This window comes from Triticum dicoccoides, chromosome 3A, assembly GCF_002162155.2.
Source record: "Triticum dicoccoides isolate Atlit2015 ecotype Zavitan chromosome 3A, WEW_v2.0, whole genome shotgun sequence".
In the NCBI taxonomy this organism is placed as follows: Eukaryota; Viridiplantae; Streptophyta; class Magnoliopsida; order Poales; family Poaceae; genus Triticum; species Triticum dicoccoides.
Window position 1 is genome coordinate 356,689,563 of NC_041384.1, and position 68,047 is coordinate 356,757,609.

The 68,047-nt window shown below is 47.8% G+C and overlaps 1 protein-coding gene and 1 long non-coding RNA gene across 3 annotated transcripts; both read right to left on the bottom strand.

Moving 5' to 3' along the window:
- Window positions 1-25,890: 25,890 nt before the first annotated feature.
- Window positions 25,891-57,642, bottom strand: LOC119268186 (probable protein phosphatase 2C 5). 2 transcript variants are annotated; one of them, XM_037549759.1, is made up of 11 exons: window positions 57,176-57,642; window positions 56,960-57,088; window positions 56,201-56,303; window positions 55,975-56,088; window positions 54,970-55,049; window positions 54,806-54,859; window positions 26,926-27,042; window positions 26,738-26,792; window positions 26,606-26,638; window positions 26,435-26,481; window positions 25,891-26,305 (listed from the first exon to the last, which is right to left on the bottom strand). In XM_037549759.1, the coding sequence occupies exons 1-11, from the start codon at window positions 57,493-57,495 to the stop codon at window positions 26,179-26,181; spliced, it is 1,179 nt and encodes a 392-aa protein (XP_037405656.1). In that variant the 5' UTR covers window positions 57,496-57,642; the 3' UTR covers window positions 25,891-26,178. The 2 variants fall into 2 exon arrangements, with proteins under 2 accessions (XP_037405656.1, XP_037405657.1); XM_037549760.1 differs by having other exon boundaries at window positions 55,975-56,085; window positions 57,176-57,637.
- Window positions 28,267-29,818, bottom strand: LOC119268187. The gene is made up of 2 exons (XR_005132971.1): window positions 29,098-29,818; window positions 28,267-28,495 (listed from the first exon to the last, which is right to left on the bottom strand). It is a non-coding gene; the product is annotated as an uncharacterized LOC119268187 (long non-coding RNA).
- Window positions 57,643-68,047: the final 10,405 nt, after the last annotated feature.

Genomic DNA, 68,047 nt, shown 5'->3' on the forward strand with positions numbered 1-68,047 from the left:
GTCATCAGCTTTGCTCTGCCAGGTGTTCATAACATCTGGCGTTGCTCATGCAGCGGGTTTGTCACCTAGCGGTGCTTCCAGGACATAATTCTTCTGTGCAGCAATGAGGATAATCCTCAAGTTATGGACCCAGTCTATGTAGTTGCTACCATCATCTTTCAACTTAGCTTTCTCTAGGAATGCATTAAAATTCAACGGAACAACAGCACGGGCCATCTATCTACAACAACATAGACATGCAAAATACTATCAGGTACTAAGTTCATGATAAATTAAAGTTCAATTAATCAAAATTACTTAAGAACTCCCACTTAGATAGACATCTCTCTAATCATCTAAGTGATCACGTGATCCATATCAACTAAACCATGTCCAGTCATCACGTGAGATGGAGTAGTTTTCAATGGTGAACATCACTATGTTGATCATATCTACTATATGATTCACGCTCGACCTTTCGGTCTCCAGTGTTCCAAGGCCATATCTGCATATGCTAGGCTCGTCAAGTTTTACCCGAGTATTCTGCATGTGCAAAATTGGCTTGCACCCATTGTATGTGAACGTAGAGCTTATCACACCCGATCATCGCGTGGTGTCTCGGCACGACGAACTGTAGCAAGGGTGCATACTCAGGGAGAACACTTATACCTTGAAATTTAGTGAGAGATCATCTTATAATGCTACCGTCGAACTAAGCAAAATAAGATGCATAAAGGATAAACATCACATGCAATCAATATAAGTGATGTGATATGGCCATCATCATCTTGTGCCTTTGATCTCCATCTCCAAAACACCGTCATGATCTCTATCGTCGCCGGCATGACACCATGATCTCCACCATCTTGATCTCTATCAACGTGTCGTCACATGGTTGTCTCACCAACTATTGCTTTTGCAACTATTGCTATCGCACAATGATAAAGTAAAGCAATTATATGGCGCTTGCATCTTATGCAATGAAGAGACAACCATAAGGCTCCTACCAGTTGCCGATAACTTTAACAAAACATGATCATCTCATACAACAATTTATATCTCATCACGTCTTGACCATATCACATCACAACATGCCCTGCAAAAACAAGTTAGACGTCCTCTACTTTGTTGTTGCAAGTTTTACGTGGCTCCTACGGGCTGAGCAAGAACCGTTCTTACCTACGCATCAAAAACCACAACGCAGTATAGTGATTGCTTTTTGATCTTCAGAAAGATCCATGTTCATTGAATCCGATTCAACTAAAGTTGGAGAAACAGACACCCACTTGCCACCTGTGTGTGAATCACGTCGGTAGAACCAGTCTCGTGTAAGCGTACGCGTAATGTCGGTCTGAGCCGCTTCATCGAACAATACTGCCGAATCAAGAATCAACTAGTGACGGCAAGCAATATGTATATACCGACGCCAACAACTCCTTTGTGTTCTACTCGTGCATATAACATCTACGCATAGACCTGGCTCTGATGCCACTGTTGGGGAACGCAGTAATTTCAAAAAAAATCCTACGCACATGCAAGATCTATCATGGTGATGCATAGCAACGAGAGGGAAGAGTGTTTTCCATGTACCCTCGTAGACCGTAAGTGGAAGTGTTATGACAACGCGGTTGATGTAGTCGTACGTCTTCACGATCCGACCGATCCTAGTACCGAAAGTACGGCACCTCCGCGATCAGCAAATGTTCAGCTCAGTGACGTCCCACGAACTCTTGATCCAGTTGAGTGTCGAAGGAGAGCTTCGTAAGCACGACGGCGTGATGATGGTGATGATGAAGCTACCTGCGCAGGGCTTCGCCTAAGCACTACGATGATATGACCGAGGTTGATTATGGTGGAGGGGGCACCGCACACGACTAAGATATCAATGATCAACTTGTGTGTCCATGGGGTGCCCCCCTCCTCTGTATATAAAGGAGTAGAGGAGGGGGAGGGCCGTCCCTCTCTATGGCGCGCCCTAGGGGAGTCCTACTCCCTCCGGGAGTAGGATTCCCCCCCCCCCCCTTCCAAGTAGGAGTAGGAGAGGAAGGAAGGAGGAGAGAGGGAGAAAGGAAAGGGGGGTCGGGCCCCTTCCCAATTGGATTGGGCTTGGGGGCGCGCCTCCCTCTTTTCCCTTCCCTCTCCTCTATTCCACTAAGGCACAATAAGACCCATATACTCCCCGGGGGGTTCCGGTAACCTCCCGGTACTCCGGAAAAATGCCCGAACAACTCGGAACCATTCCGATGTCCAAATATAGGCTTCCAATATATCGATCTTTACGTCTCGACCATTCTAAGACTCCTCGTCATTTCCATGATCAAATCCGGGACTCCGAACTACCTTCGGTACATCAAAACACATAAACTCATAATACCGACCGTCACCGAACGTTAAGCATGCGAACCCTACGAGTTCGAGAACTATGTAGACATGACCGAGACATGTCTCCGGTCAATAACCAATAGAGGAACTTGGATGCATATATTGGCTCCTACATATCCTACGAAGATCTTTATTGGTCAAACCGCATAACGGTATACGTTGATCCCTTTGTCATCGGTATGTTACTTGCCCGAGATTCGATCGTCGGTATCTCAATACCTAGTTCAATCTCATTACTGGCAAGTCTCTTTACTTGTTCTGTAATGCTACATCCCGCAAGTAACTCATTAGCTACATTTCTTGCAAGGCTTATTGTGATGTACATTACCGAGAGGGCCCAGAGATACCTCTCCGACAATCGGAGTGACAAATCCTAATCTTGATCCATGCCAACTCAACAAACACCATCGGAGACACCTGTAGAGCACATTTATAATCACCCAGTTACTTGTGACGTTTGGTAGCACACAAAGTGTTCCTCTGGTATTCGGGAGTTGCATGATCTCATAGTCATAGGAGCATGTATAGTTATGGAGAAAGCAATAGCAACAAACTAAACGATCATCGTGCTAAGCTAACGGATGGGTCAAGTCAATCACATCATTCTCTAATGATGTGATACCATTAATCAAATGACAACTGATGTCTATGGTTAGGAAACATAACCATCATTGATTCAACGAGCTAGTCTAGTAGAGGCAAACTAGTGACACTCTGTTTGTCTATGTATTCACACATGTACTAAGTTTCCGGTTAACACAATTCTAGCATGAATAATAAACATTTATCATGATATAAGGAAATATAAATAACAACTTTATTATTGCCTCTAGGGCATATTTCCTTCATTTCCTAGGGACAAACTATTGGGCAAGTTGAAGAACTATTGAATAACATACTGAAAAATTATGATGATTGGACTCTTTCTGAACCACCGCTTAAACCCACTCCGAAGAAGAGGGGTATCTTATATCTCAGTCCTGAAGATATGCAAGAGGCAAAGAAATCTACGAGAGAAAAAGGTATTAAAGCTGAGGATGTCAAAAATTACCTCCTATTGAAGAAATACATGGGCTTGATACACCACCACCACCTAAGGTTGTAGAGGTAAATTCTCTAATGAAATTCAATGATAATTATAATCCTCACAATATGCACCCTAGCCAATGCCTTTATGAGTTTGAAAATCACATTAGAAAGCAAGATCACTTCAATGCAAATGTTATGAAACAATTGAAATACAATTCTGATATGATTGCTCACTTGAGTGACTTGTTATTTAGAGTCTCAAATGATGTTAGAGGTGTGGGGAAGCATGCTTCTATGGTTCAAACTCAGTTAGAACAAGTTGCTAAATCTCAAAGAGAGTTGTTAGATGAAATGAATAATAATATCAATGATCATGCTATTAGAGTAATGACTAGAGGAGGTAGGATGACTCAGGAACCACTTTATCCTGAAGGACACCCAAAAAGAATTGAACAAGACTCTCAAAGGGTTAACTCTAATCCACATAGTCCTTCTAAAAAGAAAAGAAAAATGATAGGACTTTGCATGCCTCTAGTGAACCTGAAGTAGAAAACCCTCCTGATAATGATAATGAAGTTTCTATCTCTGATGCTGAAACTCAATCTGGTAGTGAACACTCACCTTATGATAATGAAAAAGATAATGATGAGGTTCATGAAGATACTCAAACAAATAATAAAGAACCAGACAATGATGTTGAGATAGAACTAGCAGTTGATCTTGATAACCCACAACCCAAGAATAAAAGACATGATAAAAGAGACTTTGTTGCTAGAAAACACGGTAAGGAAAGAGAACCATGGGTTCAAAAACATATGCCCTTTCCACCTAAGTCAACTAAAAAGAAAGATGATTAAGAATTTGAACGCTTTGCTAAAATGTTGAGGCCAGTCTTTTTGCGTACTCGCTTAACTGATATCTTAAAAATGCCTCCTTATGCAAAGTACATGAAAGACATCATCACCAATAAGAGAAAAATACCGGAAGCTGAAATCTCCACCATGCTTCCTAATTATACTTTTAAATATGGAGTACCTAAAAAACTTGGAGATCCGGGAATACCAACTATACCTTGCTCCATCAAAAGAAATTGTGCGAAAATTGCTTTATGTGATTTGGGAGCTGGTGTTAGTGTTATGCCTTTATCTTTATATAAAAGACATGATTTGAATAAACTCACACCTACTGAAATATCTTTGCAAATGGCTAACAAATCTACTGCCATACCTATCGGTATTTCTGAGGATGTGCCTGTTGTTGTTGCTAATGTTACTATTTTGACTGATTTTGTTATACTTGAGATGCCCGAGGATGACAACATGTCGATTATCCTTGGTAGACCCTTCTTGAATACTGCAGGGGCTATTATTGATTTCAATAAAAGCAAGGTCACTTTTCATATCAATGGTAATGAGCATATGGTGCACTTTCCGAACAAACAATTCCAAGTGAATGGTATTAATGTTATTGAAAAATCTCCAACAATCACTATTGGAAGTTTTCAACTACCTCTACCTACTGTTAAAAAGAAATATTAAATGCTTATTGTTGGGGACATTCATATCCCCGTTGAGGTAACTTAGTGATTTACGAAAGTTCTTCGGTTTCATGCTAATCGAAAGTGGTTATTAATAAGACTTGATCAACCTTATTAATTGATCATTTTTGAGAGGTATGAAGTTGATGAATTTAGTGAGAACTACCTTCTATCCCTATATTTTTGTTTCTTGTTTTTATTAGTTAAATAAAATAAAATGCCATGTCTTGCTTGTTTTCTGAGTTTTCCGTACAATAAAAAATGACCCAAAAATAAAAGTTCTCAGAATGCTCTGAAAATTTAATACGATTTTTTTTCTGAATTTAAGAATTTATGGTGCAAATAACATCAAAGGGGTGTGCTTTAGGTGGGCAAAACCCATCTGGGCGCGCCAGCACTCCCAGGTGCGCCCTGGTGGGTTGTGGTCCCCACGTGGCCCCCTCACTTATCTCTTCATCCCACATCGCCACCTACCTCCAGAAAAAAATCACCATTGCTCTCTCTCTCTCTCTCGTGTTCTTGCTCCCGAACCCACGGATTTCGATCTCTTTGCTCAAAGCTCCATTTCTGAAACTGTTTCAGGGGATTGTTGCTTCAAATTGTACGTGAATATGATGAACCTCTTTGAAAGGAGTTCTTCGAGGAGGAGATCCTCAGAGGTATCTTCTAGTAGCAGCTCCGCTCATCGGTCTTATGTTGAACCAAGTGAAAGTTCCATACGAGATGCCGCCACCAAAACATGCTTATGGCCATGCAATGATTATATGGTGTGTGTGGGAATTAAGGAAGAATTTGAGTAATATGTTCACAATGCCGAGCTCAGTCCCTACATTTCAGATAAGTGCAACCGACACCTCACTCTCATAGAATCATTTACCACACAATTTAAATTACATCCCCATGAGTCTAGGGTGTCATTTAAACTGTATAAAAATCCATTTACCATATCTCTAGAGAGATTTTCCTACTGCTGCAAAATCCCATTCTGGGGTTCGCTTGATGAACCACCAAGATCTGAGTTTGAGATATTCTTGACTTGTCTTTGCTATGGTGAGACTAGGGAAGTGACGCAGGGTAGAATAAAGAGCATTCATTTTCCCTCAATCCAGTACTTTGCATTATTTAATGGAAAATGTATTGTAGGTAAACAAGATTGCAGTACACTTTGTGCTCCAGACTTGAGCCTCATACGCACCGCTCTCACAAGTGACAAAAGTTATAACCTTGGAGCTATTGTTGCACATAGATTGCAACATAACGCTAGTAGGGGATATTTTTATGGTGGAATTTATGCCACACGCTTAGAAAGAGAGTTGGGTGTTTCACCTTGGCCTTATGACCCTATTTTACCCATGCAATACTTAGACTTTGATGGTATGAAACATCATAAGATCCTTAATTAGTGGTGAACCCCATAATTTCACTTATAACCTTTTGTTTAATAGAAGTTCTATTGTGGACACATATTTTCCTACACCTGCTCTCTATGATGTTCATAGTAGGGGAAGATATTTTGTTCTTGAGAGCGACGCCCGAGCCCATAACGCGGCAGTTGTGGCCGCACGGCAGGCTGAGGCATCCGCACTGAGAGCCTTCGTGAGCTATCACTCCGACCATTATGCAGGCTACTGACTGACTACCAAGTTAGGCCAAAAGCCTAAGCTTGGGGGAGTACGTATTTCCACCGACATTACATTCATGTTTACACATTTCATTTTAGTTGACGGTGTCCACACTCTTTCATTGTATTATCCATGCTAAATTTATTTTCTCGCTTTCTTCTTTGTGTGTTTGAAAAACTTTGAGAAAATCCAAAAATATATTTCCTGCTCCTTTTCGGTTTTTCTTCCTAGTTTAAATTGTTGTAGCACTAAAAATAAAAACTCAAAAAGATTTCCTTATTCTTCTTTTACTTGTTGGGAGCTTTCCCGTGTAAATAGTTTTTCTCATTTTTGCTTTTCCCTTTTATTTGCTTGTTTAAGAAAAACCAAAAACTCCAAAAATATTTCAGTGTGTTTCTCTGAATTTCCTTTCTTTTTATTGAGTCATACCGAGGAGAAGACCACGATGAAAATGTTGAGTGGCTTTCATATGCATTATTGTTGATCTAACGAAGAGCCCATATTACCTTGTCTTCTCCTTTTGAATAAAATGTTTGTAGATTCCAGCTTAGTTCATGGCACTCTTGCACTATTATTAATTTCAAATCGTTCGGTCATGCAAGTGAAAGGCAATAATGACGATATTTGATGAACTGGCCGTGGCAGAGAGAAACGGGTATGAACTCAACTTGTTCTGTTTTTGTAAATATGTTTAACCTAGTATCCATGATTCAGCCTATTATGATCAAATATGTTTGCAATGACAATTATATTTTATAGTTTCTCATGCCATGCATAAGTAGCTAGGAGTGGATAATGATTTATCTTGGATGTCAACATTGTGTTAAAATGATTGTGATATAGTATGATGATATGGTATCCTCCTCTAAATGTTCGAGTGGCTTGACTTGGCACATGTTCATGCATGTAGTTGAATCAAAACCAACATAGCCTCTATGACATTTATGTTCATCGTGTTCATATCCTACTCATGCTAGTGTCCAATGTTATTTATGCATAATGCATGTTCATGACCGTTTTCACTCTCTAGCTGGCCGCTTCTCAACCTATTTGCTAGCCTTCACCTGTATTAAGTGGGAATTCTGCTGGTGCATCAAAAACCTTAAACCCAAGTCATTCCAGATGAGTCCACCATATCTACCTATATGTGGTATTACCCTGCCGTCCTAAGTAAATTTGCATGCGCCACCTCTAAAAACTTCAAATAAATATCCTTTTTGTGTGCCTGGATTGTTTATAGAGCGACAAGAGGTAGTCAGTATCTTCCATGCTAAGCGGGTTATTCTCATGATGAGTGTTTATTCACTCGTCCTTGCACAAGAGGGGCAGTAATAGGGATTCCCAGTCCCGAACTCAAATTGCAAATAATTAAACAAAACTCCCCCGGGACTGTTGTTGGTATGGACGGCACCCATTGTTTTGGACAAGTCGTGGATTATGATTGTTGATGGAGGGGGAGTAAACCTTTACTTTTATCGCTTGGGAACTGCCGCTAATGTGTTTAGCATGGAAGATACCGATAATTAATGGTCGCGAAGTAAACAACAAGGGTGCATTTCTCAAAATTTCATTTACCTCTGTTTTAAAAACTTGAGCTCCGGCACCGCTGCAAATCACTTCTTCCCTCTGTGAAGGGACTATCTATTTACTTTTATGTTGTGTCATCACCTTCTCAAATAAGCGCCAGAACCTGAGAGCACTATTTTCATCCTCATGCATTGTGTGTAGCTAATATTGGGTGCATCATGACTTGATCTTTTCTACCATGAATTACAATGTTTAGTCGATGCTTGAACTTTGGAGGTGCTCTGCATTTATGTTTTGTGGTCTCAGAAAGGGCTCGCGATATACCACTATTGTCATATTATATAATGGTTATTTTGACAAAGTGTTGATATTTGAGATATCTTATTATTGCTCTCTGGTTGTTTATGTTATTGATATGAGTTAATATAATTTCTAGTAGTTATTGTTGACATGGTTAGTCATGATCTTTGCTGAAAACCTGGGTGCTACTTCAGCTTATTTATGTAAACAAGAGCAAAAGAATTCGTAAAAGTTTTTATTTTTCACTTTCAGTTTATCAACTGAATTGCTTGAGGACAAGCAAAGGTTTAAGCTTGGGGAAGTTGATACGTCTCCGTCGTATCTACTTTTCCTAACGCTTTTCCTCTTGTTTTCGACTCTAATTTGCATGATTTGAGTGAAACTAACCTGGACTGGCGTGGTTTTCAACAGAACTACCATGGTGTTATTTTTGTGCAGAAATAAAACTTTGCAAGGATTTTTTATATAAATAAAGAAAAATATTGGAGCCAAGAACCACCAGAGGGGGGCCTGGGTGAGCACAACCCACCAGCCCCCCCCTCCAGGCGTGCCCAGGTGGGTTATTGCCACCTGATGGCCCCGCAGACCCTAGCTCGGATGCTATAAAATTCTATTTTCAATGAAAAAAATAAGGGGGGAAGAATTATCGCATTTCACGAGATGGAGCCACCACCACCTCCTGTTCTTCATCAGGAGGCCAGATCTGGAGTCCATTTGGGGCTCTTGAGAGGGGGATCTTCGATCTTCGTCATCACCAACCCTTCTCCATCGCCAATTCCATGATGCTCCCCACCGGGAGTGCGTAATTCCTTTGTAGGCTCACTGGTCAGTGAGGAGTTGGATGAGATTCATCATGTAATCGAGTTAGTTTTGTTAGGGCTTGATCCCTAGTATCCATTATGTTTTGAGATTGATGTGCTATGACTTTGCCATGCTTAATGCTTATCACTACGGGCCCAGGTGCCATGATTTCACATCTGAACCATTTATGTTATCACATTATATCTATGTTCTAGATCTAGTCTTGCAAGTTATAGTCACCTACTACATGTTATGATCCGGCCACCCCGGAGTGATAATAATCGGGACACTTCCCGGTGATGACCGTAGTTTGAGGGGGTCATGTATTCAACATGTGTTAATGCTTTGTTCCGGTTCTCTATTAAAAGGAGGCCTTAATATCCCTTAGTTTCCAATAGGACCCTGCTGCCACGGGAGGGTAGGACAAAAGATGCCATGCAAGTTCTTTCCATAAGCATGTATGACTATTTACGAAATACATGCCTACGTTATATTTATGAACTGGAGCTAGTGTCGTATCGCCCTACTTTGTAACTGTCACATGATGAATATCATCCAACAAATCGCCGATCCAATGCCTATGATTTTCCTACATATTGATCTTGCTAAGTTACTACTGATGTTGTTACTATTGTCACTACTACAAAACTATTACTATCACTGTTACCGTTACTGTTGCTGCTACCACTACTATCAAAGCTATCATATTATTGTGCTACTGATCACTTTGCTATAGATAATTAATCTCCAGGTGTGATTGAATTGACAACTTAGTTGCTAATACTTGCAAATATTCTTTGGCTCCCCTTCTTTCGAATCTATAAATTTGGGTTGAATACTCTACCCTCAAAAATTGTTGTGATCGCCTGTACTTGTGGGTTATCAGAAACCTAATAATGTTTCTATCTCTGATGCTAAAACTCAGTATGGTGAAGAGCATTAACCTAATCAATATAATGATAATTCTAATAATGATGATCCACCTAATAATGACAATAAAACTGATAAGGAGGTCGGGTTTGAAACTGAAGTTGATCCCAATGACCCACTAATACGTCTCCAACGTATCTATAATTTTTTATTGTTACCTGCTGATTTATTATCAATCTTGGATGTTTTATAATAATTTTATAGTCATTTTATATCATTTTTTGGTACTAACCTATTGACATAGTGCCAAGTGCCAGTTGTTGTTTTTTCCATGTTTTTTACATCGCAGAAAATCAATATCAAACGGAGTCCAAATGCCACGAAACTTTACGATGTTTTTTATGGGCCAGAAGAAAGGCAATGGGCCTTGGTTGCACCTGGAGGGTGCCCTGAGGGGGCACGACCCACCAGGGTGTGCCAGGAGGCCCAGGCACGCCCTGGTGGGTTCTGCCCACCTCCGGTGCCCCCCGGACCGCCTCTTTGCTCTATAAATACCACAATATTCCAGAAACCCTAAAAGCATCGACGAAATATTCATCCAGCTGCCGCAGTCCAGAACCACCAGATACAATCTAGACACCATCTCGGATGGGCTTCACCACCTCCATTGGTGCCTCTTCGATGATGTGTGAGTAGTTCTTTGTAGACCTCTGGGTCCGTAGTTAATAGCTAGATGGATTTCTCTCTCTCGCTGAATTCTCAATACAATGGTCTCTTCGAGATCCATATGATGTAACTCTTATTGCGGTGTGTTTGTTGGGATCTGATGAACTTCGAGTTTATGATCAGTCATATCTTTTTATATCCATGAAAGTTATTTGAGTTTCTTTGATCTCTTATATGCATGATCTCTTATAGCCTTGTATTTCTTCTCCGATATTTGGGTTTTGTTTGGCCAACTTGATCTATTTATCTTGCAATGGGAAGAGGTGACCGGTAGTGGGTTCGATCTTACGGTGCTTGATCCTAGTGACAGAAAGGGAACCGACACGTATGTATCGTTGCTACTAAGGATAAAAAGACGAGATCTATATCTACCGCCATATAGATAAACAGATCTTGTCTACATCATGTCATCATTCTTATTGCATTACTCTGTTTTTCCATGAACTTAATACACTAGATGCATGCTGGATAGCGGTCGATGTGTGGAGTAATAGTAGTAGATGCAGGTAGGAGTTGGTCTACTAATCTTGGACGTGATGCCTATGTAATGATCATTGCCTAGATATCGTCATAATTATTTGAAGTTCTATCAATTGCCCAACAGTAATTTGTTTACCCACCATTTGTTATTTTTCTCGAGAGAAGCCACTAGTGAAACCTACGGCCCCCGGTCTTCTTTCTCATATATTTGCCTTGCAATCTACTTTTCCTTTGCATTTTTATTCAGATCTATTAAATCAAAAAATACAAAAATACCTTGATGTGTTTTATCTTTATTTATTTTATTTGGCGTTCGATCTATCAATCTACTACAATTTACCTCACGTCCGTTTGCCTATCTTGAGGCACCGTACCCCGGAAGGGATTGACAACCCCTTTAACACATGGGGTTGCCAGGTGTTGTTATTTGTGTGCAGGTGCTGCTTACGTTGTGTTGCTTGGTTCTCCTACTGGTTTGATACCTTGGTTTCATAATTGAGGGAAATACGTACTGTCGCTATGCTACATCATCCGTCCCTCTCTAGGGAAATACCGACGTAGTTCCAGCTACCATCAAGGAGAATTTCTGGCGCCGTTGCCGGGGAGGATCTTCCACATAACCAGGCTCCTAATCACAAATCTCATCTCCTTGCAATTTACATTATTTGCCATTTGCCTCTCGTTTTCCTCTCCCCCACTTCACAAAAATTTGTCGTTTTATTTTCCTCTCTTGTTCTGTTTGTTGTTTTCTTGCCGGATTTGTTTTTGAGTGCAATCTTGTTGTGTGGTCATCATGACTCAAGAGAACACCAAGTTATGTGATTTCTCAAATACCAATAACAATGATTTTATTGGCACTCCGCTTGCTCCTCCTGCCACTAGTGCGGATACTTGTGATATTAATACTGCTTTGCTGAATCTTGTTATGAAAGACCAATTTTTGGGTACTCCCAATGAGGATGTCGCGTCCAATCTTAATACCTTCGTGGAATTATGCGATATGCAAAAGAAAAAAGATGTGGACAATGATGTGGTCAAGATGAAATTATTTTCGTTCTCTTTGCGTGATTCAGCAAAAAATTGGTTCTCTTCTTTGCCTCGCAATAGTATCGATTCTTGGAATAAGTGCAAAGATGCTTTCATCACTAAGTATTTTCCTCCCACAAAAATTATTTCCCTTAGAACCCAGATCATGAATTTCAAGCAACTTGAACATGAGCATGTTGCGCAATCTTGGGAAAGGATGAAAATGATGCTAAGGAATTGCGCAACTCATGGGTTAAATATTTGGATGATCATACAAAAAAATTATGCGGGGTTGAATTTTGTTTCTCGTAATCTTTTAGATTCCACCGCGGGTGGTACTTTTATGGAAATTACTTTGGGTGAAGCCACCACATTTCTTGATAATATCATAACCGGGCTTTTAAATAGCGTCCGCTACCTCCGATATTGCATCCGCAATAGCGGTAGCGTCACCCTGCCGCTATTAGTTTAAGGTTGCGTTAGAAAATAGCGTGTTGTCATGATGCAGGCGCAATATCACTTGTTAGACCGCTATATCGTCCGCTATCCGCAATATCACCCGCTATATAAGTCCTTGTTGTTGTGTTGTGCAATTTATTTGGTAAGTGTGTCTTGCTTGCATGGTTGCACGACCAAATATTGTTCAATTATAGTTTATATTCTTATATAAATGATGATTTCTTAAATTAAGTGTCACATTTTTTTCAATGGCCTAGAAATATACACAACAATCTCAAATTTATGAGTGTTTTTTAAAAATTGGCTATGTGGACATAGCGCCCGCAATATCGCCCGCTATCCGCATTCCGCTACGCGGACCCTAATCCGCAACCAGTCCGCTATCCGCTATTTAAAAGCTTGATCATAACAAACTATTCACAATGGCATACCGAAAGAGCTCCTACTAGTAAAGAAGTTAATTCGGTTAAAGAAATTTCTTCTTTGAGTGATAAAGTTGATGCTCTTATGAAATTGGTTGCTAGTAAAAGTGCTCCTATTGATTTTAATGATATGCCTTTTTCTACTTTGGTTGAGCAAAATAGTGATGTCATTGATGTGAATTTTATTTCTCACAATAATTTCAACAAGAATGCTTATAGAGGAAATTTTAATCCTAGGCCTTTTCCTAGTAATTCCTCTAACAATTATGGTAATTCCTATGGAAATAAATCTTATAATAATAATAGGAACACCTCTGATCTTGAGAATAATATTAAAGAATTTATCAATACACAAAAAGTTTTCAACACTTCCATAGAAGAAAAGTTGAATAACATTGATGATTTGTCTAGAAGTGTTGATAGAATTGCTCATGATGTGGAAAATCTCAAGATGAAAATTTTTGTGCCTAAAGTAGATGAATCAATTAAATCTCTTTATGTTTCTATGGATTAAAGTAAGAAAAGAACTGCTATCCTTAGAGCTAAAAGAGAATTTTTAGAAAAAGCTTTTTCTAGTGATTATTCCTGCAAAAGTGATGAAGATCTTAAAATGATTGGTGTTTATTCTATTAATTCCTTGTTTGGTAAAGTTAAGAATGATAAAAAAGGGACTGGAGAAGAGTCAACTTTAGGTAGAAGGTGTCCCAATATTTCGAAGGGTGAAAATCTTGTTGAGAAAATTGATGAAAGTGAGTTTGGAGAGGTCAAAACTTTAGCTAGTGATGCACCCACTCTTTTTGATTACAAAGAATTTAATTATGATAGTTGCTCTTTGATCGATTTTATTTATTTGTTGCAATCGATGATGAATTCACCCCATGCTTATGAACAAAGTAAAGCTTTTACTAGACATATTGTTGATGCTATGATAAAAGCTTTGGAAGAAAAGTTGGAATTAATAGTATCAATTCCTAGAAAATTGCATGATGAATGGGAACCTACTATCAAAGTAAAGATTAAAAATTATGGGTGTTTTGCTTTGTGTGACTTGGGTGCTAGTGTTTCCACAATTCTGAAATCTTTATGTGATGTGCTTGGTCTTACCAATCTTGAAGAATGTTTTTTGAATTTACACTTGGCGGATTCTACTATTAAAAAGCCTATGGGAAGAATGAATGATGTTTTTATTCTTACAAATAGGAATTATGTGCCCATAGATTTTATTGTTCTTGATATTGATTTCAATCCGTCTTGTTCAATTATTCTTGGTAGACCGTTTTTATGCACTATCGGAGCCGTGATTGATATGAAAGAAGGCAATATTAAGTTCCAATTTCCTTCGAGGAAGGGTATGGAACAATATCCTAGAACAAGAATTAGGCCATCATTTGAATCTATCATGAGGGCATCTTATGGATCTCGAACTAAAGATGACAAAACTTAGATCCTTGCTTTATGCCTAGCTAAGGTCGTAAAACTATAGCGCTTGTTGGGAGGCAACCCAATGAATAAATTTTATTTTTGCTTTTTGCTTTATGTTCTTGAGTGTTAGAAAAATTATTCTACTGTTATTATTGTGTTTTTTATGTTTTAATTAGTGTTTGTCCCAAGTAAAGCCTTTAGGATCTTCTTGGGTGATAGTTGTTTGATCTTGCTGAAAAACAGAAACTTTTACGCTCACAAAATTAATTTTCATTTTTTACCAGAGAGCGATAAAATACCCATTCCACTTGAAGTAGATCAATATACAAATTTTCAGGCCGTCCTAATTTTTCGAAATTTTTGGAGTTACAGAAGTATTCGAAATAGTCAGATTGCTACACACTGTTCTGTTTTGACAGATTCTGTTTTCTTTGTGTTGTGTGCTTATTTTGATGGCTCTATAGTTTTCTTTGATGAGTCTTTGCCATAGAAAAGTTGGAATACAGTAGATATAATACAAAAACAAAGTATGAATTGGTTTGATACAGCACTTATAGTAGTGGTTTATTATTCTTATACTAACAGATCTCATGAAGTTTTTGTTGAGTTTTGTGTGATTGAAGTTTTCAAGTTTTGGGTTACCTTACGATGGATGAAGGAAGGATGTAAGAGCCTAAGCTTGGGGATGCCCCAGAATCCCAATCTATTATCCAAGAATGAGCAACCAACTAAGCTTGGGGATGCCCCCGAGTGGCATCCCCGCTTTCTTCCAACAACTATCGATATCTTACTCGAGACTATATTTTTATTCGTCACATGATATGTGTTTTGCTGGGAGAATCTTGTATGATATGTGTCTTTGCTTGTTTTATTTTGTGTTTTAAGTCATCAATCCTTGCTGGACACACCTATTTGAGAGAGCCAAAATTATATCATGACTTGTTAGAAATGCTCTCTATGCTTCACTTAAATCTTTTATGAGCTAGGACTTGCTCTAGTGCTTCACTTATATCTTTTTGAGCACGGTGTGCTTTGTTATTTTTGAAGAAACTCTCTTTTGCTTCACTTAAATTATTTTGAGAGAAAGAAAAAAAATTATGCTCATGATCTTCACTTATATTTGTTCGAGCTTATGAAAAGCAACACATGAAAATTAGTGCCAAAGTGATAGATATCCAAGAAGGATAAAGAAAAGAAAATGTCATGAAGATCATTGGACAAAATAAACTTGATTCTTAGTAATAGTTTTGATATATGATGATGTGATATGTGAGTCATCTTGATGAGTAATTATGCTTTAGTAAGAATATTGGTGTTAAGGTTTGTGATTCCCTATGCATGCAGAAAGTCAATAATCATGCAATGAAAACTATATCCTACTTGTGGTGCAATTCGGTGTTAATTATGCTTAATGCTTGCTTATGACATTATTCGTTTCTTGGTTGGTCGCTTCCCACTCTTTTTCTAGCCTTCATTTTGCACCAAGTATGATCACTACTTGTGCATCCAAATTCCTTTAAACCAGTTTTGCCATATGAGTCCACTATATCTACCTATATAGTGTATTCTCTTGCCGTTCTAAGCAAATCTGTATGTGCCATCTCTAATTTTCAAAATAAACTTCTCTTTTGTGTGTTTGTTTCGCTCGCGGAGCGGTGAAGGGTGGCTAATATTTTCCATGCTAGATGTGTTATTCTCAAGATGAGTGTTTATTCACTTGTCATTGCACGAGAGTAAGGCAAAGGTATTAGGGATGCCCAGCCCCGAAATGAAAAAAAAAGAATTTACTTTATGTTGTCAAATAATAAATTCCTTGGAAAGTGTTGGTATGGAGGGCATCCATGGATATGGTTAGCCTTCGAAAGTGAAAGTTATGGTGGAAAAAGGAATAAACTTTATTTTCTGTTTGGGAACCACCTATGGCATATCTAGCATGGAAAGTGTTGGGAACTCTAAGTCGTTTTCGTTGGTGGGATGGATACACCTCCCAAAATATTTTTATCTCTATTTTTTCGCTTTGAGATCTGGCACCTCTACAAATCCCTACTTCCCTCTACGGAGGGCCTTTCTTTTACTTTATGCAATTTTTATTTTTATTTTAATTTGAGTCTCCATCTTCTCTCATAAAAGCACCAACTAGGAGGCAATATGATCGTGCTCAAGTATTGAGTGTAGTTAATATTCGAGCATGTTTCATGAATGGATCAATGTTTGAGCATGATGGGCTACGGATAACTTATTTTAGCATTGATATTTTGAAAGACATGGTTACTTGTTGATATGCTTGAGTATCTAAATTATTATGTCAAAACTAGACTATTGCTTTGAATCACATAAAAGTCCAAATGTCCATGCCATAAAGAAAAGAATACGATATGACTTGATGAACAACACTCCACATCAAAAATTCTGTTTTTGTCACTTACCTACTCGAGGACGAGTAGGAGTTAAACTTGGGGATGCTGATACGTCTCCAATGTATCTATAATTTTTGATTGTTCCATGCTATTTTATTATAAATCTTGGATGTTTTATACTCACTTTATAGTCATTTTATATCATTTTTTGGTACTAACCTATTGACATAGTGCCAAGTGCCAGTTGTTGTTTTTTCCATGTTTTTTACATCGCAAAAAATCAATATCAAACGGAGTCTAAATGCCATGAAACTTTACGATGATTTTTTATGGGCCAGAAGAAAGGCAATGGGCCCTGGTTGCACCTTGAGGGTGCCCTGAGGGGGCACGAACCACCAGGGCGCGCCAGGAGGCCCAGGCACGCCCTGGTGGGTTCTGCCCACCTCGGGTGCCCCCCGGACCGCCTCTTTGCTCTATAAATACCACAATATTCCAGAAACCCTAAAAGCGTCGACGAAATATTCATCCAGTTGCCGCAGTGCAGAACCACCAGATCCAATCTAGACACCATCTCGGATGGGCTTCACCACCTCCATTGGTGCCTCTCTGATGATGCGTGAGTAGTTCTTGGTAGACCTTCGGGTCCGTAGTTAGTAGGTAGATGGCTTTCTCTCTCTCGCATAATTCTCAATACAATGGTCTCTTGGAGATCCATACGATGTAACTCTTTTTGCGGTGTGTTTGTTGGGCTCTGATGAACTTCGAGTTTATGATCAGTCATATATTTTTATATCCATGAAAGTTGTTTGAGTTTCTTTGATCTCTAGTATGCATGATCTCTTATAGCCTCGTATTTCTTCTCCGATATTTGGGTTTTGTTTGGCCAACTTGATCTATTTATCTTGCAATGGGAAGAGGTGCCCGGTAGTGGGTTCGATCTTATGGTGCTTGATCCCAGTGACAGAAAGGGAACCAACACGTATGTATCATTGCTACTAAAGATAAAAAGACGAGATCTATATCTACCGCCATATAGATAAACAGATCTTGTCTACATCATGTCATCGTTCTTATTGCATTACTCCGTTTTTCCATGAACTTAATACACTAGATGCATGCTGGATAGCGGTCGATGTGTGGAGTAATAGTAGTAGATGCAGGCAGGAGTCAGTCTACTAATCTTGGACATGATGCCTATGTAATGATCATTGCGTGGATATTGTCATATTTATTTAAGTTCTATTAATTGTCCAACAGTCATTTGTTTACCCACCGTTTGCTATTTTTCTCGAGAGAAGCCACTAGTGAAACCTACGGCCCCCAGGTCTTCTTTCTCATATATTTTCCTTGCGATCTACTTTTCCTTTGCATTTTTATTTAGATCTATTAAACCAAAAAATACAAAAATACCTTGCTTTCTTTTATCTTTATTTATTTTATTTGGCGTTCGATCTATCAATCTACTACAATTTACCTCATGTCCGTTTGCCTATCTTGAGGCGTCGTACCCCGGAAGGGATTGATAACCCCTTTAACATGTCGGGTTGCGAGTTGTTGTTATTTGTGTGCAGGTGCTGCTTACATTGTGTTGCTTGGTTCTCTTACTGGTTCGATACCTTGGTTTCATAACTGAGGGAAATACCTACCGTCGATGTGCTACATCATCCCTCCCTCTCCAGGGAAATACTGATGTAGTTCCAGCTACCATCACCCACCTCCTAGAAATAAGAGATATGATAAAAGAGATTATGTTGCTAGGAAACATGGTAGAGAGAGGGAACCATGGGTACAAAAACCTATGCCTTTTCCTATTAAGACGCAAAAAATCTAGAGATGAAGAGGCATTTAATCAATTTGGTGAATTACATAGACCACTTTTCCTTCATGTTATTTTGACCAATGCTATTAAAATGCCTCCTTATTTCATCGTAGGAATACTGGAGGTAGATGGAGATTGATGAGATTCATCATGTAACCGAGCTAATTTGTTAGGGCTTGATCCCTAGTATCCACTATGTTTTGAGATTGATGTTTCTATGACTTTTCTATGCTTAATGCTTGTCACCAGGGCTCGAGCGCCATGATTTCATATCTGAACACTCTATTTTTTCATGAATATATTTGTGTTCTTGATCCTATCTACAAGTTGTATGCACCTATTATCATTCTGAACCCTAGACCCCAAAGTGACAACAATTGGGATATCGACGGGGATGACTTTACCTTGAGGATCACATGTATTTACCGTGTGTTAATGCTTTATTCCGGTTCTCTATTAAAAGGAGCATCTTAATTACCCTCAATTTCCATTAGGATCTTGCTACCATGGTAGGGCAGGGCAAAAGATGTTGTGCAAGTTCTTACCGCAAACACGTACAACTATATATGAAATGCATGCCTACATTAGATTGATGAAATGGAGCTAGTTTTTTGTCCGTTACATATTGAATCTCATCTGAACAAAACCCACTATCTACTTCCATGCCTATACTTTCTACTACTACAGTTGCACTCTGCTACTACTTTGCAATCATGTTACTATTATTGATATCATATTTTCGTGCTATTAATAAATTGTTGCAAGCAAGTTATCTATCCAAGTGTGGTTTGCTACTTGTGCGCTGCATTGGGATTTTCCTGAAGATGAGAGGAGATGCAATGCAGTAGAGATAAGTATTTCCTTCAGTTAAGAACCAAGGTTATCAATCTAGTAGGAGAATCACACAAAGCCTCGTGAACAACACCTGCACACACAAAAGCAAATATTTGCACCCAAGGCAAACAACAGGGTTGGCAATCCCCTTGGCGGTTGCTTGCAAGGATAGATCTTGTAGTGGTAGATAGATAAATTGCAAAGATAAAATAAAATAAAAATTGCAACAACGTAATTTTGTGTTTTTATATATGATAAAAGTAGATCCAGGGCCATAGTTTTCACTAGAGGGCGCTTCTCTCTCGAACACATAGCATACAGTGGGTAGACAAATTACTGTTGGGCAATTGATAAAAAAGTGCATCGTTATGATGATATTCAAGGCAATGATCATGTATATAGGCATCACGTCCGAGACAAGTAGACCGACTCCTGCTTGCATCTACTACTAATACTCCACCCATCGACCGATATCCAGCATGCATCTAGGGTATTAAGTATAAAACAGAGTAACGCCTTAAGCAAGATGACATGATGTAGAAAAAGTAAACCCAGTCAATATGTATAAATCCAGTCATTTTACCCTTAATGGCAACAATACAAATAAGTGACTTGTCTCTTTCTGTCACTGGAATATAGAGCAGGGCAAGATTGAACCCATTACAAAGCACCTCTCCTAGTGAAGATAAATCAATCTAGTTGGCCAAACCAAACAGATAGATCAGAGAGCAATACAAAGCTATAATAATCATGCATAATAAATTTCAGAAAATACTCCATTGATATTCGTAAATATTCATATCATGAACCAACAATTCATTGGATTCCAACAAACACACCTCAAAAGAAGATTACATTGAATAGAACTCCAAGAACATTGAGGAGAACACTGTATTGAAGATCAAAGAGAGAGAAGCCATCTAGCTACTAGCTATGGAACCATAGGTCTGTGGTGAACTACTAACGCATCATTGGTGGGCGGCACGGATGATGTAGAAGCCCTCCATGATCGACCCCCCATTCGATAGAGTACCGGAAAAGGCCTCCATATGGGATTCCAGAAGAATGTAAACTTGCGGCGATGGAAAAAGTGTTTTGGGTGGCTCTCTGTTGGTTTCCCGATTTTAGAGAATTTATAGAGGTGTAATTAGGTCAGACGGAGCCACGAGGGGCCCATAAGGGAATAGGGCGCGCCCTCTTTCCTTGTCGTCTCCTCGTTTGCCTTCTGGTCTCCTCCCAAAGCTTCTAGGGTCTCTCTTGTCCAGAAAGAAATCATCAAAAAGTCTCGCAACGTTTGGACTCTGTTTGGTACTAATTTCCTGGAAAACCAAAAATAGGCAAAAAAAACAGCAACTAGCACTAGGCACTGGGTTAATAGGTTAGTCCCAGAAAATGATATAAAATAGCACAAAAGTTATATAAAACATCCAAGATTGATACTATAATAGCATGGAACAATAAAAATTATATATATGTTAGAGACATATCAAGCATCCCCAAGCTTAATTCCTGCTCCTCCTCGAGTAGGTAAATGATAAAAAAACAGAATTTTTGATGTGGGATGCTACCTAACATGTTCATAATGTAATCTTTATTTTAGGGTATAAATATTAAGATCTGAATGATTCAAAGCAATAATCTATAGTTTGATATAAAGAAATCAATACTTAGGCATACCAACAAACAATCATGCCTTTCAAAATAAAAATGCTAAAGAATGCTATCCCTACAAAATCATATAGCCTTGTCATGCTCCATCTTCTTAACATAAAATACAAATCATGTACAACCCCGATGACAAGCCAAGCAATTGGTTCATACTTTTTAATGCGCTTCAGCTTTTTCAACCCCCACGCAATACATGAGCATGAGCCATGGATATATCACTATGGGTGGAATAGAATGTGCTGATAGAGATTAATAAGGGGAAGACAAAAAAGAAAGATATTCTCACATTGATGCGGCTAATCAACAGGCTATGGAGATGCCCATCAATTGATGGCAATGCGAGGAGTAGGGATTGCCATGCAACGTATGCACTAAGAGATATAAGTGTATGAAAGCTTAAACTGAAAACTAAGTGGGTGTGCATCCAACTTGCTTGCTCATAAGACCTCGGGCATTTGAGGAAGCCCATCATCTGATATACAAGCCAAGTTTTATAATGAAAATTTCCCCTAGTATATGAAAGTGACAACATAGGAGACTTTCTATATGAAAAACATGGTGCTACTTTGAAGCACAAGTATGGAAAGGATAGTAACATTGTCCCTTCTATCTTTTTCTCTCATTTTTTTGTTGGGCTCTTTTTGGCCTGTCTTTTTTCTTTTTCTTTTATTTCCTCACTGGGACAATGCTCTAATAATGTTGATCATCACACTTCTATTTACTTACAACTCGATAAAACTGAAACATATGAATCTATATGAATGCCTCTAGTAGTGTACCATGATGTGCAATGATACTAGCATAACATGTATGATAATGATGAATGGTGGCTGAGCCACAAATACTATGTTAGCTATATGACCATGCAAAGCAATATGACAATGAAGGTGCATGTCATAATAACAGAACGATGGAAGTTACATGACAATATATCTTGGAATGTCTATGGAAATGCCATGATAGGTAGGTACGCTGGCTGTTTTGAGGAAGATATAAGGAGGCTTATGCGTGATAGAGTGTATCATATCACGGGGTTTAGATGCACCGACGAAGTTTGCACCGACTCTTGAGGTGAGAAAGGGCAATGCACGTTATCGAAGAGGCTAGCAAATTGTGTAAAGGTGAGAGTGTGTATAATCCATGGACTCATACTAGTCATAAAGAACTCACATACTTATTGCGAAAGTTTATTAGCCCTCGAAGCAAAGTACAACTATGCATGCCCCTAGGGGGAGGTTGGTAGGAGTTAACCATCGCGCACCCCCGACCCTCACGCAAAGGAAGACACCCAATAATAAATCGTGCTCCAAGTTCTTAGCATAACTAGAGACTATACGTGCATCCTTCGGGAATCACAAACCTTAACACCAATATTCTAGCTAAACCACAATTATTCACTGGTACCTCCCACATATTACCATCTCAATATCGCAAAACTATTGCAAGAAATGAAACTTATCATATTCAGTGATCTACATGAAAGTTTTTATTATATCCCTCTTGAATACCTATCATATTAGGACCAGTTTCATAACACATGCATATTGCCATTATTATTTATGAGAGTGCAACTATTTCTTTAAAATATAACCATTGTTGTGCTCTAAAAGATATAAGTGAAGCACTAGAGCAACTCCCTAGCTCAAAAGATATAAGTGAAGCACATAGAGTGTTGTAACAAATCGCGAATAAATGTGTGTCCTTCTCAAAAGGTGTGTGCAGCAAACAATGATTGTGGCAAACTAAAATAAAACAAAGCAAATACCACTATAATACAAGACGCTCCAAGCAAAACTCATATCATGTGATGAATAAAAATATAGATCAAGTAATATACCGATGGATGCTTGGTTCTCCTTGAATATTACCTTGGGGTTCCTTTGGCATCCCCAATCTTAGGGTCTTGCCGCTCCTTATTCCTTCATCCATCGTAATCTCACCCAAAACTTGAAAACTTCAGCACACAAAACTCAACAGAAACCTCGTGGGATCCGTTAGTATAACAAGGAAATCATAAACTTTAGGTACTGTTATAAACTCATTCATATTGTATTATTGCATAATACCTACTGTATTCTAACTTTTCCATGACTTATGCCCCCCGATATAATCCATAGCATCATTAAAGCAAGCAAACTATGCAACAAAAATAGAATGGATCAAAAACAGAATAATCTATATTGATCTGAACAAACGCAATACTTCTGTGACTCCAAAAGGTGGCCATGCGGCTCTAGCACTCCATTTGCCCTGGGAAGCCCATCAAGTGGGCCCGCGACTCTAGCTCTGATACCAATTGTTCGGTCTCATGCCCAGCTCCCAACATCCGGTCGTTGTTCAGACATTTTTTATGTGCATTAGACACACCACTACTACTAGTAGATAGCCCACTACATCCTAAAAGACTAGCCTAAAGGGAGTGTGGAACTCTCCCATATAAGATGGTCCAAACATCCACCCGTAACCGAGGTAGGACTAAAGTCACTAGCAACGCCCAATGGCCAATAGTCTATAAGATATTTTTTGCGTGGCAGTTCAAGTTGGTTGCCACCCACTTGAAATATTTTTTGCACAAATGAGCGAACCATTGGCTAACTTTTCATGTGGGACTTGGTAATACGAACTTGATTGGGATTCACACATATGGACTAGTTCTGCCAATTTCAGTGTTGAGAACAAATCTAACAGTGCAACCAGTATATCTGGTTCAACATGCATACTTGGAGGTTGGTTACAACAGTTGTTCTGACAAGGTCAAACAATTTTAGTGTAGGCATGTGCTTGAGACAGACTCCATTGCTCATGTTGTTGAAGAAACACTTTTAACTGTCAGGGAGATGTTCACCTACTGGACACTATAAGAAGAAAACTTATGTTTCAATCTTCAAAATTGGACAACTTTCTTTTGGCAAATTCAGAGTTGGACAACTGATATACATTAGAAGCCACAATATGCGTTTTTCAATTCTAAAATGCACTCCCATGACATTCTCGCCCCCTAAAATGCGACAATATGTGATGTCACATTTTAGATGGACGAAACGTACAAGAGGGAGGTCGTCGATAAAAAATGCATTAGGCCGATGCCTTCTCCTTCCTCCATTTCTTTGATTTGCCATCTCGTGTTTTGTTGTTCCTATCCCAAACTTTGATTCTTCTATTACTCATCCACGTTCTCTTTTTATATTTCGGGTGTATTGTTGTGTTCTCAACCCAATCATATCCTGGGACATGACACCTTTGCTTTCTCCTACAAACCTCTAAGCCTCAGGTATGTTTTCTTCGCTTGTTCTTTCCATGTTGAGATTCACTTCATGCTCAGCTACTACAACCATGAATGTACTAGATCTAGTGCGGATTTCAAACATGCTCATTTTTTTTATAAAGGGCACTATTATTAACTCAACAAGTAGCATTAGGAGGATACAAATCGAATTAAGCGACACCTAGCCTCTGCATAGCTAGGATGCACATAGCCGTAGGCAACATGATAGAGGCAAAGGTGTCCCGTCTTTCGATGAGATGGTGACTATCGTTATAGAGGAAGTCGACTTTGACGATCCGACTACGAACGTGCGAGGACGTCGCGCCTTAGCAATCGCTAAACCAACTCCGAGGGGTTATTGACCACGCCGGAGCACGATCAACCTGATCACGAGGGCATGTTTCCTGCGAGCAAACGAAGAACAAGCAAGAAACTGAGATTGCAATCTGGATATTGTGAATATAAGATGAAAGCTTTATTGATCAAGGTGGGGTTCTGTGACGTCTTGGTCTGGTCGTTGGACACAAACGAAGTACGCGAAGTTGCAGCTATGGCGAACTTTTAATCTAAACAAAACTCTAACTCTTGTTTCCCACACATACGAATTCTAAAAACAACATATACTTAAATATTTTGAAAATACATGGGCCTGACCCAATACTAAGGTGACGCAGCACCTAAAATAGCCTCTAGATGAAATTTATAAAGTGGCATCTTGTATATTTCGTCCAAGGCATCATGCACTACTTATGGTGGCTTCAAATTCCTGAAATCATCACTTGTAACTCCGTTTTGGATCCCCTTGCGCATGCCATCATCTCCACGCTTGAACTTGTTTCAAGGTTCATCTTTCTTGTCCAAGCTAGGCCCTTCATTTGTAAGCAAGACAAATGTATCCAATTTAGGCAGCATCATATTCTCATGAACATTAGAATCGTTACCAAGAAACAAATGTACCTGATAATTCAATTGGCGTACGCGAGCTCTAGTAATTGGTCCAGTATGTATAGCAACAGGGGTTGTGAGTGTAACAATGATATTGATGTCCTCATCACAACAAGTCAAACATAAAAAGAAAATAAAACAACATAATTAGTAAAGTTATATTCAACACTATGCCTATATCAAAGAAGACACTATGCCTATATCAAAGAAGATGGACTGATCCAGAGATTGTGCTGCCACCCATGTTCAGTAAAAGAACTCCATGGCCACCTATTCCAATTGTATACATGTTGCTTGAACAGAGGTTGATATTCCGTTTGGTGCAGCATCGGCCACTTACAGAGACAGTGCATACAACCATGTTCATGCTATCACAAAATAAATTATCATGCGGCAAAAATTTAGAAGTGTCGCATTTTAGAAAGGAGTGATGGTATCAAATGTTGTTGGTCGCGTGCCAAATTTTAAGGTTTTATATCCCCAATAAAACGGGAAAGAGAAAAGGAAAGTTTAGACGGGCGTCTCACAGGTCCCTATTGTAGTACGCTGCCAGATAGCAGCTGGAGCACAAGTTTCTCTTCTTCTTTTCATCAGTCCAGATACCACTAAACAGTTTAATCAGGAAACTAATTACCTATAAGGATGTACATACATATTTGCAGCTGGAGCCGAAGATGTGAAAATGTACACCCCCGACCTTAACTAGGCCTATTGCAAAGTGAGAAGCGATGAAATCCAAATTCCTACTGATACAGCCCCTACAGTCGCAACTGCTTGACTTAGCTCCAACAACACGTTTGGCCTTGGAACGGGCAACTCCTGCCAGTTTGTCCTCCTGCCAGGAAAAAATAAATAAATTATAGGAATATAAGCCAAGAGATGGTCAATTAGGCTAGGCATGAAAGACCACGAATAACAAAATGGTATAAACAAATTTCATGTCAAAAGGTTTAAGAACCAGTACCCCAAGTCAGCTATGACTATGCTAATATTGTCTTGTGACCGCCGATCCTGTAATCATTTTTTTAAAGGAAAATCAGAACATAGTTTATTCTAAGGAGGTTTAATAAACGCTGAATATAAAGGTGGAAAGGAAACAATGAATGGAAGATATGAAGGTGGCAAACAACAATACCAGAGCTTTCTCCCCAAGCGCCTCACAGGCCCGCTACAAACAGATGAGAAATAAGCAAGCATACAAAAATGTACTGTACTGTAAAAGGCATATAGTGAGTATCATTTATTTAAGCAGAGAGAGACTGCATACCTGGACATCTCCATGTTGACATAGTTGATCTCTGACAAAAGCTACAGCTTCAGTGCTGTAGAATACGGTCAGCTATATTGGTCATTATGTTAAACAGATAACTAAAGCTCTTTACGAGGTCGAAAAAAATGACAAACTCAAGGCTGTACAACTAAAAACATGGAGAACAAAAAATGACGTGGATTTACCTTTTAATGTAATCCCAAAGGCCATCGGTTGCTACCAAAACAAATTCCGCATCTGGTCCAAGCTCCACCAGAGATACGTCAGGTGAAGAGATTATTAGATCCCCTTTAAATTTTATTCTGCACATAAGAGGTTGCATAATCATAAAAAGTTAACGTACAGTACACCATCTACCAAAAGTGCTGTAAACCATATGTCGGTAAAACAAACCCTGGATCTGTTGCCTAAACTGTGCACAGGCACGGGAACAAGATCAAGGCTCCAACCCAAGCCAGAGTACAAGGAACCAAAAACTTAAAAGGACCAACATGCAGATCAAGAGGACCAAGATCAAGCCAGAGAATCAAGATACCATCAAAAAAATGCCTCCTTTGCCAGGCAGGCGAGTTCGACAAGGACGGAACCACCTCCAAAAGAAGATGTCCAAGGCATCCCGGCAGGGCCTACCGGGACTTGCGAAAGCAGAACCACCTCACCAACTACTCCGCCATGACCCACATCGTCAATCAGTGCGGTGTCAAGCCGCAAAATGACTAAGTGGCAGCCATCCGTCACATGGCAGCCTCGTTCTACAGATGATGCCTACAGATGACACCCGTCCTGCGACGTGTCAATCAAGCAGGCGTGGAGCTGGCGAGATAGCCCGACAAGGCTTGCCGGGCTCCCAATAACGTGACGATTCGATTGAATATGCATTTAATGCGCCTTGTCAGTCTGCAGAGTTAGGTATGATAGCACTGTTTGCTATCTTATCAGTGCATAATGACTACTTTGGCATTGTGGTAGCCCCTTAATCTATAAAAAAAGACCCATAGCAACCGTAGAGGAGGTTAGAAGGTTGGATAACTCACACCCCCATACGCGCGTAGCCACTGCCGCCCTTGCCAGGCAAGTGTACTATGCTCCACCACGACCACTCTTCCACCATCAATCCACCAAAGCAAGAGTAGGGTTTTACGCCTCACGGCAGCCTGAACCTGGATAAATTGCTCGTGTGGTCCCTGCCGCGCTGCCCCACGCTCGTCTGCTCTTTGTGCAACGCGATGTCCCCCCTGCCGAACCAGCAAGGGGCTCTGGCCCCATAGGAGGCCGTGGTTTTCCGCCACATCTTTGACGCGCCAGGTAGGGGGACCACTTGCTCGAACCTGAAGACGTGTGCAGCCCGTCATCTTCATCACCATCTTCACCTCCGGCGGCGCCATCGACAATGGCGCCCAAGAAGAAATCCGATGCTTCAGCTCATCCATCCACCTCGAAGGCTACGCTGCCCGCAGCTTCTGGTGCCACGGGGGCCGCGGAGGCGCGCGAGGGCATGGACGCTGCTGGGGACGTGGTCGGAGCAGGAGGCATCGTCACCACTTCTCCCGCGGCCGACGTAGGAGCGGAAGGCATCGGAGGAGAACAGCACCAGCAACGCCCCGATGGCTACGCTCCGCAAGATACGGGTGAGGGGGTTACTCCGCCCGCGCCCCCTTCTCTCGCCGACGGGCATAGTTGTAGCGACGGCGCTCGATCCGGGGCGAATCGCCGCCCTCCGGCCGCACCCACCACGACAGTGACCGCCGCACGCACCTCCCCCGGGACGGGTCGACCAAGTTGTTGCGCCCAACAGAGCCGCTGGCCCTCGAGCGCCTTCGCCGCACCCCCCACGCCATCCAGGTGACCGCTCCACAGCAGCGGAGACGCGGTGCTGCCACCGTTGCAACCGTCAAGAGCCAAGTGACGATGCGATCTACTTCATCATCACCCATGCCAAGCACAGCCGCAGAGGCCATGGCGCGGGCTCAGCTGCTGCTGAGGTTTCCGCCAGCGGCCGAGCAGATGGACGAATGGCGTGCCACCATCCAAAGTCTGATCGATTTCGCCGAAGGTTGGGGCTCGCAGCGAGCTGGCCCGCCACGGCCTCCCCAAGCGATGACGACGGCTCGAGCTGCTGGCCGTACGGAAGGGGCCACCCCCACGGTGCAATCCCCGCAACGGCAGCCAGCGCGAGCACAGCAGAATCAAGACCCCGACGACGTCTCGATGGCCTCTTCTGACCCTCGAGCACGTCCAGGCCAACGACGAGCCCCAAAGGACAGGCGGAGGGGAGACACGTGCGTCGTTGTTGAACAACGCCGCGACGACCCCCGCCGGACTGATGGGTGCGACGGCCCCGACGTCGACGAACCAACCTCCCCCGGGACGGGTCGACCAAGTTGTTGCGCCCAACAGAGCCGCTGGCCCTCGAGCGCCTTCGCCGCACCCCCCACGCCATCCAGGTGACCGCTCCACAGCAGCGGAGACGCGGTGCTGCCGCCGTTGCAACCGTCAAGAGCCGAGTGACGATGCGATCTACTTCATCATCACCCATGCCAAGCACAGCCGCAAAGGCCATGGCGCGGGCTCAGCTACTGCTGAGGTTTCCGCCAGCGGCCGAGCAGATGGACGAATGGCGTGCCACCATCCAAAGTCTGCTCGATTTCGCCGAAGGTTGGGGCTCGTAGCGAGCTGGCACGCCATGGCCTCCCCAAGCGATGACGACGGCTCGAACTGCTGGCCGTACGAAAGGGGCCACCCCCACGGTGCAATCCCCGCAACGGCAGCCAGCGCGAACACAGCAGAATCAAAGACCCCGACGACGTCTCGATGGCCTCTTCTGACCCTCGAGCACGTCCAGGCCAACGACGAGCCCCAAAGGACAGGCGGAGGGGAGACACGCGCATCGTTGTTGAACAACGCCGCGACGACCCCCGCCGGACTGATGGGTGCGACGGCCCCGACGTCGACGAACCCGCGCTCGGGGTTGGCGGGTGCCTACCTTTCGAGGTTGGGTGCTGTAACGCCCCGGACACACCTGCCGGTGGTCGTTACTCCTGGCGGGATCTAGACTGGCCCCAGAGATCAATACTAGTCTTTTCTGCGCACTTTGTCCTCACTCGTGCGCGCCCGGGAGCAACTTCCCGGTCGGTCACCCATCCTGACACTACTCCAAGCTGAGCATGCTTAACTTTGGAGTTCTGTCCGAATGGGCTCCCAGAAAAAAAGGAATTCCTTATTGATATGAGTAGTCTATCATCCCTAATAAGCCAGGCCATCACATACACCCCCACTCAGAGGAACCGACGTCCTCGTCGGGCCACAGGAACGTTCCCTCTTGGCACATACGTCTATGCATCCAGTCCGGTACATGTACCATGCCGTGTGCCACGACGGGTCACAAACGTCATGAACAACATGACCGCGCACCTGTCCGCAAACACCCGTGTAACTGCGAGGGTCGGCTCTGATACCAACTTGTAACGCCCCGGACACACCCGCCGGTGGTCGTTACTCCTGGCAGGATCTAGACTGGCCCCACAGATCAATACTAGTCTTTTCTGCGCACTTTGTCCTCACTCGTGCGCACCCGGGAGCAACTTCCCGGTCGGTCACCCATCCTGACACTACTCCAAGCTGAGCACGCTTAACTTTGGAGTTCTGTCCGAATGGGCTACCAGAAAAAAAGGAATTCCTTATTAATATGAGTAGTCTATCATCCCTAATAAGCCAGGCCATCACAGGTGCCCTGCCATCACTCGTGAGTTGCGGCGAGTCCGTTCGCCGTCCGTTCGCATGTTCAAGCCCGAGATACCTAAGTACGATGGGAGGCTGAACCCGGCAGAGTTCCTGAGCATCTACACCATCCCTGTTCAGGCTGCCGGGGGAAGAGATGAGAAGGTGTTCGCCAATTACTTCCCTTTGGCTCTCAAGTCCAATGTGAGGTCTTGGTTGATGCACCTACCAGATAACTCCATTTCATCGTGGGCCGACATGTGTCATGAGTTCATTGGCGCCTTCACCGGCAGCCATCAAGAGCCAGGCCGACCCAGCGACCTGCAGCTTCTCCATCAGAAGAAAGGAGAAACCCTCCGTAAGTATTTACAAAGATTCAGCAAAGTTCATAGGAACATCCCAAATATCCATCCGGCAACTGTGATAGTTGCCTTCCAATCCAATGTGCGCAACCGCCGGATTTGTTCCAAGATGAACGTGCGGTTGCCCAAGACTGTGAAGGAGCTATACACATTGGTGGATAAGTGTGCTCGGATGGAGGAGGGAAGGAAGTTGCCCGGAGAGGAAGATTGCACCAATATTGATTCAGAGGATGATGATGAATCAACCAGTAAGAGGAAGAGCAAGAAGCGCAGTAAGAAGCGGAAGGATAAGGTAGTGATGATTGTTAAAGGATCGGGTACACCTAATACCGGCAAGAAGGCCAAAGCTGAGGCCCCCATCAAGAAAGCTGTCGTGTGCGCTGACTGCCGGGAGGCCGCGGCTGCCGAGAAAGCTGGGAAAGGTGATGGGTCGTATTGCAAGATTCATCGGACCAAAGGCCACGACCTTCAAGAGTGTTATCAAGTTGAGCAGCAAGTCAATAGACAGAGAGCAGAGTATGAGAAGCTTGCCAAGGAAAAGGGACAAAATGTTGCTGGCGGTAAAGGCCGAGGCGGTGAAGTAAATCGCCTCGGCAAACCCGTTTGAAACCAAAGAAAATCCGCCAGAGGTCGAGAGAAGGAAGTTTGTGATGATGAGAGTGATGGAGGGGGTGAAGAGGAAACCAGTGAACAGGAATTTCAAAAGGCCACTGACGCCCTGTGCATTGACGAGGGTGCATCTTTGCACACCTCCCACCGCTAGCTCAAGCGGTGGGCACAGGAAGTCAATGTCGTGGAACTAGCGTCTGGGGTCCGGAAGCCGCTCAAATGGTCACGCACGCCTGTCATCTTTGAGGAAGAGGACCATCCTAGCCACACCACAGCAGCAGGATGTTTGTCTTTGTTGGTCTCTCCGACAATCCGCAACCTCAAGGTCACAAAAATGTTGGTGGACGGCGGGGCCGGGTTGAATCTGATCTCCCCAGCAGTCATTAAAAGACTTCAGATAGCAGAAGAATAGCTAGAAGTTACCGGCACGTTTCAAGGAGTTAATCCCGGCAGGAGTCATCCTAACGAAAAGATCACGTTGCCGGCGACGTTTGGGGAAGAGCTGAACTATCGGACTGAAAAAATTGTGTTTGATGTGGTTGACCTCCCCTACCGTACAATGGGATTCTTGGACGCCCAGCCCTGACCAAATTCATGACGGCATCCCACTATTCCTACAACACCTTGAAGATGCCTGGGCCAATGGAAGTCCTTACCATCCCATCAGATGAGAAAGATGCAATCATTTGCGTAGACAAGATGTACCAGAACGCAGTTGCGGCAGAGGCAGCGGCAACGGCAGTTCCCGCCAAAGAGGAGAGAGAAAAGAAGAAGGGTTGTAGGGACTCCAGCAAAGAGTCCGGAAAGCGTGCCCCCACCGAGAGCACGGCACCCGTTGACGACGTGCCGGAGTGTTCCAACAGCAAGAGATCCAAGGTCACTACTCCCCAAGTGAAGATCCCGGCAGGGCTGGCTGGCGTTGATGGTACTTTCACTATCAACGCCACCCTCGATGACAAATAGGAAAGCGCGCTTGTTGCCTTCCTGCGGTGAGTATTGATGTGTTTGTCTGGCAACCATCTGATATCCCCGGTGTTCCCAGGGAGATAATCGAGCATCACCATGTTGTCATGCCCGACCTGTCAAGCAGAAAGTCCAGAGGCATGCCTTGAAAAGGCAGCAGTTTATTGCAGAAGAAATCAAGAAACTTGAAGCAGCTGGTTTGGTCGGAATTGTGCTACACCCCACGTGGTTGACAAATCCAGTGGTAGTCCGAAAGGCTAAGGGAAGTGGAGGCTTTGCATAGATTTCACAAGTCTCAACAAAGCTTGCCCGAAGGACCCATTTTCCTTGCCGCGCATTGATCAGATTGTGGATTCAACTTCAGGTTGCGATTTGCTCTCCTTTTTGGATGCATATTCTGGGTATCACCAGATCTTCATGTCCAAGGAAGACGAAGAGAAGACGTCGTTCATCACTCCATGTGGTACATACTGTTTTGTCCGCATGCCATTCGGATTAAACAGTGTCGGGTCCATTCTTGCAAGAGCACTCCAAATTGTTTTTGAGCCACAACTGCACAGAAACATTGAGACGTATATGGATGATATTGTGGTCAAAACCAAGGATAGAACCACACTTATTCAGGATTTGGAAGAGACATTTGCTAATCTGCGCAAGATCAACTTGAAGCTCAACCCAGAGAAGTGTGTGTTTGGCGTTCCCTCCGGCAAGCTGCTTGGGTTCTTTATGCCCCACCGGGGGATCGAAACCAACCCCGACAAGATTAAAGCTATCGAGCTGATCCAAGTGCCAAGGACAGTCAAGGATGTGAGGCACCTGACAGGATGCGTTGCCGCGCTAAGCAGATTCATTTCCAAGTCTACCGAGCGTGCCCTGACGTTCTTCAAAATCTTGAAGAAGGCAAGGCCCATGAAGTGGACTATGAAAGCAGATGCGGCTTTGCAAGAGTTGAAGACCTACTTGTCCTCAGTGCCTACCTTGGTTGCTCCCAAACCGCAAGAGTCGTTGCTGTTGTACTTAGCGGCAACCAACCAAGTGGTTAGCACAGCCTTAGTAGCACAACGGGAAGTGGATGAAGCAGAGAATGAGCAAGGACTGACAGAGTCAGAGAAGGAACAAGACAGAAATGAGCATGGCAGCGAGAGCAACCCCAAGGACACGGCAAAGAAGAAAGTGGTGCAGCGTCCAGTGTACTTCGTCAGCTCCTTGTTACAGGGGGCTAGATCGAGTTACTCTGGCATGCAAAAGTTGATCTTTGGTCTCATCATGGCCTCAAGGAAACTGCGCCACTACCTTCAAGCCCATGAGGTCACGGTTGTCACTCGCTTCCCGTTGCAAAGGATACTCAGAAACCCTGAGGCTACTGACAGAATAGTGGAGTGGGCTTTGGAGTTATCCAGTTTTGGTTTGAAGTTTGAGTGCACGTCAACAATTCAGAGTAGGGCATTGGCAGAGTTTATTGCAGAATGGACGCCAACCCCTGATAAGGAAGCGCCAGAGACAGTTATACCCGGCAAGGAATCGCCCCATGAATGAATTATGTATTTCGATGGTGCCTTTTCCCCGCAAGGTGCAGGGGCTGTCGGGGGAAACGACACCTACGGGATCACGAAGAATCCCTTTTGCTACGGTTGGCGGGCGCGGGGCTTGAAAAGAGCGGGTTTGAGGGATCAACACGCGGGGATTATCCAGGTTCGGGCCGCAAGTGATGCGTAATACCCTACTCCTGCTGGTTTATGTTTATCTGATGTTTTTGGACTAGCTACAAAGCATTTAGGGTCCAAAAAGTCCGAATCCCTCCTCAGTACGCCGCGGACCTCCTTTTATAGTCAAAAGGGGCTGCTACAGTGGCACACAGGAGGTGGAAAGTTGTACAGTAGTCGAGTCTATCTCATGGCACCGTAGGACAAACGCATTTAATGCGTTGCCGACGTGCCCTTCTTACTTTATTGGGGACGGCAAGGAAGCTCCTCCCAGCTGTCGCCGCCTCACCTGGCTTCGACGCGCATTCGAGCCGATGAGGCGTGTAGTGCCACGCTGGCTGGCTGCTGAGTTGGTGCGGTGACAGAATCTTCACGAAGATCTGCATGTCACCACGCAAGTGCTTGCTGAGTTGGCCTGAAAGCCACACACACAGGTGTCTGCCTAGTTGGTGAGCTGACAGCTGTGTGAGAACGGCGGTCGAGCCTTGGCAGGTGGGGGCCTGGCTGTGGCTCCGCAGATGTCTTTGGCGAGAGTCTTACCGGGGCCCCGGCATGTTAGACCTTTGAACCTGGGCATTGATAGTTGTGGATGACATTAGGAGAGTTTGGGACAATTTTCGTTGGTTTCTTTCTCACACAATGCCATACCAACCTGAGGGGTTGGGGTTACATACTTATAGGCTGCTAGCCAGCCAAGCATATGCTGAGATGCTACTAAGATGCCAGTCTAAGATGCTAGTCTAAGATGCCAGTCTAAGATGCTATCCTAACTGCCAGTCCTTGATGGTCAGGAACTCTATCCTAACTGCCACAAGGACCATGTGTTGCGGCCCCACAAGGACCATGTGCTGCAGCCCCACAACGACCCTAGTACACAGACTTATCCAACATTCTCCCCCTAAGTCTTGTACGTCGTCTTGTGGGAGTGTCGAATCATCCCGATCCTGGAGCAAAGCTCGAGGAACTTGACCCTCCGAAGAGGCTTGGTGAGCAGGTCTGCGAGCTGATCCTTGGTGTTGATGTAGCTCGCCTCGATGCTCCCTTCTTCCACACAGCTGCGGATGAAGTGGTACTTCAGCCGGATGTGCTTGCTCCCTTCGTGGAACACGGGGTTCTTTGCCAGGGCCAGGGCGGACTTGCTGTCCACCAGGAGCTGCACCGTTCTGGTGTCTTGAACAAGATCACCAAGCAGTCGAGCGAGCCAAAGCGCCTGAGTGCAGGCGGTGGAGGCCACTATGTACTCAGCCTCACAGCTAGACAGGGCCACCACTTGCTGCTTGACTAATTGCCAGCTCATGAGACACTTGCCGAGGAAGAGGAGGATCCCGCTCGTGCTCTTGCTGGTGTCGATGTCGCCGGCGTGGTCGCTGTCGCTGTACCCGACGAAGTGTGCTGCCCCCGGACACCTAGGGTAGTGGAGGCCGTGGTCGAGGGTCCCTGCTATGTAGCGGATGATCCTCTTCACTGCCTGCTGGTGTTCCGACGTCGGTCGCTCCATGAACCGACTAACATAGCCGACGGAGAATGCTAGGTCCGGCCGTGTGTGGGTGAGGTAGCGAAGGCTCCCCACAAGGCGTCGGTACTGCGTAGCATCCACTTCCTCCGTCGTGCTGTCGCGGCTCAGTTTCAGCCTCTCCTCCATCAGAGTGAGAGCTGGATGGCAGCCGGTGAGCCCAGCTAGCTCAACGATGCGCTTGGCGTAGGCGGACTGTCGAAGCGCGATCCCGGAGTGATCCTGGTGCACCTCAATCCCTAAATAGAAGGAGAGGAGCCCCAGATCACTCATCTGGAAGGTGGCCTTCATGTCTTCCTTGAATGCCGCTACCTCTGCATCTTTGGTGCCGGTGATCACCAAGTCGTCAACATAGACGCCCACCAGCAGGGCATTTCCTCCACTGCCCTGTCGGTAGACAGCGCCTCATGCGGGCTTTGCTCGAAGCCCATCTTCTTTAGCGTGGAGTCCAGCTTGGCGTTTCACGCCCTAGGTGCCTACTGTAGGCCATAGAGGGCCTTGCGCAGGCGGAGTACCTTACCCTCCTGGCCGGGAATCGCAAAACCCGGTGGCTGATGCACGTAGACTTCCTCCTTCAAGTCACCGTTGAGGAATGCCGACTTGACATCCATGTGATGGACACGCCAGCCCTCCTGGGCAGCCAGCGCAAGGAGGAGTCGCACAGACTCCATTCGTGCCACGGGAGCGAAGGCGTCGTCGAAATCGACTCCTTCCTGCTGCAAGAAGCCTCGGGCCACCAGACGAGCCTTGTGCTTGATGATGGCGCCGGCTCCATCCCTCTTCAGCTTGAACACCCACTTAAGGGTGATTGCGCGGTGACCACGGGGGAGGTCAGCGAGCTCCCAGGTGCGGTTTTGCTCGACCGCATCCATCTCCAACTGCATCGCGGCGCGCCATGCCGCATCTCTCTCGGCCTCTGCAAAGGACCGTGATTCGCCGTCCTCACACGCGAGTTGTAGCTGCGCCTCTAGGTCACGTGGCATCAATCCCGGCACCGGCTGGTCGCCGAGTAGATCATCCATCGTGCGATACCGCAGCTGTTCGCCTCCATACCACGCGTCGACCCGCTCCTCGTTGTGAGTGAGCGGGGAAGCGAACTTCATCGGGTTGTGCTCTGCGTGAGTTGGTGCTGATGAAGACGAACCCGGAGTGGTGACTGCCGGGGCTGGAGTATGCGGCGTCGCCAGTTGTGGTGTCGTCGGCGTAGCGGGCACCGGAGTCGATGTAGTTTTGGGGGCCGGGGTAGACGTGCCCGGCGGAGAGGAGCTGCTTGCTCCCCCGGCTTCCTTGAAGTGAGCGTACTCGACAATGAAGTCGTCATACATCGGCGTCGCGCCGTCGTCCACCGCCTTGTCCCATTGCCACCCTCGCCCTTCATTGAACACAACGTCTCGCGCCGTGCGCACACGCTGTGTCTTTGGGTCGAGGATGCGGTAGGCCTTTGAGCCCTCCGCATAGCCGATGAAGACTCCCGGAGTGCTCCTGTCGTCGAGCTTGCCGATGTGGCCAAGCTCCTTAGCGAACGCAAGACAGCCAAAGACCCGCAAATGGGAAACCGCCGGCTTCCGCCCATGCCAGGCCTCATACGGTGTCCTGCCGTCGAGTGCCTTAGTACGCGAGCGGTTGAGGATGTAGACGGCCGTCAGCACCGCCTCTCCCCAGAAAACAGCCGGCATCCCTCGCTGCTTGAGGAGAGCCCGAGCCATCCCCACAACCGTTTGGTTGCGCCGCTCGACGACTCCGTTTTGCTGCGGGTTGTACGGCGCGGAGTAGTGGCGCTGGATGCCCTCATCGGCGCAGTACGACGCGAATTCAGCCGCCGTGAATTCGCCGCCGTTGTCAGTGCGCAACACGCGCAATTTGCGGCCGCTCTCGCCTCCACACCAGCCTGCGCGCGCCTAATGGCGTCCGCCGCTTCTCCCTTGCTGCCGAGAATCATAACCCACATGTAGCGAGAGAGATCGTCGACGAGCAGCAGGAAGTAGCGTCGACCTCCTGGTGTGGCTGGCGTCACCGGGCCGCACAAGTCTCCGTGCACGAGCTCCAGCTTCTCCTTGGCCCGAAAACTCGCTTGTTGGGGAAAGGGGAGTCGTCTCTGCTTCGTCAGTACGCAGATGTCGCAGAACTGCTCCACATGGTTGAGGCATGGCAGGCCTCGTACCATCTCCTTGGCACTTAGACGCTTCAGGGCCTCAAAGTGAAGATGCCCAAAGCACTCATGCCATTGCCACGCCTCGTCGTCCCGTCGGACAGCGAGACAGACCGGTTGTGCCACCTGCACATCAAGGACGTAGAGTCGATTTCCACCTCTGGGTACCTTGGCTAGAAGGCGACCCTGGCGATCCCAGATGCGTAGGACCCCATGCTCAATCAGCACGCCTGAGCCGTTCTCATCCAGCTGTCCCAAGCTGATGATGGAGTTCCTTAGCGCGGGGATGTAGTAGACACCGGTGAGCAGCCGGTGCTCTCCCGTCTTGGTGGTGAAGATGACGGAGCCGACGCCCTTAATTTCCACAGCGGAGGCATCCCCAAACTTGACGGAGCCTCGCGCATCGGAATCGAGCTCGGCAAAGAATTCCCTTTGACCGGTCATGTGGTGGGTGGCGCCGATGTCGAGGCACCACCCCGTAGTCTTGTCCTTCCCGGAGGCATCGCCGAGAAGAGCGTGCGCCTTTGGCTCGTCGAGGTGGATGAGAGCTTTTGCGACTGGTGTCGCTGATGATAGCTCAATGCTTGCATGTGCCATGAACAGAGCCGTCTCCTCCTCCTTCGCCTGTGCGACGTGAGCCTGGCCTTGTCGTGGTTGCCGACACTCATTGGCCCAATGGCCAAACCGGCCACAGTTGTGGCAGCTGTTGTCTTGTGCTGGCTTGGGCTTGCCAACGGCGCCGTCCTTGGCGCCTCCGCGGGCGTCCCCTTCGGCACGTCCTTGTGCCCTGCCCGGGGGGCCTCTTCTCGTCTTACGCTGCTTGCCACGCTTGCGGCCGCCCGTCGTGGAAGAAGGCTCCCCCTTCTTCTTGTCACCGGGGCTGGCATCCCACGGCTCCCGAGTTAGGAGCAGCTTCCCGCCGGTGGTGATGGGCCCTGAGGAAGGTTGTGGCTCGTCGGTGTCGACGACCTTGAGGCGACCTATCGCCTCCTCGATTGTCATCATGGAGAGGTCCAGCAAGGACTCGATCGACCGAGCCATCTGCTTGTACTTCTCAGGGATGCACCGAAAGAGCTTCTCGACAGCTCTCTCCTCGGTGTAGGTGGCATCACCAAACTTCACCTACTTCTGCAGCAGGGTGTTGAGACGGAGAGCAAAGTCATCAACGTCCTCACCTGGCTTGAAAGCCAGGCTCTCCCACTCCTTACGAAGTGCCTGCATAGTGGACTTGCGAGCACGGTCGCTGCCGATGTGTGCCGCGGCGATGGCGTCCCAAGCTTCCTTGGCAATCCGCTTGCTGGAAAGCGAGAACTGCATCTCGGGCGGGACTGCGGCGATGAGGGCGTCCAGCGCCCGTCGGTCCTCTTGGTGGTCGACGTTGCTGTCCTGAACTGCCTTCCACATGCGCCGCACCTGGAGCCTGACCTTCATGATCCCGGCCCACTCGACGTAGTTGGTTTTAGTGAGGGTAGGCCACCCAGCACTGGGACCAACATCCCTGACCACAGTCCGGACCTCGTAGAGGCCGCGTGTCCTGGTCGTTGCAGCCGCCGTCACGGTGCGCACCTGCACCTGGAGCGCGGGCGTGCTCGGCTTCCCACTGCGCCGTCCGCTCTTGCGCCACTTTGGCGCGGTCTGCGTCAGCGCCGTCATCCGCAGGCGCGGAGCTGTTGGAGCTGCCAGAGCCGCCGCGGAGTGCTTTGGCATCCGCCATAGCCTCACGTGCTGCGTCTGCTGCTGCTGCTTCTAACTCCGCCCTGGCTGCTTCTACCTCCGCTTTGGCTGCTGCCAGCTCCGCTGCAGCCAGCCTCGACACCCTTGCTGCTACAGCTGCTCGCTCACGCTCCTCTGCCACGGCGCGCTCGGCCTCCTGGCGGCGCCGCATGCTCGAGGTGGCCGTGTGCTGAGAGCGACCTACAGACATGGCTCGCTGCAGGGGGGCTGTTGCGTGAAGAGGAGGTTGTTGAAGACGAACTGCTGCTCGACAGTCCGGAGGGAGGAAAGTAACCAGAGGCAGACGGAGCAGCTGCTGCTACCGACTTGGGCTGCTCACAAAAAATGCTCAGGGTACAAGATAACGAGGCTCTGATACCACTTGTTTGGAACAATTTTCGTTGCCTGAGCATTGATAGTTGTGGATGACACTAGGAGAGTTTGGGACAATTTTCGTTGGTTTATTTCTCACACAATGCCATACCAACCTGAGGGGTTGGGGTTACATACTTATAGGCTGCTAGCCAGCCAAGCATATGCTGAGATGCTACTAAGATGCCAGTCTAAGATGTCAGTCTAAGATGCTATCCTAACTGCCAGTCCTTGATGGTCAGGAACTCTATCCTAACTGCCACAAGGACCATGTGCTGCAGCCCCACACCGACCCTAGTACACAGACTTATCCAACACGGCAAGGGTCTTGCCGCGGCGTCGTGGGCGTCCCCGGCAAGACCGGGTTTCGTGGGTATCTTTGGCAGGAGCCTTGCCGGGGCCTCGTGGGCATCCTCGGCAAGGAGCCTTGCTGTTGTCTTGTTTCTTGCTTCCTATCTAGACCTCGTAGGCCCTTTGTCTTCACAAAGGTCTGCATGCCACCATGGAGGCGCCTCCCGAGCCTTGGTTCCGATGTTGTTGATGGCATCGGGACTCTTAGACTCGAGGGTGGCGGCCTTGTTGATGTGGGGCAAGTCGCCCCGACAAGACTCTTGTCAGGGCCGTGAAGGCCACCCCGGCAAGGGCCTTGCCGGGGGAGTTTCACCTCGCCCCTCTGCTTCTCGTGCCTTCGGCTTGACGCTGCTCTGGTAGTCTTGGGCCTTTGCTTCCTTTTCTTCGCCAAGCGTGGTCGTAGGCGCGTGGCTGCGACTGCCCGCGCACAAGTAAAGGGATACAAAAGGGACCCCTACTTTTGTACACCGACAGGAGCCCCCGGGCCTGGGCAACATACAAGCGCGTAGCGTTATTGGGCCAGGCCCAGAATGGTGCGCGGGCTCACGTGCGACGGAGTTTTACCGCAGTAACTCCCTCGCCCGCTGTGCTTCCTCACGACCCGCGTTGAATGCGTGACGTGGGGGTCGTGCGTGGGGCGGTTGTTGCACGCCTGCGTCACATCGTGGTAAAGAGGCGGCTCACGCCTTCTTCATAAAAAGAGGAAAACGCAGGGGCGCGGCTCATTTACTAAATGGACTCGAGTCGTGGCCTTCAAGGCGCCCGTGCCCCACGATCACGGGGTGGAAAACAGTCGCTTCACTTGTCTTCTCGATTTTGGCTTGCTCGTCATGTGTCCCCATGGGTTGAAGGGGGGGCACGGGCCTTAAATGGCGAGGCGGGAAACCGGGTCGTCGTTGACTGGAGCAGCGGGTCGGTCTCGATTCCCTGCGCCCCAAGTGGCCCGGTTGGTTAAGTGGGGCGGCCGAGCCCCGGCCACACCCCTTTATAAGAACGGGAGGGGGATGGCACACCTCAATCCTTCATCATTCAACTCCTTCCACCTTGGCTCCTTCCTTCCTTTTGCTATGGCGAGAGGGCGCGCCGGCACTTCGATGACGGCGACAAATGTCTCTGCTCGACAGCGTGCCCCTCCTTCCCAAGAGCTCGTGGCGACGGAGACGGCCGTTAGAGGAAGGGGGAGGGGGCGAGGCCGAGGCCGCCGTGGCGCTCGGGAAAGAGGAGGACGGGGTGGCGCACCGGCCTCGCCTCTGCCAGCAGCCCCTCCCCTAATGGAGGGCCACGTCGGAGACCAGCCCCGCGAGTTTGTCATCAGGCTGCACAGGCCAGTGCGCCGTCGTCTTCGTCTCCCTACTCCGTTCGCTTGGGAGATGGAGCTCGACCCGCCACAGGCTTTGAGGCCGCATATGAGGGGTTGTGGGAATGGCAGCATGCGGGTCGACGTCGACTTCCCCGTCCCTCACGTTATGTATCTTCGTCGTTGATGGAAGACCTTTGCTCGTGCCCACAGCCTGTCGGAGGGGCTTGTTCTCCACATCAAATTAATGGAGAACGGCCTGCTCTCCGTTAAGGTCTTTGGGCACTTGGAAACTCGCCTACGGTGTTGCGTGGAGAGCTTCTCCGATGATGAAGACTCCTCCTCAAGCGGGAGTAACGAGGAGGACAGCGACGACGAGGGCGTCAAGCGGGAGGACGCCGACTCCGGCTCCGACTGACCGCGCCGCCCTCCTCCCTCGGTCACGCGCCCTGCCGAGGGTCTTCCTCGTCAAGCTCTCCATTGGCGCGTTCCTCGTTGCTTCCTTTTTGCCTTCACCTGCCGCATCCAGGAGGAAAAGGGCAAGAATGGGGATTACGGGGCACCTATCCTTTTTAGTTTTTAAGCCTGCGGGCACTCGTTAGATTTAAACCTTGTAATCTCCTTGCTCATGTTTACATTTCGTACGAACTGTACCTGTTTGGAACATATTAATGAAAAATGGTGCTTACCGGGTTCTTTGTGCGTGAGCGAGGCCCATGCCAAGGAATGAATCCTTGTTATTCCTAAGATAAACATTATCACCCGGCAACAGGCCTTGCCGTCCCCTCACTTCATAGCACGACCATACTCACGCTCTCGACGTAGGCAGAGACGAAGTAGGATTAGGCCCTCGTTTGCTCCCTTGTCACCGCAACTACAACCAAGTTCCGGCCCAAAGAATAGTTCCTGGGCACAGGAAAAGGGGAGCATGGTAGCCTAGCAATAAACGAGGCTTCATACGTCCCAGTTCCATACGAAAATGCATAACAGGGGATAAAAGACTTATCTGAATCACAGCCCCCGGCAACCTTGGCTTGCCGTGGTTGAATACTTGAATCTGCAGCCCCCGTGGCAATGGCTCGCCATGGTCGAGGATGTCGATCCGTCTCCCTGCCCTTAAATGGCTTGGCAGAAACGCCTGTGCAGCCTGCGAACCAAAGAAAGGACTGGAAAAGACGAAAAGACACACACCCGACCTCTATGCTAGGGGTTAGTTGCCGCTAAGCACTATCAACCCTACCAAAAAGGGAGACTTAAACTAGCATGCATGCTAAAACTTAGGGCGCCAGCACTTCATTTATTTATGCTCAGGGTCTGCGCCTGGCTCTGTACAAAGAGTTACATGCCTTGTCGGCAAGGCTCGTACAAGAGGTGGTTTGCCGGAAGGCCTGGCAACCACGCCTTATGGGTAAAACTTCTGAAGATGTTCGATGTTCCAGGAGTTGCTCACTGGGATACCATCTTCGTCTCCAGGCGGACTGCGTCAGGCCTGGTGACTCGTATTATCCGATAAGGGCCTTCCCATTTTGGCGTCAACTTGTTTGGAATTCTTGGCTGACTAAACGCGCCGAAGAACAAGGTTGCATTCCTCAAGACTTCGGGCATGAACCTTGCGGCTATGGTAGCGGCACAAGGCTTGCTGGTAGCGTGCAGCTCGCACACCGCCCGAAGACGATCTTCCTCAAGGAGCGTCGCGTCATCTTGCCGCAATTGCTCTTACTCAAGCTCGACATAAGCGAGCACTCGAGGTGACCCATATGTGAGTTCCGTGGGAAGAACTGCTTCTGCCCTGTATACCAGGGCAAAGGGTGTCTGGCCGGTGGCTCGATTTGGCGTCGTTCTGATCAACCAAAGAACTGCCAACAACTCATCAATCCAGTGCCTTCCACACTTGTGTACCCTGTCAAAAGTCTTTGTCCTCAGGCCTCGCAGTACTTCAGCACTCGCCCTCTCCGCCTAACCGTTGCTCCATGGGTGTGCCACTGAAGCGAAACAGACCTTGCTACCGAGGTCCTAAATGTATTGCATGAAGGTGCGGCTTGTGAACTACGTGCCATTGTTGGTGATGACCCTGTTTGGCACACCAAAACGGCAAACTAGCCCCTTGAAGAACTTGACGGCCGACTATGCTGTCACCTTCCTCATTGCTTCCACTTCGGGCTACTTTGTGAACTTGTCGATCGCGACGTATAAGTACTCAAAGCCCCCGACAGCATGGGGAAAAGGGCCCAGTATGTCGAGCCCCCAGACCGAGAATGGCCAGAAGAGAGGGATTGTTTGAAGGGCTTGAGCTGGTTGATGAAGCTTCTTCGAGTGGAACTGACATGCTTCACACTTGGTTACTAGCGCAGCTGCATCCTGGAGGGTTGTGGGCCAGAAGAAACCTTGCCGGAATGCCTTGTCGGCAAGGGCCCTTGACCCTATGTGGGAGCCACATACACCTTCATGTATCTCCGCCACCAGCTTTAGTCCGTCCTCTTGAGGAATGCACTTCAGCCTCACACCGTTCTCTGGGTTGAGCTTGAGGTTGATCTTGCGCAGATTTACAAATGTTTTTTCTAAATCTTGCACGAGCGTGGCCCTATCCTTGGTTTTGACCACTATGTCATCCATATAAGCTTCCATATTTCTATGTAGCTGGGGCTCAAAATCAATCTGGACCGCTCGGGCAAATGTTGAACCAGCGCTCTTCAACCCGAAAGGCATTCGTACAAAACAGTACGTACCACATGGGGTGATGAACGCGGTCTTCTCTTCGTCTTCCTTCATCAGGAAGATCTGGTGGTATTCTGAATAGGCATCGAGGAATGACAGCAGGTCACACCCGGCAATAGAGTCTTCTGGTCGATGCGTAGCAGAGGGAAAGGATCCTTTGGACAGGCCTTATTGATGTCTGTATAGTCAATACACATCCTCCACTTCCCATTCGCCTTACGCACCACTACCGGATTGGCCAACCACGTGGGATGGAGTACTCCTCTTACCAGGCCTGCCGCCTCCAACTTGCTGATTTCTTCAATAATGAACTCTTGTCGCTCCAAAGCTTGCTTCCTGACCTTCTGCATGACAGGCCGCGCGTGAGGACAGACAGCAAGATGGTGCTCAATCACCTCCCTGGGAACGTCGGGGATGTCAGATGCTTGCCATGCAAATACATAGACATTCGTCCGCAGGAAGACGACAAGCGCGTTTTCCTATTTGCTATCGAGGGTGGAGCTTATAGTGAAAGCCTTGGCCGTGCCGTCCTCCTTGACGGACACCTTCTTGGTTTCTGGTGGTGCAGCCTTGGACTTCTTGCTCTTGCCGGTGGAGCTCTCCGGTACGTCCTCAACCGGAGCACAGCACTCCGAAGAGGTGCGCTTGCCGGAGTGGGTGCAAGAGGTCTTGCCGGCCTTCTTCCTTCCCGGGGCTTCAGCGGCAGGAGCGAGTGCCCTGGCGGCAGTTGCTGCAACTGCCTCTCGGTAGAGTTGGTCGGCGTAGATGAACGCGTCTTTCTTGTCAGAGGTGACGGTGATGATGGTCAGCGGCCCCAACATCTTCAATGTGTTGTAAGCGTAGTGTGACGCCGCCACGAACTTGGTCAGCGCCAGGCGGCCAAAGATCCCGTTGTACGGCAGGGGGATCTCGGCAACATAAAAAATGATCTTCTCCGTCCTGTAGTTCAGCTCGCCCCCGAACATAACGGGCAACGTGATTTTACCTTTCGGCTGTCCCGGGTTGACCCCTTGGAACGTGCCCGTCTCCTCGAAATCTCCATCAGGAATCTGCAGCTTCTTCATCACAGCGAGCGAGATCAAATTCAGACCGGCCCCACCGTCAACCAGCACTTTGGTCACCTTGAGGTTGCGTATTGTTGGTAAAACCAACAACAGCAAACACCCAACCACAGTTGTGCGATCAGGGTGATCCTCGATGTAAAAAACGATGGGCGTGTGGGACCACCGCAGTGACCTCATGCGCCCACTGCTTCAGCTGGCGATGTGAGGTGTGCAACGAGGCGCCACCGTCGACGCACATGGCCTCTGTAGCCTTCTGGAACTTGTGCTCGCCGGACTCGTCGTCCTTGTCATGATCATCATCTTCCTCTTTCTTGTCGCGGCCCCGAGCGGGCCTCTCTTGTTGGTTATCTTTGTCGCGGCGACCCCCTTGGCCGCCACGCTTCTTGCCGGACCCCTCGTCACCATCCTGACCTTTCTCCTTGTCTCGCCTTTCATATTCAGCCTTCTGCTTTCCTACCAGCAGCTCAACCTGTCGGCAGTTCTGGAGGTCATGGCCCTTGGTACGGTGCATCTTGCAGTACTGCTTGTCGGAGCCTCCTGGCTTGCCGGCGGCCGCCAGGGCCAAACAGGCGGCACACCCGGCAACCTCCTTGCCGGGGTCGTCAGCCTTGGCCTTTTTGGCGGCGCCGGGCTCGCCGGATCCCTCAACGGCAAGCACAGTTCCTGTTGCGACGCCGGCCCTTCTTTGTCGGGGCGGCGGTGTCTTCATCTGTGGAGTCGGTTTCCCCACCGGCGTCTTCACCGGGGTACTTCCTCCCCTCTTCAGCTCGAGCACATCTATCGGTCAGAACATAAAGTTCGGCCACATCCTTGACCTTGTTCATCGCCAACTCTTCACGCATCTTGCGGTTGCGCACATTCTGATGGAATGCGCTGATGACAGCGTCGGGATGAACATCTGGGATGTTGTACTGCACCTGGCTGAACCTCTGTATGTACTTGCGCAGGTTTTCACCTTTCTTCTGGGGGATGATATGCAAATCGCTTGCCTGGCCATGAGCTTGGTGGCCTCCAGTGAAGGCGCCAACAAACTCATGACACAAATCCGACCAAGAAGAAATGAAATCCACCGGCAAGTGCATCGACCACGACATGACGTTGGGTTCGAGTGCCAACGGGAAATAATTGGCAAGCACCTTGTCGTCGCAAGCTCCAGCAGCTTGCATCGCGATGGTGTAGATGCTGAGGAACTCTGACGGGTGGGTTTTGCCGTTGTACTTCTTGCCAACATCGGGCTTGAACGTGCGGTGGAAGGGCCACTGAAACTGCCGCAGCTCTCGGGTAAAGGCTGGACAACCCACCTCGTAAGGCAGGTCGCCAGGGCCCCCCGGCGCCGGGTGGTCCATAGTAGGCCCCGCACGCCGATCTGACTGATGGCGCGTCTCCCGTCGTCGTTCGATGGTAGTTCGAGCGTCTTCCTGGGCCCGTTCCCGAAGGACTTGACGTTGGTCACGGCGGGTTCGTGGGTCGAACGACGCTGTGGAAATGTTGTCACAGACGTCGGCTCGATGGGCTAGTGGCTATTGCTGCGGCCACGGGGGGTGGGGGTGGGGGAGGGTAGAGTGCACCGTGGTCGCAGCGTCTCTGGTCCCCCACCGTCGGCATGCACCGGTTCGTCTGGACGCCGGTGTGAGGGTCCCGTTGGGAGCGGCTTGTCTTTGTTGGCGAAGCTGACAAGGCTTCGGATGGTGGCCCTCCACTCGTCGAGCTTCTCCGCGGTAGGGGGGAAGTTGAGGAGCAGTTGCACACGCGCCAGCGCTTCTGCTGGCGTAGGCGGCGGCGAGATCTGCGTAGACCGTGACGTGCTCCGACTTCTAACCGGGTTAGAAGGGGCTCTATCGCGGTCTCGCGGTCGCACGCCGCCTGCACCGACGTCTGAGCGCGCACGCCGGCCTGGTTCGTCCTGCGAATGGCGCACAGGGCTCTTTCCGCGGCGATGCCCGAGGGATCCGGCATCGTGGTGTTGCTCATCGCGCGCGGCCTGGGAAGGGCGCGGCGCGGGTGCCAGCTGGGGTGCCGTACAGGCTGCCACGCCTCCCATGGGCAGCACGGCCCCACCCCCGGACCCAGCGGCGTGTGGCTCGTCGTCCCGGATTCGGACGACGCCGCTCGCCTGGCTCCGATCGCTAGAATGTCGTGGATGCTCGCGGGCCACGCCTCTGGCCCATCCGTGGCCACCCGACCGCCTGCCCGCGCTGGCGCGGACGGACCGACCCCGGACAAGCCGATCGCTGTGATCCCCTTTCTCTTGGGGGCCATGGTGATGATGAAGTCAGTGTGCTAACCTTCAAACCGGATTTTCACAGCTTACTCTCCCTACCTAGCACATCAAAAATGTCGGAGGAAATGACACCTACGGGATCACGAAGAATCCCTTTTGCTACGGTTGGCGGGTGCGGGGTTGTGGAAAGAGCGGGTTTGAGGGATCAACACGGGAGGATTATCCAGGTCCGGGCCGCAAGTGATGCGTAATACCCTACTCCTGCTGGTTTATGTTTATCTAGTGTTCTTGGACTAGCTACAAAGCGCATAGGGTCCAAAAAGTCCAAATCCCTCCTCAGTACGCCACGGGCCTTCTTTTATAGTCAAAAGGGGCTGCCACAGTGGCACACAGGAGGTGGGAAGTTGTACAGTAGTCGAGTCTATCTCCTTGCACCGTAGGACAAACGCATTTAATGCGCTGCCGAGTGCCCTTCTTGCTTTATCGGGGACGACAAGGAAGCCGCACGTCGCCACACAGGTGCCTGCCTAGTTGGTGGGCTGGCAGCTGTGTAGGAACAGCGGTGGAGCCTTGGCAGGTGGGGCCTGGCTATGGCCCCGCGGATGTCTTTGGCACGAGTCTTGCCGGGGCCCCGGCAAGGGTCTTGCCGCGGCGTCGTGGGCGTCCCCGGCAAGGGTCTTTCCGGGGGGTCTCGTGGGTATCTTCGGCAGGAGCCTTGCCGGGGTCTCGTGGGCATCCTCGGCAAGGAGTCTTGTTGTTGTCTTGTTTCTTGGTTCCTATCTAGGCCTTGTAGGCCCTTTGTCTTCACAAAGATCTGCATGCCACCATGGAGACGTCTCCCAAGCCTTGGTTCCGATGTGGTTGATGGCGTCGGGACTCTTAGACTCAAGGGTGGCGGCCTTGTTCGTGTGGGGCAAGTCACCTTGGCAAGACTTGTCGGGGCCGTGAAGGCCACCCCGGCAAGGGCCTTGCCGGGGGAGTTTCACCTCGCCCCTCTGCTTCTCGTGCCTTCGGCTTGGCGCTGCTTTGGTAGTCTTGGGCCTTTACTTCCTCTTCTTCGCCAAACGTGGCCGCAGGCGCGTGGCTGCAACTATCCGCGCACAAGTAAAGGGGTATAAAAGGGACCCTTACTTTTGTACACCGACCAGGGCTGGCGTGCTTCTTGTCGCCCCCTCCGAAGAGCACTTGAAGTACATCGTCCAGATGCATTTTGCCCGAAAGAGGCAACCAACAAATATAGCAGAGTATGAAGAGCTCCTTGCCAGGCTTAGGATTGCCGCAGAATAGAGAATTGAGAAGCTGATCATTCAAGGAGATTCACAGCTTGTGGTGACACAAGTCAACAAGGATTGCCAAAGTTCATTGATGGAGGCATACATCAAGGAAGTGAGGAGATTGGGGGAGCACTTTGACGGATGGCAAACAGAGCACGTACCCCGTGCGGAAAACAGCATAGCTGATCATCTATCAAAGTGTGCTGTGCATAAGCTTCCTGTGAAACCAGGGAATTTTGTTCTCCATCTCACTCAGCCCTTCGTATCCGCAGCAATAATGGCCCGGAAAAGGAGAAAGTTGGACACCGATAAGCTTCTCTCGGTAGAGCCGTCCGCTCCTAGCAGAGACCCTGCCGGAAACAACTCCTCGTAGCCTGTCGGACCGCACCCTCAGCTGGGCCCATGGACCCCGCGAATGAGGCATGAGCTCCCGCAGCAGAGGAGGTGCCGCTAGTCCTTGTTGTCGAGCCCCAGGCTCTAACTTGGAGAAGGCACATTATCCACTTCCTCCAAACCGGAGAGCTTCCTGGCGACCAAGATGAAGCTGAAAGAGTAGCCCGGAAGGCCAGTATGTACCAGTTTGTCGATAACACTCTGTACAGAATGAGGCCCAACGATGTGAAATTGAAGTGCGTCTGCCGAGAAGGAAAGAAATTGCTGGCTGGGATACACAAAGGCATGTGCGACTCCCACATTGAATCAAGGGCATTAGTTGGAAAACCATTCCGGCAAGGATTCTATTGGCCCACAGCCCTCCAAGATGCGGTCGAGCTAGTCACCAAGTGTGAAGCCTGCCAGTTCCATTTCAAGAAAACCCACCTACCGACCCAAGCTCTTCAGACAATCCCTCTATCATGACCATTTTCGATCTGGGGCTCGATATCCTTGGCCCCTTTCCCTGAGCAATCGGGGGCTTTGAATTCTTGTTCGTTGCTATCGACAAGTTTACAAAGTAGGCAGAAGTGACTGGTGTGAGAAAGGTGACTGCCCAGTCAGCTATTAAGTTCTTAAAAGAATTGATGTGTCGTTCTGGAATTCCAGCAAGGATCATTACCGACAACGGTACCCAGTTCACGAGTCGCGTCTTCATGCAATATGTTCATGCCCTCGGATGCAAGATCTCATTTGCCTCTGTGGCACACCCCCGAAGCAATGGACAAGCTGAGAAGGCGAACACTGAAGTGCTGCGGGGACTCAAGACAAGAACCTTTGATACGCTGCAGAAGCACGACAGGCGGTGGATCAAGGAGCTGCCGGTAGTTCTCTGGCCCCTCAGAACGACACCAAACCAAACTACCGGGCAGACTCCCTTCTCCCTGGTCTACGGGGCAGAAGCAGGTATCCCCAGGAAACTCATTTACGGGTCGCCCAAGTGCTTTCCTACAATGAAGTAGCGCAAGATCAGCACCGGCGTGACGACGTTGTGCTACTCGAGGAGAACCGTCTCCGGGCTGCTACGCGTGTTGCACGCTACCAGCAAGCTCTGCGTCGCTATCACAGCCGCAGGGTTCATGCCCGGTGTTTTGAGGAAGGTGACCTTGTCCTTATGTGTGTTCAATCCGCCAAGGGTACAAACAAGTTATTGCCGAAGTGGGAAAGCCCTTACCGGGTAATACGAGTCACCAGACCTGACGCAGTCCGTCTGGAGACCGGAAATGGCACTCAGTTGCAAAACTCATGAAATGTTGAGCATCTCCGCAAGTAAAACTCATGAAATGTTGAGCATCTCCGCAAGTTCTACCTGTAAGGCGTGGCTGTCGGGACCTGCCCGACAGCCACCCTTTTGTACAGGTCTTGCCTCAGCTGCATGTAACACCATGTACAGGCGATGACCATGTACAAGAGAAAATAAACAAAGCGTTGTGGGGCCTCCGACCAAGTTGCATGCATGCATGAGCATTTCAAAAGCACTGCATAAACATTTCATGAGCATTTGCATATGCATATAGATAGAATCGCATCCTGCATTCATTCTCATTTGCATATGCATATAGATAGGATCACATCCTGCATATGCATATAGATAGTCGAAATGGTCGCGTGGCATCTGGTCAAAGGAAGCTGACGAGGGGCTGGTCCCTTTGTATTTTGCCCGGTAGGCACAGTTCTCTGGCAGACAAAAGGGTACCGGCAGGATAAACCTACCGGGGAAACTCATTTATTTATATTAAAGAGGAATCTCACCTCTGCATGGACGTATACATGCACGAGTTCCCGGCAAGGTTTATCTTTTTCATTAACATGCGGAGTACAAGTACAAGCATTACAGAACACAAACATGGTCTCGAAGGATTACATTATTTGAATTAAAATTTAGCAAATGCTTACAAGTTTAAGATTAAAAAAGATAAGTGCTCTGTAAACTCCTCTCCCTATCCCTCTTGTCCCAGGTAGTGCCGTGGGAAGAGAAAGAGGTCGGACGCGCGCAAGCACAACGCCACCCCAATCCTGTCAAGGCCTGCGATTGCAGCCTGACAAGATCGGGAGTGACGAGGCTACGAAGGAGGAGGACGGAAGGAGCCACAGCAACCCCTGGTCACCACGTCCGGGACCGGTCGAAAGACTCCAGCACAAGCTCCGGCGGACGAAGATGTCGGAGCCCAGCTGAAGACCGCTGGAGGAAGCGGAAGCGCCAGAGGGGCAAGCCTTTCCCCGGCAGCCGGGAAAACAATGATGACGGCGCCGGGAAAAGAGGGGAAGAGTCAGACAGACGGGCAGCAGGTCGCCAGTACGAAATGAACGCGTCGGTGCTATCGTACTCCGACTGGACGGCCTGCCTCCAGTCTTCTACTTCTCCCCTGGCTTTGTATTCGTCAACACCAACCCTGGGGAGTGCCGACCTAACGGTCCGGCACCTTCTCCGGGGAGACGACGAGCGACCGAGACGGCCAGAGGCTCGAGGTGCGCCGCTTCCCACCTTGACAGGCAGGAAGGCGCGCCTCTCGTCAACATTAGCTCCAAGACCTCCGGGAGGGGCAGTGCTGGATTAACAATGATCTCCAGCCCTACCTCCCGGGCGAGCCCCGAAGAAGCCAAGAGATCCTCCTCAGCAAGGACCAGGCTCACTCCCTGAGCACCAGCACCAGCATTTGGCAACACCAGCCTCGACCAAGAGCCCGAAGGCTGGCCCCAGGCTCTTCTCTTCAGCATGACCAACAAGAAGCAGGAAGCAGAGGAAGGGGAGCACAAGGATGGATGACTCCGCCGCCCTCCCTTCGCCCCTTCTTTTATAGGCAGGTCAGGAAGGGGAGCCGCTCCCTCAACGGGCGACCGTCGTGCTCCTCCGCCAATTCAAAGAGGTCGGGTCCTCGCCTTGATGATCTTCCGCGCCACGCGTCTCCGTTACCTACCCCGCGCAATGCATGCCGCATACGTGGCTAAAAATAAGGGCATGGTGGGAAGAATGAATTGGCAGTTTCTACCCCATGCGTTAAAGTCATTCACGGGCCATTACCAAGGCGGCCCCACCACTATTGCCTTTACACGACGCGCATGAAAACCGGAAACTGGCCTGGACCCAAGATTAATAAAGAAGTAAAAAAGACCTCAAGAGACCAGCCTCTTCAACACCCCCGCATGTGCACTTATTAGGCCCTACCCCGACGACGCTCGGCATCGCGTTCGGGGCAGGCCCGGAGGCTTCGGTCGGTGTAACAAACCCTGTGCACAGGCACGGGAATAAGATCGAGGCTCCAACCCAAACCAGAGTACAAGGAACCAAGAACTTAGAAGGACCAACATGCACATCAAAAGGACCAAGATCAAGCCAGAGAAGCAAGATACCACCAGGAGAAAGGCCTCCCTTGCCGGGCAGGCGAGCTCGACAAGGACGGGGCCACCCCCGGAAGAAGACATCCAAGGCATCCCGGCAGGGCCTGCCCGGACTTGCGAAGGCAGAACCACCTCACCAACTACTCCGCCACGACCCACGTCATCAATCAGTGCGGTGTCAAGCTGCAAAGTGACTAAGTGACAGCCATTCGCCACATGGCAGCCTCTTTTTACAGGGGATGCCTACAGATGACACCCGTCCTTCGACGTGTCAATCAAGCAGGCATGGAGCTGGCGAGATAGCCCGGCAAGGCTTGCCGGGCTCCCAATGACGTGACGAATCGATTGAGAGATGCATTTAATGCGCCCTGTCAGCCTGCAGAATTAGGTATGATAGCACTGTTTGCTATCTTATCAGTGCATAATGACTACTTTGCCATTGTGGTAGCCCCTTAATCTATAAAAGGCCCATAGCAACCATAGAGGAGGTTAGAAGGTTGGATAAATCACACCCCCATACTCGCGTAGCCACTATCGCCCCTGCCGGGCAAGTGTACTACGCTCCACCACCACTCTTCCACCATCAATCCATCAAAGTAGGAGTAGGGTTTTACGCCTCACGGCGGCCCGAACCTGGGTAAATTGCTCGTGTGATCCCTGCCGCGCTGCCCCACGCTCGTCTGCTCTTTGTGCAACGCGACGTCCCCCCTGCCGAACCAGCAAGGGGCCCTCTGGCCCCATAGGTGGTCGTGGTTTCCCGCAACACCACAGTAGGCTCAGCTTTGGCAACATGATATTTCATGACAAGAGTTATGGTTGAAACTATAATATTCATCATCTAACATGGTAATGTCATCTGTGTAATTTGTTCTAGGATATTAAGGTACACAATTGGACATGTCGTTTCTTATTATACCAGTCATCTCATGATGTGCAGCAGCAACCAAAAGCATGTACACAAGTTGGATAAACATTAAATGTGTGGGAATAAGCAGATAATTATTGAGACTATATAATTCAGGATAGTTTTTAACCATAATAATGGAAATTTTTCATCAAATCCCTGATCATAAAATGATCATTCCAGTTATAACAAGAACTCAAGGTGCAGATAAAATATTTTATCAAATCGAAAAAAGAATGTTTCAACAGAAAGCTTACTCTCCTCAAATAAGCAAATCATTTGTGGTCTAACAAACAATGAGCTACTATAAAATCTCGTGCAAACCTTCAAGCAAGAGTTTTTTTATTGAAACTTTAAGAAAGAGGTTGTGAACAATGAGCCGTATAGAAGCCAAAAAAAAACCAAGCAAACCTGCCAAATTTTGGAAACACTACATTTCATCCACCAGGAAAAGAAAAGAGAGCACAGTTATATTTGTCAACAGTGGAGAAAAATGGAAGGTCGTTGGAAAGTAGCTGCACTTAATAGATACGGATTCAACTGCTAATTAGCAACTACTATCAAGCATGGTAGAGAGAGGTTTTGAATAATGAGCAATTACATGTTCAAGATAGAAGCCAAAAAAAATTCCAAGCAAATCTGCCCAATTATGGAAACACTAGATTCATCCACCAGGAAAAAATGAAGGTCTTCTTTGGTTTAGAGGATTTTTGTAGGAATTCCATAGGATATGATTCTTATAGGAAAAATTCCTTTAGAGCCCTTTGGTTTGTAGGAATAGAATCCTATTCCTATGAAGGAATTCTTCCTATCCTTCACATTTCATAGGAAAATAAACATTAGCCTAGACTCAATGGAATAAATCCTATGATGTGAATCAAAGGACATCTCCTTTCATATTCCTACTCCTAGGATTTGAGATGCATGCCATCTCATTTCCTACGACTTTCCTATTCCTATGATTGTTCTACCCTATGAACCAAAGGAGGCCGAAAAGGGAGCACAGTTATATTTGTCAACAGTGGAGAAAAATGGAAGGTCGTTTGAAAGTAGGTGCACTTAATAGATACGGATTCAACTGCTAGCCCCCCCCCCCCCCATTAGAGATGAAACCAGTATACAAAGGTTTCAGTTTTGCATGAAAGTAGAAACTACTTAAAGAGCGTGTTTTTGGACATATTCCACCCAAAAAAGTTTTGGCACATAATTGAAAGCAAAAACACTCCTAAAACAAATAGCCTTATTGTTTCAGAAAAGCCTGACTTGGTTTGTTTGAGAGAATTTAATTTATTGATACAAAAACAAGGAAATGAAAACACGGGCAGTTAAGAAAATAACATAGAACATAACTTTATTCAGCGCTATACCGTGAAACGAATTTTTCAGTCCATCTTCCTTCTTTAACTCCTTTTACTAGCATCCTGCATAACACCACGAGATGTTAAAAATAGCAGGAATGTTATTTGGGAATAATGTGACAAATGGAGTGCTTAATTGTGTGTAAAAAGAGCAGGGAGTAGAAGAGACGAACTCATTCTTCCGTGTTTTAAATCTTATGTCTCCAAAAGCACGAGATACAGAAATGTCTCCACATACGCGTCCATCACGAATCTACGAAACAATGTTCGAGTTTGTTAAAACAAGACTCACCACAAGTGTGAGACTAGCATGTTGAAGGTTTTAGGCACTGATTAGAGAGAGCTCAGCATATGAAACTAACCACAGTATGGCTGCTTAATACTAAAAAAATGATTATCTGTAAAGCAACATAAAGATGACACCCAAGTGAAAGAGAACATGGCAGTTATTGCAATATTTAGTTCTTACGGAAGCAGGATGACTTAATCTATGATCATTAACTTAGAATGCGAAGGCACTCAGCGGCACAACCAGGAAACAGATGCAAGGACCCCAAATGAATCAAACAATACACAAATATTTACAAGAGGGGCAAAACTATAGCAATATTGACTATTTTCGTTGGAATATCAAGGACATGCATATGCAAGTATTATCCAATGGAAAAAGTAGAATGTTGTAGAAGAAATCATGCTGCAAAATAATGGATGATTTGTCGGAAGACCAAGCCTGTGGCAACTAGCATTCGTTAGCCATGTGGTCTATGTATTGTAGACGTAACTTCTCGATAAAGGCTACTCTAAAAAAACAACTTCTTGAAAAAATCTCTCAAACTTGCAGTGTACCCCTAAACCACAAACATGCGGCTGCCAACAAAATGTAGGAGTTTCCTAGATGTGCTAGATTCTCAGCAGGACTTTTGTGTGATTGTTGCCCATATACGGTAAACAGATAACGATTTATATGACAAAAGGAGCATGTTTATTTGTGTGTGGGAGTAAAGAATTAAGATAATGTCATGGTAAGCGGCCCATATTCACAGAGCATCCTGATACTTTTAAGGGTACAACTACAGTAGTTCATCAGAGGCCACGAGACTTGCCCTTCCATTATGTAAAATTAGAACCAGGTAGTTCAGGTAAGGCAATTCAGCAGAACTATGGAAGAGGAAACACACCCATCCACCTGCTGCCCTAATCCGCTTGACCTCTTCAAGGGATGTTTTGTTGTTCCCGTATGGTCGATGAAAATTTGTCAGAGACTGAGGTCTTCCACCACGCGATATGACCTGCTAATCAAAATCGTCGGCCATCTTATTATCACCAACCAACAAAAAGTTTTCAGACAATTAAACGTCAATCTAGAATAAAGTTTGAATGTCACATTGCTAAAAATGCTACTACCAAGCAGGAGTCGCCAATGTGCGAGACAACGAGGACATCGTTCCTCAGAAACAAGGCCGTGGCCGTGGCACCAGAGTCGTCTTCCTTATCCATTTGCTGAAGCCTATGAAGAAGGAACAACGAAGCTTGTAAAATGTCAGAACTGAAAACTTCCATAGCTATGTAAGAAACTGGACAAGGAAGCCTCCGAAACACAGCTATGCAAGGAAATGAGAGAATTCCCTACATGCCACTTGTAAGTAGATCAATTCCCTCTAGACCACATACAAAGACATGCCAATGGATAACAGTTTTGAATCCCCTTCATGCTGTTGTGTTATCCTCCATTTAGAAGAGCTCTGTTAAGTCACATAAAAGTTGCTGTTTTCCCAAAAACATATAATTAAAAAAACCTTTGATGAGAAGTCGTTGCTCGAAGAAATGAAAAAAAGAAAACGTCCACTATGAATATGGCATAGCACGATAAAAGTGGTATAGAGAGAACTATTGTATGCTTAGCATATCATGGAGGGAACTGCATCAAATCTGCAATGCAGGAGCAAAATGGTCTTTTCACACATAATGGAGCCTGTACTACCAGGCAGTTTATGGAATGGCATGAAGGGAAGTAGGAAACTCAAGCACCTTTTACTCATAAAACTATTATCCAGTGGCATGTTTTCTTTACCGAAAAAAAAAACATAGTGAACTGATCTTCCTGTCAGTGGCATGCGGGGACTGTATCCATTAAAATGGGTAAATGATCCTACAGAGCCTGACCAGGTGGAGAGGTTGGCGTCCATGGTGGCAAAGGCACGCCTGATCGAGTCCGTGATGGCCTCGAGATTCTTGGTGTTAAGCACCGCGCCCCCGTCCAACGCGGCCGCGCATTCCTTGAACAACTCGTCCCTGCAACACACAAAAAAAAATCGGGTCAAGTGACCGTGAAACGTGCGACACTGCAGCTCAAGAAAGAGATGATCGGTGCGTGCGTGCCTCAGGAACTGGACGGTGGAAAAACCGGCGTGGCCGTCGAGGACGGCGGCGAAGGAGAAGCCGTGGAGGAGGGAGTCGGGGCGGAGGACGACCTCGTCCTCCATCTCCTCGCGAGCTCCCTGCAGCTTGGCGCTGCCCCACCGGATGGCCTCCAGCTCCGACGACGACGAGGAGCCCGCCGCCACGCTTCCCGACGCCGTCACTTGGCATCGCGCAGCGGAGGCAGCAACCCGGCCGCAGCACAGGAGGGATCCGACGCCGGCGCCGGCGGAGTGGGCGGCGAGCGGCAGCCGCGGAACACGCGGGCTCAGCAGCGCCATACTAGTGGTGTGATATTTTTATTTTCTTTCTCGAGATATACTTATTCGATTGAGAAAATATTCCTCGCGTTCGACTCTCTCCCCCTCTCTCTCTCATGGAGTTTGGATTTGGACTTCGGAGGGATAAGAGGCGAGCGGCACCGTGGATTCCCCGGCGAATAGCGTCTGCGGCTGACGCTCTCTTGGCCTCTTGGGTGGTTAGGTCGCTCGCTGCAAGCAAAACCGTCTGCACAGAAAAAATTCTACGAGACCAAGTCTCTCACCAGCCGGTTAGACCCATTTCGATAGCTGTGACATTGCCTTCATAATCTTAAAGCACGAACCCCACCTCCCGTCAGTTTCGATTCCCAACTACGCATTCCTGCTGTACCATGTACATATCCTAAGCTGTTGTATTACATACGTACGCAACTTGTCCTTCTTTTGTTTTCTATCATGGCGGCGCCAAACGACCTCGTCGCCGACAGCTACGCGGCACCATGCTACCATGGTTTTTCGTCCATGGTCCCGCCGTACCACGTCGTCGCCGGCGGCCAGTCGGACTACTCGACCATGGCGGCCGGGCGGACTCCTCTTTGACGGCGGTTGTAGACATTGTTGCGGGGGGCAGGACCAACTGCTCGTCGACAGCGGCCGCGCCCCAAGACGCTTCGAATGCTCCTTGTTGCTCTACCTCAACGTCATGAACATGTTCGTGTCCCTGCTGCAACCGGTGCGGGCACCGGATAGCTGTGGGCACCTGAGCCTCCTTGGCTTGTTTTGAGTGCTTTTGCTTGTCCATCTCAGAACCTAATGAGTGCCCACGGACCGCTGTAGTAGGCATGTACAGGTGTACAAGTACTGCTTGCTTGCGTGCATACGTGAGTTCGCTGGAATGTAGCCAAGTTATCCGTGTGTATGAAATTCATGTGTTAAACTTGAAACTGCTTCAAGTTTAATTCTATAATTTTAATCCTATAACAGTTTGGCCAAGTATCAGACTACTCTAATCAAGAGCTAGCATTAGCATGGGACTAATGGAATCGATCGACCAAACTAGACTATGCACATATATTCATCGAGTTCGCCGGCACCGATGTTAGCGAATGCAACGAAATAGAGCAGTCCGAAGCGTCTTGGCGTCCCACCGCCATCGAGACGAGGAGTTGGTCCTGCCGCCCGCGTTGATGTCATGGCGCATATCCAACATCGAAGAGGTGTCCGCGCGGCCAGCAACATGGTGTGCGGCCGCCGTGGTCGAGCAGTCCAACTGCTGCCGTGGTCGAGCAGTCTGACTGGCCGCCGGCGACAAGGTCGTTTGGGCCCGCCATGGTCGAGAACAAAAGGAGGAAAGCGTACCCTAACTCAGTCTTGGGAGTTGTGTACGTATATAAGACAATTGCTTAGGATAAGTATAGGGTATAGTAGGAATCGGTAGTTGGGAATATAAAAACCCTGCAACCAAATTTCCCTCAAGTGGATGATCTAAGGTTTATCAATCCGTGGGAGACGTAGGATGAAGATGGTCTCTATCAAACGACCCTGCAACCAAATAACAAAGAGTCTCTTGTGTCCCCAACACACCCAACACAATGGTAAATTGTATAGGTACACTAGTTCGGCGAAGAGATGGTAATACAAGTGCAATATGAATGGTAGACATAGGTTTTTGTAATCTGAAAATATAAAAACAGCAAGGTAGCAAGTGGTAAAAATGAGCGTAAACGGTATTGCAATGCTAGGAAACAAGGCCTAGGGTTCATACTTTCACCGGTGCAAGTTCTCTCAACAATAATAACATAATTGGATCATATAACTATCCCTCAACATGCAACAAAGAGTTACTCCAAAGTCACTAATTACGGAGAACAAACAAAGAGATTATTGTAGGGTACGAAACCACCTCAAAGTTATCCTTTCTGATCGATCTATTCAAGAGTCCGTAGTGAAATAACATGAAGATATTCTTTCCGTTCAATCTATCCTAGAGTTCGTACTAGAATAACACCTTAAGACGCAAATCAACCAAAACCCTAATGTTACCTAGATACTTCAATGTCACCTCAAGTATCCGTGGGTATGATTATACGATATGCATCACACAATCTCAGATTCATCTATTCAACCAACACAAAGAACTTCAAAGAGTGCCCCAAAGTTTCTACCGGAGAGTCAAGACGAAAATGTGTGCCAACCCCTATGCATAAGTTCACAAGGTTACATAAGTCGCAAGTTGATCACCAAAATATACATCAAGCGGATCACGTGATATCCCATTGTCACCACAGATAAGCACGTGCAAGACATACATCAAGTATTCTCAAATCCTTAAAGACTCAATCTGATAAGATAACTTCAAAGGGAAAACTCAATTCATCACAAGAGAGTGGAGGGGGAGAAACATCATAAGATCCAACTACAATAGCAAAGTTCGCGATACATCCAGATCGTGTCGAATCAAGAACACAAGAGAGAGAGAGAGAGAGAGAGAGAGAGAGAGAGAGAGAGAGGGAGAGAGATCAAACACATAGCTACTGGTACATATGAGGGAGTCCTATACTAAGGGGTCCTCGGGCGTCTGGCCTGTTATAAATGGGCCGGACTGATGGGCTGTGAAGATATGAAGATCGAAGACTGTACCCGTGTTCGGATGGGACTCTCCTTGGCGTGGAAGGCAAGCTTGGCGAACAACTATGAAGATTCCATATTATGTAACCGACTCTATGTAACCCTAGATCCCCCCCCGGTGTTTATATAAACCGGGGGACTTAGTCCGGATAGGGGATACTCAATACCGTAGTCATACAGGCTAGACTTCTAGGGTTTAGCTATTACGATCTCGTGGTAGATCAACTCTTGTAACACTCATATTCATCAAGATCAATCAAGCAGGAAGTAGGGTACTACCTCCATAGAGAGGGCCCGAACCTGGGTAAACATCGTGTCCCATGTCTCCTGTTACCATCAACCTTAGACGCACAGTTCGGGACCCCCTACCCGAGATCCGCTGGTTTTGACACCGACATTGGTGCTTTCATTGAGAGTTCCACTGTGTCGTCGTCGTAGAGGTTGATGGCTCGACTTATCGTCAAGGAAAATATTACCTCCGGAGGAGCTCTGGCCTCGGGCCAAACACTCTGGCTGGGCGATTTTACCATGATCGCCCGCTCGGCCTCTGAGCCAGCGAGGATGACCTCTCGAGTCATCGAAAAACGCATATGCGTTGATTCTGAATACGCCAAACGAATGGATCCTACGGAGTTATCGTCTTTGAACAAACTCCTAGATCGCATTACCACCTTGGGAGTCGCTACACACTATGATCGGATTGGGCTTAAACACGACCAGAGAGAGATTAATTCTCCACCGATCACCCACCAGATAGCGGTAGTCGAGGAGAAAGATAACCCTTCCTCTATATCAAGGACGAATTATGTTCGGATCTCCGACCTCGAGAAGCCGGACACCTACTGGAAGAAGGACACGCCTTGCCCTCCGAACTTAGAGTCGGACAGTAGGCTTCAAAAATCAGAAGACACTCCGGAGCCCGGACTGTTCAGTCTGGAAAAACCTCAGACTCTGGATCATCGATCGGGTCAGGGTTCAGATCCAATTCCACCCACCCACCCAGACATAAGTGCTCTCACGAGCACAAAAAAGCAGTCCCGAGAAACGGTCCACCACTTCTAGGCCAGATTTCTCCTTGTCAAGGACAAGGTCAAGGATTGCCGCGACGAGGACGCGTTATCGGCGTTCTGCAATAACTGCACGAACAAAGGACTCCTCAACGCCATTAATCGCCGCCACATACTACACTTCACTGACTTGGCAACTATTGTACAGAAGTACAGCGCAACAGAGAGCGCCTGGAGAGATCACACGGTTTGGGAGCTATCGGCCCCAACTCAACCACCGGTCCAGGCAAAAAGGGTACACCCTGTAACGCGCCCAAACCAATAGCCAAGAAATACAAACCCATTACGCGGCGCGGAACCGTTCTGGAGGGATGGCTTGATGGCCCCTGCAAAATACACACCACACCAGATACTATACCAACCCACAGCCTTAGAGCATGTTGGATACTTCGGCAGGTAGCCAAAAATGGCGAGGACATCCTCCCCAAGGACATCCCGGAGCAACACCCTCCAGAAGATGACGAACCCAAAGTACTGACAGTCTTTGAGACATTCAGTTCAAACAATAGGAGAAAAAGGGCACTCCGTGAACTCGCCGAAGTCTGCCAGATCGCAACAATAAACCCCTGGAACGACACAACGATAACCTTTAACGCTGGCGACGAACCAAAACACAGGACAGTCCGAGCACCAGCCGCCTTGGTCCTCAGCCCAATTGTGGACGGCTTTCGGCTCACCAAGGTTATCATGGACGACGGCAGCAGACTAAACCTCATCTATGAGGATACAATACGAAAGATGGAAATAGACGGAGCCGCATTGAGCAAAGCAACACGACCTTTCGGGGAATCATTCCCGGTCGGGAGGCATGGTGTGCGGGAAAAATCACACTCGACGTGGTATTAGGCACGTTGGAGAATTATCGGTCCGAAGAAATAACCTTCCAGGTGGCCCCCTTCAACGTCGGATATCATGCCCTCTTGGGGCGAGATGCATTCACGTGCTTTCACGCAATACCCCATTACGGGTACATGAAGCTTAAGATGCCCGGGCCCAACGACATAATCACTCTAGTTAGTGATTCGGACATAGCACTCTGCACCGAGAATAAAACCGCGTCCCTGGCCCTTGAGGCATTATCTGAAGCCCTCACGACCGGAGAATTAACCGTGCTGCGCTCCACGGTGGAAAGAGATGATGTGGTCCTAGACAAACGACCCAAATCCACCTCATTCAAGTCGACAGAAGAAGTAGTCAAATTCCAAGTCCACCCAACGGACCCCAAGAAGACAACATCCATAGGAGCACAACTAGACCCAACGGTTGATGCCGCTCTACAAGAGTTCCTGCACGAGAATTGGGATATATTCGCCTGGCACCCTTCTGATATGCCAGGAATCCCACGTGAGTTGGCCGAACACAGCCTCAATATATTGAAGGGACACAAACCGGTCAAGCAAACACGGCGGCGCTTCTTCGAACCCAAACGCCAAGCTATGGGGGAAGAGCTAGCCAAGCTAATCGAGGCCGGATTCATTAGAGAAATAAAACATCCGGACTGGCTGGCAAATTTGGTGATGGTATCAAAGAAGGACAAATCCTGGCACCTGTGTGTCGATTTTAAAGACCTCAACAAGGCATGCCCCAAGGATCCCTTCCCCCTCCCCTGCATCGATCAAATCATTGACGCCACCGGAGGACACGACTCACTGTGTTTTCTTGACGCATATTCCGGATACCATCAAATCAAAATGAAGGAATCCGATCAAGCTGCAACGGCATTCATCACCCCATATGGGCCATTCTTCTTCAACACTATGCCCTTCGGGCTCAAGAACGCCGGCGCCACATACCAATGCATGATTCAAACATGCATGGAGAAACAGGCCGGCAAGACAGTTGAAGCTTATGCGGACGACGTCGTCATCAAAACTAGGCACGTCGAAACACTAATAGATGATTTACGTCTCACATTCGACAACCTCCGTGTGTATGAAATTAAGCTCAATCCGGAGAAGTGCGTTTTCGGCGTCCTTGCTGGAAAACTGCTGGGCTTCATCGTTTCCAATAGAGGAATTGAAGCAAACCCAGCCAAAATCCGAGCTTTGTCACAATTGGCTAAGCCAACAGACCTTAAACAAGTTCAAAAGCTCGCGGGTTGCGTAGCAGCTCTAAGTCGCTTTATCTCTAGATTGGGAGAAAAGGCACTGCCACTCTATTGCCTTCTACGACGAACGGACCACTTCGAGTGGACGGACGTGGCAACAGCCGGACTGGAGGACATAAAAACCCTTCTTGGGAGCAATCCAATCCTGGCCGCACCAAACGCCGACGAACCAATGTTATTATACATATCGGCAACACATCAGGTGGTGAGCGCCGTACTCGTCGTTGAACGAGAACAGGACGGACATAAACTTCCGCTTCAGAAGCCAGTATACTACGTATCTACCGTCCTTACACCATGCAAATCCCGGTACCCTCATTATTAAAAGATAGCATACGCGGTCTTCATGGCATCCCGAAAGCTCCGTCACTACTTCTAGGAGTGTTCGATCATGGTGGCCTCCGAAGTACCACTCAATGACATTATAAACAACCACCATGCTACAGGCCGAATTGCCAAATGGGCCATCGAGCTCCTCCCATTTGACATTACATACAAGCCATGTCGAGCTATCAAATCCCAAGTACTGGCCGACTTTGTCGCCGAATGGACAGAGGCCGAACTCCCTAAAGAGTACGACACGTACTCCAATTGGGTCATGTATTTCGATGGCTCCAAAATGCAGGGTTAGGAGTGGGCGTCGTTTTAACATCCCCTATTGGAGACGTCGTCCAGTACGTTCTCCAAATACTATACACAGACCCCAATAACGCAGCCGAATACGAGGCCTTATTGCATGGTCTCCGGATGGCTGTCTCCATGGGCATACAAAGCCTAGAAGTACGCGGGGACTCAAACCTTGCAATATCTCAAATAAATGGAGATTTCAACACCAAAGATCTGAAGATGGCAGCGTATCATAACACAGTCATAAAAATGTCGGCTCGGTTCGAAGGGCTCGAGTTCCATCATGTGGCTCGAGAAAGTAATCAAGCGGCGGATGTTCTTGCTCGTATCGGCGCTAAGCGTGACCCCGTCCCATCTAATATTTTCCTGGAAAGTCTCTTTAAGCCATCTATGGTGAGCCAGGGGGAAAACGACAATACTAGTCCGGATCCAAACATAACCCCAGATCCCAAAAACACCAACGTCATCGGGGGCTCAGCCACCGAAATAACACCGTCGACGCATCTCATCATGGCAGTCATTGCCCCATGGACCGAACCCTTCCTGGCCTACCTTAATAGGAAAGAGCTTCCTGAGGACCAGAATGAGGCCCGCTGCATTGTCCGGCGTTCAACGGTGTACACGGTCCATGATGGAGAGCTCTATAAGAAAAGCGCCACCGGAGTCCTTCAACAATGTATATCCGAGGAAGAGGGGCGACAGCTCTTGGCTGAAATTCATGCCGGACTCGGCGGTCACCACGCCGCAGCTCGGGCCCTTGTTAGCAAGGCCTTCCATACAGGGTTTTATTGGCCGACGACCCGAGCAGATGCACATGACCTTGTCCAACGTTGCGTCGGATGCCAACTCTTTGCCAATCAAAGTCATATGCCCCCACCGCCTTCCAAATAATCCCCATCACTTGGCCTTTTGCGGTCTGGGGACTCGATATGTGTGACGCCCCTGATTCAATCGTACACTAATCATACATGCAAACGTGTACGATCAAGATCAGGGACTCAAGGGAAGATATCACAACACAACTCTACAAATAAAATAAGTCATACAAGCATCATATTACAAGCAAGGGGCCTCGAGGGCTCGAATACAAGAGCTCGATCATAGACGAGTCAGCGGAAGCAACAATATCTGAGTACAGACATAAGTTAAACAAGTTTGCCTTAAGAAGGCTAGCACAAACTGGGATATAGGTCGAAAGAGGCGCAGGCCTCCTGCCTGGGATCCTCCTAAACTACTCCTGGTCGTCGTCAGCGGGCAGCACATAGTAGTAGGCACCTCCGGTGTAGTAGGAGTCGTCGTCGAAGGTGGCGTCTGGCTCCTGGGCTCCAACATCTGGTTGCGACAACCAGATAGAAGGGATAGGGGGAAAAGAGGGAGAAAGCAACCGTGAGTACTCATCCAAAGTACTCGCAAGCAAGGAGCTACACTACATATGCATGGGTATCAAATGGAATAAGGGTATCATATGTGGACTGAACGGCAGAATGCCAGAATAAGAATGGGATAACTAATCCTTTCGAAGACTACGCTTCTCGCAGCCTCCATCTTGCAGCATGTAGAAGAGAGTAGACTGAAGTCCTCCAAGTATCATCATGTAGCATAATCCTAACCGATGATCCTCCCCTCGTCGCCCTGTGAGAGAGTGACCACCGGTTGTATCTGGCACTTGGAAGGGTGTGTTTTATTAAGTATCCGGTTCTAGTTGTCATAAGGTCAAGGTACAACTCCAAGTCATCCTGTTACCGAAGATCACGGCTATTCGAATAGATTAACTTCCCTGCAGGGGTGCACCACATATCCCAACACGCTCGATCCCATTTGGCCGGACACACTTTCCTGGGTCATGCCCGGCCTCGGAAGATCAACACGTTGCAGCCCTACCTAGGCACAACAGAGAGGTCAGCACGCCGGTCTAAATCCTATGGCGCAGGGGTCTGGGCCCATCGCCCATTGCACACTTGCACGTTGCGTACGCGGCCGGAAGCAGAACTAGCCCCCTTAATACAAGAGCAGGCTTACGGTCCAATCCGGCGCACGCCACTCAGTCGCTGACGTCACGAAGGCTTCGGCTGATACCACGACGTCGAGTGCACATAATTGTCCCCGCGTAGATGGTTAGTGCGTATAGGCCAATAGCCAGACTCAGATCAAATACCAAGATCTCGTTAAACGTGTTAAGTATCCGCGAACACCGACCAGGGCCAGGCCCACCTCTCTCCTAGGTGGTCACAACCTGCCCTGTCGCTTCGCCACAAAGATCCACACAGAGGGCCGTTGGGAAAAAGGTCCTTTCAGCCCCCAATCCGTGAATCACTCGCGGGTGCTCCACAAGCCGACCCGACTTTAGTCACCACATGTATCATGTATAAAGCATATAGTATATACCCGTGATCACCTCCCGAGTGATCTCGGCCGATAATATAGCATGGTAGACGGACAAGAATGTATGGCCACTGATGATAAACTAGCATCCTATACTAAGCATTAGGATTGCAGGTAAAGGTATCAACAGTAGTAGCAACGACAGGCTATGCATCAGAATAGGATTAACGGAAAGCAGTAACATGTTACACTACTCTACTGCAAGCAGTAGGGAGAAGAGTAGGTGATATCTGGTGATCAAAGGGGGGGCTTGCCTGGTTGCTCTGGCAAGAGAGAAGGGTCGTCAACTCCGTAGTCGTACTGGGTAGCAGCGGCGTCGGTCTCGGTGTCTAGCGGAAGAAGAGGGGGAGAAACAATAAATATAATGCAAACAAATGCATGATGATGCATGACATGACAAAGCGTGATGCTAGGTGTGCCCTAACGCGGTACGAGGTGGTACCGGTGAAGGGGGGAACATCCGGGAAATTATCCCTGATGTTTCGCATTTTCGGGCAGAGGAGCCAGAGGGGGAAAGTTGCGTGTTTGATACGTTAGGGGTGTGTGGTGGAGGAACGGGCTGCGTATCCGGGTTCGTCGCGTCGTTCTGAGCAACTTTCATGTTGAAAATAAATTAATCCGAGTTACGGATTAAAAGATATGATTTTCTAAAGATTTTATTAATTTCTGGAATTATTTTAATTCGAAAAATAATTGCTAAATTGCTAGGCGCACCCAGCACAGTGTACACAAAAGTGTACCCAGTGACTGACAGGTGGGCTAGAGGGACCAAGTTGACCAGTCAACGTTTGACTGGTCAACAGGGGTGGGACCCCCCTGTCATTGACTGTTTTAGTTAGTTAGGGTTTAGGTTAATTAGTTAGGCTTAATTAGTTGCCTTAGTTAATTAATCAAAATTAATTAAGTTAATTAATTCTTTAATTAATTAATTAATTAATATTATTATTTTCTCTTTTTTTCATTTCTTTCTGGGGCTGGGCCCCACATGTCATAGCCCCAAGGGGCTGGCGGATCGGGCGTTCGGGTGCGGGCGTGCGGGCGTGGGCGCCCGTTTGCGTGCACCGTGGCACCCAGAGGGGCGCCGGCGGGCACGACGCCGGCCGGGGTAGGGCGAGGTCGGGCCAGGGTACTGGAGGCAGCGGGCGTCCGCCGGCGAAGCTGCGGGCGGGCCAGGGGGCGCGCGAGGCCGGCGCATGGGCGCGTGACCAGGAGGTAGGGCGTGGCCCGACGCACTAGGGAGTCGGGGTGAGCGCGTGCAGGAGCAAGCCACCAGCGTGGCCATGGCGAGCGGTTGCAGGCGGCATCGGCGGGTGATGGGGAGCGGCCAGCGTGGGTTTGCGAGGCGTAGGCATGCGTGCAGGATGGGTTGCGGCCGCAGCAGCAGCTAGGCGCAGCACGGGGCGACGGGCGCAGCCGGACGCGGCCACCGCGCGTGTGAGGCGATGCGGGGTGAGCAAGGCGCGCGTGCGGATCGTGGCCGGTGGGAGCAGCAGCACGGGGGAAAAGGGAGGAGTGGGGAAGCTCACGAGGGCCATAGGGAAAAGGCCGCGGGCTCGGGGTCGGCCGGTGAGGAGGCCGTGGATGGGGCGGCGCCGGCGTGGTCGACGGCGGCAGGGACGACGAGGTTCGATGGAGGCCGCTGAGGAGGAAGGCGAGGACGGTCCGGCGAGGGGGTCGGGGAGGCAACGGGAGGCGCGGCGACGTTGTTCCGGGCGGCGACAGGCGGCGGCGATGGGTGCCCGATCCAATCGGGATCGGGAGA

Excerpts from the sequence above, each read along its gene's own strand:
- LOC119268186 (XM_037549759.1), bottom strand. The coding sequence starts at position 57,495 with ATGGCGCTGCTGAGCCCGCGTGTTCCGCGGCTGCCGCTCGCCGCCCAC. Across the intron at positions 56,304-56,959 it reads GACGCCAACCTCTCCACCTG|GCTTCAGCAAATGGATAAGG; the intron begins GTCAGGCTCTGT and ends CCTTCTTCATAG. Across the intron at positions 27,043-54,805 it reads ACTGAAAAATTCGTTTCACG|AATAAAATTTAAAGGGGATC; the intron begins GTATAGCGCTGA and ends TCTTATGTGCAG.